We start from the raw sequence: 72,089 nt of genomic DNA, 5'->3' as shown, positions 1-72,089 counted from the left end.
CCTCCATGAATTCATCCAGTCCTCTTCCAAAGGTATCCAGGTTGCTGGCCACGACTGCCTCCTGTGTAAGTGAGTCCCGCAGTTTAACAATGCACTGTGTGAATAAATATTTCTTTCTCTCTCTCTATTTTCCATGTCATCTTTTCTCCCAAGAAATGTACTTAAAAAGAAAAATCTCATCCCCTCTGCTGATTCCCTCTCTCCCCCTTGGAACATCCAAGGTGGTGAAGGCATAGGCCTGCCCCTAAAGCAGATGTGCTGATGAGGAAAGGCAATAATTTATAATACACGGTGTTCTCTTTTAAGCCGTGGCAAATGCTGAGCTGCAGCTCTTTGGCTCCTTTGAAGTTTGGAGTTGTAATCTGGGGGAACCGTCTCGCTCTCTCCATGCCTGGCTAGAATTCCCCCTCTTGGAAAGGCTCAGATGTCACAGAGACAGAACGCCTGGTGGAGGCTTCATCTCCACATAGTGTTTCTCAAGGGATGTGGGGAGAGAAGTGAGATTCGTAGTCAGCCATGGAGACCATCCTTTGATGCTAGAACAGCCAAGGACTTGACTGGCTCTTTCAAATCATTATTGGAACTTGATGGGCCCTTTTGGGTCCCATTCAGCAGGTCTCTTCTTATGTTTACCTGTAACCCACCTTGAACTAGGTATACTCAGAGATGTAGTACTCCAGAGTTATGGAGTGTGTGTGCCCCATTATTATTTCAGCAGCAGGGCCCCTGTCTCCACTGTCAAAATAGCCCACCCAATCAGCCTGAAAGGGGAGCTTTGTAGCCACTGAGGTCTTCTCACCCTTTGTGTTGATTGGAGCCAATAAGACTGAAAGATAGTGTCTCAGCCACTGAGGATGGTCTCCTAAGGTCCTTCTGGAGAAGGGGCACAGAAAGGCATCAAGATTTTGTTGTTTTGTCTGCTCCAAAGTTAAACCCTTAGAAACGCTGGCAGCACAATGAAGAAGAAGAAGAAGAAGAAGAAGAAGAAGAAGAAGAAGAAGAAGAAATTTTATTTATACCCCGCCCTCCCTAGCCAAGACCGGGCTTAGGGCAGCTAACACCAAGCATAAAACAATTGATTAAAATACAACTTAAAAACAATATTAAAATACAACATTAAAATGCAGCCTCATTTCAGTAGAAACTCAGATAAAAAACTTTTGGGGGATGAAAATGTCAAATCTTCACCAAGGCCAACTATCCAGACTGGTCCTAGGTGGGCCAGAAAAAAAGCCAAGGAAGTCCCCAAATAGCAGTTCCATCACAGGAGGAGAAAGGAAAAAGGATAGAGAGGAAGGGGATCAAGTTGATTCCAAGCCAAAGCCCAGGCAGAACAACTCTGTCTTACAGGCCCTGTGGAAAGAAATCAGATCTTGCAGGGCCCTGGTCTCATGAGACAGAGCATTCCACCAGGCCGGAGCCAGTGTTGAAAAGGCCCTGGCTCTGGTTGTGGCTAATCAGACTTCCTTAGGGCCCGGGACCTCTAGGGTGTTGCTATTTATGGACCTTAAGATCTCCATGGGGCATACTGGGAGAGGCGGTTCCGTAGGTACGAGGGTCCTAGGGTCCAATGGGATTCAGTTTCAAGAGAATGGGGTGCAAATTCTGTTATGTCCAATGGAACATCAAAGAAAACCCAACCCAAGTCACTCAGAATGAAGATATTGGAGCACTCCAGATCATTGCGCAAAAAAAAAAAAAATAGATCTAGCTGAAGCCTTTCAGGGATATCTGAACTGATAATTGCAAAGCATCACTATTTATTATTGTATAATTACAGTGGTACCTTGGGTTAAGAATTTAATGCGTACTGGAGGTCCGTTCTTAACCTGAAACTGCACTTAACCTTAGGAACCCCATTAGCTAATGGGGCCTCCTGCTGCTGCCGCGTGATTTCTGTTCTCATCCTGAAGCAAAGTTCTTAACCCGAGGTACTATTTCTGGGTTAGCGGAGTCTGTAACCTGAAGCGCCTGTAACCCGAGGTACCACTGTATAAGATTATTGTATAATCTTAGAATAATGGAATCAGAATTGTAGAGCTGGAAGGGAACCAAAGAGTCATCTAGTCCATCCCCCTGCAATGCAGGAATCACAGATAGAGAATCACTACCAGAGGGCCACCCAACCTCTGCTTAAAAACCTCCAGTGAAGGAGAGTCCACCACCTTCTGGAGTCCTTATCACTGTCAAACAGCTCTTATTGTGAGAAAGTTTTTTCTAAAGTTTGGTTGGAATCTCCTCTCTTGTCATTTGAATCTATTGGTATGTTTCCTACCCTATGGAGCAGCAGAAAACAAGCCTGCTCCCCCTTCCATCTTAGAAGGCTGCAGAATTGTGGAAGGGGGCATGGCTGTAGCTGTGAGCAGACATGGCTATGACACTGAAGGGACCCTCCACTTCAGAGTTTGCCAGTACCCTACTAAATATTCTTCTGCACATCCTCCTATCTAGCTTGCCTTTCTGGATCAGGATCCACACTTTAGTGTGATGTGATTTTTTTAGATTTTCTGTATATTATCTTTTCTTTGTTTTCAAGTTTTAATAAAAATCACTTAAATAGAAAGTTGTGGTTCAAGCCTACCCACAGACAGTTGTGGGCTGGATTCCTGCCTTGCAGGGGGTTGGATTAGATGACCCTTCAGATCCCTTCCAACTCTACAATCCTATGTTTCCATGACTTCCACTCTTTTTGTTATATTTCTAGAGTCAGTAATGGTATAGTGGTTAGAGTGTCAGACTAGGATCTGGGAGAACAGGGTTATAATCCCCACTCAGCCATGAAACTGGGTGACTTTACGCCAGTTCCTCTCTCTTAGCCTAGCCTACCTCAAAGGGTTGTTGTGGGGATTAAATGGATGAGAACCACATAAGCCAAACGTGAGCTCCATAGAAAAATAGGTGGGATAGAAATGCAGTAAACAACACACACACACACACACACACACACACACACACACACGTGTGTGTGTGTGTTTGTGTTTATTTATTTTACTTTGAGGATATTTATCTATCATCTATCTATCTATCTATACTTATCAACCAATCACTTTTATTAAGTTTTGGCTTACTTGCATATCAATAAAAATTATTTTGTAATAAACAAACAAACAAAGGCATTTTAACGCACATTTTACAATATAAGCATTTTTGTGCACGCTGCTTGCAAAATCTGGAGATCTGTGAATTGTAAAGGATCCATGTGTTGGTAGGTTCTCCTTTAAATGTGAACTGAATTGGGTTTTTCCTCCATCCCCCCTCCTGCGTAAGCATGCACAGGCTTGCAGCCTAAGACTCAAAGAACAAGCCAACTTCGGATTTTTTTAATCGGGTGACAGCACCTCCTCTAATCACAGTCCTTTAACAATTAGCCCTGGCATGGCCCTGGCATGTAATGGAGGTAGGGGCAAGAGGGCACTGCAAAGATGGCCAGGGGGCTCATTTTCACCTGCCCCTAACAGATGATCAGTGCTCTGACAGCCTCCTTTCCAGTCTGTAGCCTGAGGCTGTGAGATCCTGGTGCTTATGAAGGGTCAGGTGGGATCCTTGCAGAGTTATCAAAAGGGTACCTGGTTCTCTGCTATTTCAGCAGGGGTGGAAGGGGCTGCTCCCCACTGACACAGCCTGGCTCAACTGCACCATCAATCTAAGTGGTTGCTTGGGGGTGTCGTATTTTGTAGGCGGGGGGGGGGGGAAGCGTGAAGGGGAGGTGGCCAGTAAAAAGCAGCAAGCAAGATGAGAGCTGATCACCAGCATCTTCTGTAGCACGGGAAGGACAGAAAACGGTCTTCTGCTGAGTCATTTGGTCCCTCTAGCTCAGTATTGTCTACACTGATGGTCAATGGCACTCCAAAGTTTAAGGCCTTTCCCCCAGCCCTATTTGGAGGTGCTAGGTATTGAGAATTAGATCTTCTGCATGAACAGCATGTTATCAACCACTGAGGTATGCAACTTCACTCTCATAGTTCCAAATAAAGTTCCTTTGAATGAAGTCAAATTGTTGGTCCACCTAGGTCAGTACTGTCGACACTGACTGGCAGTGGTCTCTCTCAGTCCTATCTGGAGACTGAAGGGGTGACAATGAACATGCAAAGCATCTCAGCAACCCTAAGACAAGGCCTTTCTTCTAAAAAGAAAATAAGGCTCTAGTCCTAATAGTTCTAATGGTTGGCATCTGTCTGTCTTGGGAGACAATGGAGGAGTGTGCCTTTGGAAGGTTTCAGCGCCTGATGTGGCTGTACAGGAGAGTAATGTTTTCTTGCATCTGGGGCAGATGGAGGCGTCCTGTTGTGCTGCTGCACATGCACTATGGCATGTCTTCTCTTTGCACTCTTCTCAGTTGTCATTCATTCTCTGATCACTGCTGTGGATGCACTGTGATCGTCTGCAAGGGATATCCACATGGCAGGGTTCATGTTGTTGACTAAATGGATCAACTAAACAGGACCACAGGAAGCTGCAATATACTAATAGTATTGGTCCATCCAGTTCAGTACTGTCTGCACTGACTGGCATTACTACTACTACTACTACTGCTGCTGCTGCTGCTGCTGCTACTACTACTACTACTACAGTAAGCAAGGGTGTATTTTTATTTTACCATCTTCTTTCAGGCTTGGGGCACATTGAACCATCTGTGACCAGATTGTGCCTCACTCATATTTTGATTTTTAGTTGTATTGTTTGGATATTTGGGTGTTTGCTGCCATCAGTTCCTTTGGAGAGAAGGCAGGGTAGAAATTTCATAAATGAATGAATGAATAAAACACCTTCTGGGTCAAACCAGGAGTCTCAACTCTTTCTGCTGCTACTACAGCAGGCACTCTGTGAACAGGAGGCACTGCTGGTCTCCTCCTACCGCTAGGGAGGAAATGGCAGAGACTGCCCTCTGGGGTTTCCTGGGCTCTGCACCTACCTGGAATGATTCAGAGCAGGCCTGTTTCCCACCCATGACAGCCTTTGATCCCCACTTTAATCATTGGGCAAAGTTGATTTTATTCCCTCCCCCATTTCTCATTGAGATCTTCACTCTTAGGATGCACACGGCATATTGTGGTTTGTCACAGGTGCCAAAATGTATTGGGTATGTCCCGGTGTTAACATTAGAATTCATGGAAATCCAATGAAGTTGAATTTTAGAAGGTTCAGGACAGACAACAGAACATTCTTCTTCATGCAGTGCAGTTAAGCAATGGAACTCGCTCCCTCAGGAGGCTGTGAAGGCCACAAACCTGGATGGCTTTAAAAGATGTTTAGAGAAATTCATGGAGGAGAGGAATATCAATGGCTCTATTTGTTTGTTTATTTCCTGAAATTTATATGCTCCTAGATTGTAAAAACAAAACAAAACCTCAAAACAATTAACAAAGAGAATAAAACAATAACATTCTAAACATCTGGATAGGCTTATCTAAACAAAAATATTTTTAGCAGGTGCCGAAAAGAGTACAGTGAAGGTGCTTGCTTGATGTCAATAGGTAGCGAGTTTCAGGGTGTAGGTGCTGCCACACTAAAATACATATTTCTTACAAATGTGGGTGTTATGTGGCACCTGTATAACAGGGTCAGTTCCACAGATCAGTGTGGTTTAGTTGGTGTATAAGGGGTAAGGCGGTCTTGCGAGTAAGCTGGCTGCAAGCTGTTAAGGGCTATACTCTGCCTCTGCAGTTGGAGGCAGCAATGCTTCTGAATGCTAATTGCTGAAAACCATAAGAGGAGAGACGGCTTATGTACTTGAATCCTGCTTGCTGATTTCCGATTGGAGCATCTGTTTGGCCACAACTGGATGCTGGGCTAGATGGACCTCACCCAGCAGTCTCTGATGTTCTTATGCACAATGTTTCTCTTTCAAATGCTCAGAAAGTGCGGGCTGTGTTTATATCGTGAGCTCTGCTCGCGAAGCCTGGGTCCGGGGGTCCTTGGAAATTGAGATTTATTTTTAGCTGTTGTCTGCACAGCCTGAGCTATAAAAAGTCAGAGTGTGACAGCTGACACCCTGGCCAACTTGCCAGGGTCAGACTGGGGCCTGTAGATGTTACTCTGGAGAGCTGGTGCCAGGCGCCAACATTAGCAGCACATTTCCGCTCTATCTCAGGACATTGTGTGTCCAAAGGAAGATTAAATCTGCCTCTCTGTTAGCAGGTGGAATCAAAGCCAGTTCCAGGTATTTTTGAGAGCTGATGGCATTGATAGTGCTACTGGACCCCCATTGGGGTGAGTGCACCAGCTCCTCCTGAGGGGCGCAGCTCAGTGGCAGAGCCTCTGGTTTGCATGCAGAAGGTGCCAGCTTCAATCTCCAATGGTATCTCCAGGTAGGGCTGGGAATTCCCCTGCCTTAAATCCCGGAGAGTTGCTGCTGCCAGTCAGTGTAGACAGTACTGAGCCAGATGGACCAATGCGAAGAACATAAAAGAGCCCTGATGGATCAGGGGAAAGGAGGCCCATCTAGTCCACCATTCTGTTCTCATGGTGACGAGCCAGGTGTGCATTATAGGAAACCCACAAGCAGGTACGAGTGAAAGAGCACTCTCCCCTCCTGAGGTTTCAGAAGCATGACTATCTCCAGCTCTGTACCATAAGGTCCAGAACCTTACTTTATTTTTATTTTGGAGGACATAGCTCCATGGTAAGCATCTGTTTTGCATGCGGAAGGCCCCAGATTCAATCTCCAATGGCATCTCCAAGCAGGGCTGAGGGAACACTCCCTGCTTATAACCCTGGAGAGTGTCTGCCAATCAGTGCAGACAATACTGAGCTAGATGGACCAATGGTCTGACTTGGTATTAGGCAGCTTTCTGTATTCATCTTATTCCTAATATACTGGTTCCACTTTGGGGATAGTGATGGTGCTTGGGCTAGATGTTCCCAACAGACCTTCATTGTGGAGAGCACCCAAATTCTCTTCTTCTTTGCCTTTGCCAGATCCCTCCCCCCCACCCCATGGGTCAATCTTGACAGGTGGATGGGACTGCTCACTTGTCAATCACCTAACATAAGAACATAAGAAGAGTCCGGCTGCTGGATCAGGCGAATGACCATCTAGTCCAGCTCCTGTTCCTCTTACAATGGCTGACCAGATGCCTATTACGGGAAGCCCACAAACAGGACCTGAGCACAACAGCAGTGATCAGCCCTCCTGTGGTTCCCAGCAACCTGTATTCAGAAGCATTACCGCCTCTGAATATGAAGGTAGAACATAGCCATCATGGCTAGTAGCCATTGACAACCCTTATCTTCTCTATGAATATGTCCAATTCTTTTTTAAAGCCATCCAAATTGGTGACAATCACTGCCTCCTGTGGGAGTGAGTTCCATAGTTTAATTATGTACTGCATGAAGAAGTACTTTCTATTATCTGTCCTGACTTTTCCAACATTCAGCTTCTTTGGACATCCATGAGTTGCAGTGTTATGATAAGAGAGGGATAAAACCCTTTTTCTATTCACTTTCACCATGCCCTGCATCTATCTATCTATCTATCTATCTATCTATCTATCTATCTATCTATCTATACATTATCATATTACTTATTTCACGCACACCATACATTTAAAGCACTACAATACCACTTTAAACATTCATGGCTTTCTTGCTTGTGTGGGAGGAAGGACAGGATGAAAAATTAATAATCAGCAACACCAATAAAAACCCTAAAATTATCACCATTTAGCCAACTAAATGGCTATACAAGTTTGGAACTGGCCAGTTGAAGACAGCCCAACCCAGTGGCAGCGTCTTCTCTCAACCCAGTCTTCCTTGCCTTCTTTCTCTTTCTTCACCCCCACCTGACTTTTCCTCCTTCTCCCCTCCCCTTCTCCCCTTCCCCCTCCTCTCTCTTCTGTGGGGCATTGATTTTTCCATCCGTCAGCGAAACACCGAAGGAAAATAAAAGAGCCTCTTTGCCATCGATCCATGGAACTCTGCAGCCTCAGGTCAGGAAGGGTTTGGATCTCACACTCCCCTGGCATATAATTACCCCCAGACTCCCATGAACAAGGCTCTTTAGGAAACCCTGCAGGGACCCGCATTTCCAGCAAGTTCCAGGGGTCCCGTGTGTGCCCCCCAGGAGGCCTAATCTACAGTGGGAGCTTATTTCTTTCAGTGTGTTGCAGAGCCTCTCATGAAAGCGTGTTGACAGGTGGGAGTGTTTCTGAATGCACACTGCAGATGCTAGTAGTGGGTGCATCATGCACAGTGTCTCTGGCTGTTCCGCTGCAAATATGTCACTGTTCTTGGTAAGGCTCTGTTAGTCCTGAGTTTCTGCCGCAGTCCGTTTGAAATCACACTGTAGCTGTAATCTTACCCACATCTAGTCCTAAGTAAACATTGGAACATAAGAAAAGCATGGCTCTTGGATGAGGCCAAAGGGTCCATCAAGTCCAGTATCCTGTTCTCACACTGGCCAACAAGATGTTCATTATGCGAAGCCCACAAGCAGGACCTGAGTGCAACAGCAACTCTCCACTCTTGGGTTTCCCAACAACTGGTATTCAGCGGTAGACTGCTCCTGAGCATGGAGATTCTATTGTCGCCATAGACCTCCAGACAAACAGGCCTTGCTTCTGGATCAGGCCAAAGGGGGCCCATGTAGTCCAGCACTCTGGTCCCACAGGGGCCAAGCAGATCTCGGTTATAGGAAGACCTGAGTGCAGCAGCTGTGATTCCCAGCTACTGGTATTCAGAGGCATTCTGCCTCCAACAGTGGAGGGAGTCTGGCTGGCCACCATGAGAATTTGATACTGGACTAGATGGGTCCCCTTTGGCCTAATCCAGCAGGGCTCAATTTATGTTCTACCTCCTCTGCTGGAGGCAGTATCCTTCTGAATACCAGTTGCTGGGAATTGCAAGTGGGGAGGGTGCACTCTGATCCTGCTTTGGGGCATCCCTTTTGGGCAACTGGTGGGACATTGTGAAGACTGGAGGCTGTATTTGGTGAGCCTTTGGTGCCTTTGGTGGCTTGTTCTATCAGCCAGGTTATTTTTACATTTCCTGGGCTCCTGAGTGACCAGGTAAAATGTTCTTATGTCTGCTTTCCCCGGCCCAGTCAAGGTTTTTTGCAGCCTGTGTTTGCGTGTGTGAGTCAGCCCAGAAGCATCCAACAGCCAACCCCTGCCCTGGTCACACTTTTTCATGACTCGCATAGAGAGCAAAGTTTGCAGCTGCAGCAGCCTCCATATCTTGGAAAATCTGACTCACTCTCACAACAAGGGAAGGAGGCAGCCAGAGGCGAAAGCAGGGTGTGTGGAGGGAAGCCACGAACAGATGTCCTGACATGTCAAGAAAGGGAGGATGAAATGATGGTCTGGGGCAAGGGGAGGGCTCTTTTCCAAGTCTCCTTCCTGCCCCTGAAAGCTCTTGTTTAGTTCAGGAAAGTTGAGGAAAAGTGGTGGAATAAAATGATGGTACAGTGGTACCTTGGATTAATAACTTAATTCGTTCTGGAGGTCTGTTCTTAACCTGAAACTGTTCTTAACCTGAAGCACCACTTTAGCTAATGGGACCTCCTCCTGCTGCTGCTGCGCGATTTCTGTTCTTATCCTGAAGCAAAGTTCTTAACCCGAGGTACTATTTCTGAAGTGTCTGTAACCTGAAGCGTCTGTAGCCTGAGGTACCACTGTATGGAGAAAAGTTTTCTCATTCTCTCCTAGCACTTGAAAACATCCAAAGAAGCAGGAGCCAGGAGAATTTCAATAGCTGTATTTGAAATGATCAGATGGGGGTGGATCAACTACCCTATGAGGAAAGACTGCAGTGTTCAGGCCCATGAGCAAGGATTGAGGTCTTTGACAGAGGAAAATGATTTCATCTCAAGGGATACTTTCCCCCATAGGGAACTTTGCAGGGACCACATGCCAGGGCTAGGCAGGGCCAGATGCAACAACAGGCAGAGTAACGGATGCTGATGTATTCCCTTTTCAGCAAGCTTCTAGGAGCCACATGCAAGTGGTGGGTGGGGGCAGAGGAAAAAGTGGGTGGGTGGGGGAATGGGTATAACTCCAGCTATGCAAAAGTCAGGTGTTTCTACACCATGGGTAGGCAAACTAAGGCCCGGGGGCTGGATCTGGCCCAATCACCTTCTCAGTCCAGCCCACAGACGGTCCAGGAATCAGTGTGTTTTTACATGAGTAGAATGTGTCCTTTTATTTAAAATTCATCTCTGGGTTATTTGTGGGGCATAGGAATTCGTTCATTTTTTCCCCAAAATATAGTCCGGCCCCCCACATGGTCTGAGGGACGCTGGACCGGCCCACAGCTGAAAAAGGTTGCTGACTCCCCTGTTCTACACACAGGTTCATCAACTCTAGGGCTGGAGAACCTATTTCAGCCTGAGTGCTGCAATCCCATCTGCACAACCTTTGGGGTCCACACATGCCAGTGGTGGGTGGAGCCAGGGGCAAAAGTGTAAGGAGCAATTAATGTAAATTTTGCTTTTGTACTAGTTTCTATACATGCCCCTCTGTCGCCTCCATCCAGGAAAACAAGAGACATGATCAAAGCTCATGGGCATGTTCCAGCTTGGCCATAAACACTCAAGGAGGGTGTGGAGCAGAACTGGTGAGGGGTGTGGCCTGGGGACAGGGTGTGTGGCCTGGTAGAGTTCCAAGGGCCACATAGGGAGGGCTGGAGGGCCACATCTGGTCCCTGGGTCTCAGATTTCTCAGTGCTGCTGTAGGGCTATTCCAATATATACTCCCCTATACTGTGGGAGTAGCAACAGACAGTTGCATTCAGCTGAGTCCTGCTCTGAGTTAATGGAGAGGTCTAAGATTGGTTCATTAATTTCAATAGGTCTGCTCTTAGTAGTATCCACTCAGAAATTCTCCTCTCGAATGCTCTTGAGTGGCGCCATTTGTCTGTACCATTACCGGGTCTGCATCACGTGGGTGCATTATTGTTATTATTTTTGCAAAGCTAGGTTGGAGGAAGAACAGCACCTCTGAGCATATGCAGAGTTTGTTTTGACCCCATCTGTGAGCAGCCAATTCCCAGGCACGAAGAGTTAGAAATTCTCAGCACTCTGCACTTTCTGGATGAAGCATCTGGATTTGCATTTGTTTAATTGTACATGGGAACCTTATAACGCTTCTCCCCTATAAACACACAGGCGCGCATTCTCCTGCAAATGAATCTAAAAAAGCGCTCCTTCCGAAGCTCTCTCCCCCCCCCCCATCCAATGCTCCCTCCTTGAAATTCGGCACACTAATAAAATTGTAATTCATTTGCATCCGAGATGGGGGGAAATGAGTGCCAGGGGTTGCCATGACAACCGCCTCCTGAACACGCTGCCTAGCTGCTGAGTGCCTAGCTGGAGATCAAGAGATTCAGAGAGAGTTCTTTGGGCTCAAAGCGTTCTCAGGGCCTATGCTGGCTCAGCCCTGCCTCCGTTCCTCCCAGAGCTGCCCTCTGGCATCCTTGTACATTGTTTGTGAGGCATGCGGCCAATTCAGAAACCCCAGTTTAGGCACGAAGAGTGTGGAGGAGTCGACTCACGTATACAGAAGGAAAAAAAAAAAAAGATGAGCTTATCCACCTCCTTAAGTCTCCACAATTCTTAATTGCCACTCTCATGCTTTGGTTTCAAGCTCCTAGTCCTCACTGCCAGCTCGCTGTGCTTCTCTCTTTTCTGAAGCTTCTGGCCCCTGGTATTGTTTCATGCTTTCCACTTCCCCAACTGGTGAGGTTCTTTGGCTGGGTGGTGGAGGAAGGAGGAATAATAACAGGCAGAATGGGGAATCTCTGCCCATCCAAATCTATGATGCCACAGTCATGGCTTTCCCCAAAGAATTCTGGGAGATGTAGTACGCTGAGAGTTCTTAGGAGACTCCTATTCCCCTCACAGATTAACATTTCCCAGTATGGTTTAGCAATAATAGAATTGTAAAGTTGGCACAACTAAAGGTCATCAAGCCCAACCATCTTCAATGCAGGTATCACAGCTAAATAACTCCTAATGTTTAGTCAGAATCTCTTTTCTTGTAACTTGCTGCCACTGGTTTGGATCCTACCTTGCAGAGCAAGAAAAATTAAATTTGGCCCATCTTCCATGTGACAACCCTTTAGATATTTGAAGATGGCCATCATATCTCGTCTCAGTCTCCTCTTTTCCAGGCTAAACAAACCCAGTTCCCTCAACCATTCCTCATGATGCTTGGTTACCAGACCCCAAGAACTGGACATAGGACTCCAGGCGTGGTCTATCCAAGGCAGGATAGAGTGGTGCCAGGACATCACTTGATCTGGACACTAGACTTTAGTTGACAGGAGTCGGGATTCCTCATATCTGTGCAGACCCCATCAAATTTACATTCATTGCTACACCCATTTTTTTTGTCTGGCCCACCCACCAGCAGCATGTGCTTTGACCAGAACAACATGGCTGGATCCAACACCTGGATGTCAAGAGACAGCTCCTTGTGGGACCCCCTTTTCATGTTACCTCAAGAGACCCCTGGCCTTTCACCCTGATTGGACACATGGTTCCTGTTCTGTATTTGTAAGAAATTGGTCATTTAGTGTGGCATCACCTACACTTTGGAATTCCCTGCGTCTTGACATCAGGAAGGTGCCTTCACTGTACTCTTTTTGGTACCTGCTTAAAAGCAATTCTGATTAGACAATCGTGTCCAGACATGTAGAATGTTGGTGTATATCTTAATCTGTTTTTAGTTTATTGCTGATTTTATCTTTTGCATGTTTGGTTTTTTACCAATACAGTGGTACCTCGGGTTAAGTACGGTACTTAATTCATTCTGGAGGTCTGTTCTTAACCTGAAACCGTTCTTAACCTGAAGCACCACTTTAGCTAATGGGGCCCCCTGCTGCTGCCGTGCTGCCGGAGCACGATTTCTGTTCTCATCCTGAAGCAAAGTTCTTAATCTGAGGTACTATTTCTGGGTTAGCAGAGTCTGTAACCTGAAGCGTACGTAACCTGAAGAGTATGTAACCCGAAGTACCACTGCAATTTCATTGTTTTATTCTTTTTGTAAACCGCTTTGAGGTTCTGTTTTTTACAATCATGTATAATTTTTATAAAATAAATAATGAAGCATCCCTTCATGGTTTTTGCAAGCTCCCTTCTCTCCCACCCCCATCTTCCAGGCTTTTTTTCCTTTCCTGAAGCTAACCATCTGGTTTCGCTGGGAAGAGCTGGGAATCCAAAGCCATCAGTCGCTGCAGAAAACAGCCACTCTGGCCTCCTGCTTTCCACACGTCAGTATTTTTAGCTTGGCTGTTCGCTGGCGTGTGGGAGCGCATACCAGGAAGCCGGGCTGAGCGTTTACCTGTTGCGACAGTGCTTCAGGCTGGAGTCATTTCCTCTCTCACTCTCTTGCCGCCTGCACCCCCTACTCAGTTTTTTATAACTTGCAACATGGTTCCCTCTGTATAGGGTGTACAAGACTGGTTGAGCAGAGAGGAGCTTTGGTTTGGCCATACCTTTCTCACACAAGAACACAGAAAGAGCCCTGTTGGGTCAGGCGAAAGGAGGCCCATCTAGTCCAGCATCCTGTTCTCACAGTGGCCAACCAGGTGCCCCAATGGGAAACCCGCCAGCAGGACCTGAGAACAATAGTTGTTGCTTCCCAACAACTGGTATTCAGAGATAGACTGCATTTTAGCAGGGAGGCTCTATTCTTGGTTACAGTGGTTAAGAAGAGACCTGCAGAATCAGAGCAAAGTCCCATCTAGTCCAACAAGACCACTCTCCCCTCCAGTGGATTATGGCAACTGGTATTCAGAAGTATGACTGCCTCTGACCATGGAGGCAGAACATATGTAGCTATCATGGCTAGTAGTTATTGCAAGCCATGTCCTCCATGGATTTGTCCAATCCTCATTTAGAACCATCCAAATTGGTGGCCATCACTGCCTCCTGCAGGAGCAAGTTCCGTCGTTTCACTATGTGCTGTGTGAAAAAGAACTTTCTATTGTCCATCTTGAATCTTCCAAACTTCATCTTTGTTGGATGTCTTCTGTTTTATGACAGAGGGAGAAAACCTTTTCTCTATCCACTTTCTTCAGACCATGCATAATTTTATAAAATTCTACCGTGTCACCTCTAAGGGCTCGACCACACTTCACTTGTCCTTTGCCTAGAAAGCATGGGGCGGAGAGGTTTTCCACTTGTCTAGTGCTTTCTAGGCATGAGTTGAAGCAGTTTTCTGTTTGCCCCACCACTCTCCCTGGGAAAAAAATCTGCTCTTTACTGCTGAATTGGAGCAAACAGCAATCCATAGAATACATAACTGATGTTTGCTGCAGTTCAGCAGTGGGTTTCCCCAGGGCAAGCAGAAGTGTGGACGAGCCCTCACTTGCCTTTTCTTTAAACTAAAAAGTCTTTAATGCTGCAAGCTTTCCTTATAAGGAAGTTGTTCCATCTCCTTGATCAATTTGCTGGCCCTTTCCAACCTTACAATATCCTCTTTGAAGTGAGGTGACCAGAACTGTACACAGTGTCCCAAATACAGCCATGCCATAGATTTATATAATGGCATTAATTCTATTTGCAGTTTTATTTTCATTTCCTTACATTTATTTTATTTTATTTTCAAATATATTTTTATTTAAGATTTTCTTGGTTTACAAAAGTACAGTACATGCCTCGTCTCTTTTTACAACTTGTACAGTCTTTCTTACAAATCAGTTATCATACATTTGTTGTGAGACATTAGTGTTGAGTTACAGTACAGTGGTACCTCGGGTTACATACGCTTCAGGTTACAGCCTCCGCTAACCCAGAAACAGTACCTTGGGTTAAGAACTTTGCTTCAGGATGAGAACAGAAATCGTGCAGTGGCGGCGCGGTGGCAGCAGGAGACCCCATTAGCTAAAGTGGTGCTTCAGGTTAAGAACAATTTCAGGTTAAGAACGGACCTCCAAAACCAATTAAGTACTTAACCCGAGGTACCACTGTATAAGGTTGGGGAAGAAGATGGGGAGAGGAAAGGAGGGGTGGGATGGTGAAGCTTGTATTATTTTGTATAGTGTACGTGCAGGGTTTTGTGTCAGCGTCAACTGGGTAGGTTCTCTTATTACATTTCCTTGGTTGTGAGGTATTGGGGGGCAGGGTGTGGTTGGTTGGCTGTGGTTGGCTGCAATGGGGTTTGTTTGCATTGTGAGGGGGGAGGGCTTGTTGGGTCAGGTATGCCAGATTCATTTGTATGCTGTCAGTGGATTCTTGTTGTTGTCTTGTTGGGCTGTGTACAGTGGTACCTCAGGTTAAGTACTTAATTCGTTCCAGAGGTCTGTTCTTAACCTGAAACTGTTCTTAACCTGAAGCATCACTTTAGCTAATGGGGCCACCTGCTGCTGCCGCACCGCTGAAGCCCGATTTCTGTTCTTATCCTGAAGCAAAGTTCTTAACCTGAAGCACTATTTCTGGGTTAGCAGAGTGTGTAACCTGAAGCGTATGTAACCTGAAGCATATGTAACCCGAGGTACCACTGTATGTGATAAGGGGGAGCCATACTGGGGTGAATGAGCCCTATTTGTCCCTGTGTCAGTTTCAGTTTATTGGTTAGCTTTTCTAGTAAGGCTGTTTCCCATACAGTTTGGTACCACTGGTCCATGTTTCCTCCTGACAGGTCTCTCCAGTGCTTGGCTATGAGGCTTCTGGCTGCTGAGAGTAGGTGGGTTATAAGCTCTGAATAATGCGGGTGGTCATTATGATCTTGGAAGGTGTTCAGTTGGGCCAATTCTGGGGTGAGTTCTAATACCTGTTTAGTTATTTTGCATATCTCTTGTAGGACTGCTATTTCCTTACCTCTCTGAGGTACTGCCAGGCATTGCCTAATACACTTCCATGCCATTAGAGATAGAAACTGGACAAATCCCATATCCCAAATCAAAATGAGGGATCAAGGGCTGTCAAAGGGATCAAGTGGTTGAATGGGGAGGAGAGCAGGGGAGAGAAGTAGATGATGTAGGAAGAGGCTGTCAATTTGGGGTCTAGCTAGGGCCGGGTTGGGCACAAATCACTCTGGGTTGGACCTGGGCCTGATCAGGATGGCTGAATCGAGACCTGAACCAATTCCTTGCCCAACCCTTCTAGAAACTTAATATTTAATCATTATTTTTTAAAAAAATAAAGCTGAGATTGTTAAGAGGCTGAGCCTGAACATCATTTTCAGTGCTTTTGTGCTTGCATAGAATCACAACATCCTTATTAGGGATGGGGGTGAAATTCCATTTGGTTTGCATTTTAAGGAAGAACTCCCTAATTCGCATGTGAGCTGAAACATAGCTACCTGTGAAAATCCACACTTCTCTGAAGTTTGGTGATGCTGTTCTCCCACCAAACAATGTATACAAAAATGCAAATGGTGGTGGGGGGGGGTTGCATTAAAGTTTATAGAATAAGAAAAAGCAACATGAAAACATCTTGCATTAGGGGGAATGACTTGTACAAATGTGAATATTAGTCAAAATGACATGAAGATTCTGTTTTTTGGGAGAAATTTGCACCAAAATCCTAAGAAATCTTTGTGATGATTTTTTTTTTAATGCAGATATGTAGTGTGCTGAATTTAAGATGAGAAATGGGGGAGAAACTGGAAATCTGCCCATCCTGAATACATACAGACTTGATTTGCATGCCCCTATATAATGGAGAACCATCTCTTTAACTATGTAACCTTTTGCTTTCCATAACTAAACACATTATTGGACAAATGCCCCACTATCAGAGTTGTATCCTCACAGTGGCTGCTGCAGTCTTTCATCTCTATGCTCTTGCCAAATCAACAGTGGGTCAGTCCCTCCTCACCACATCCTGTGTCTGCTCTGTAATGTGGCCACCCTGGGGAATACCCCAGGATTCTGCAGAGCAGCCTACATCTTTTTAAGGATTCTTTGCTCTCACTTTGTTCTGACATCTGAAAGGCAGGAGACCATCCTGTTTCCTTTATGGGGGTCATCTGCCTTCCTTTTTTATTTTTTTTTAATCCTCTGTTTCTGGGACTCTTCTAGTCACTTCTGTCCTACTGTCAGACTCCTCTGCATGTCTCTTTCCCTTTTGATTGTGGGTTGAGCTCCTTGCTTCCCTCAGTTCTTTCTCAAGGGAGGTCAGGAGGAGAACACTTTGCTGCAATGCATTAAGATCAAAAAGTTCTACATTGCTCTACCTGGCAATCTTGCAAACAGGGAGGAAAGAGCAGGAGAGGACCATGAGGTTTATATGGTAGCCATTGTCGGCTTGCAGTTTTCAGCTTTGGATTCAGCCCAATTTGGGAAAGGGCCATAGCTCAGTGGTTGATCATTTGTCTTGCATGTAGAAGGTCACAGGTTCAATTCCCAGCAGTGCTAGGAGAGAACACCTTCCCCAAAACATACCGACCAAAGTTATTTTAGGACTTCTGCTTGAGATCCTGGATACTGCTGAGCACATCAGTAGTAGGGCTTGGCTCTCCAGGATTTGAGATGAGGAATCTTTCCCCAGCCCTACCTGGAGATGCCACTGGGAATCAACCCAGGGACCTTCTGCTTGTAAAGCAGGGGCACTAGGGCTGAGCAATGGCCCTTCCCCAAATAATAATATGACCCTTCCTCTCCCGTAACAAGACTGACCTTTCTTGCAGGGCTGTTAGACTTTGTGCTGCACCTTGCAATAAGCTATACCCACAAGCAACCAGAAGAAGCCCTTTTGGGAGGGTGGATGCAGAAATCTCAGCAAGGAAAACCTAGAAGCTGCTTTTGTAGCACTATCTCCTGGGCCCTGGGCACCTGTTTGCCAGGTAATTAATTCTGGAGGGCAAATCTCCATTCCTTTATCACAACAACAGCATGGAGGGTACATCTCTCCCCCCCCCTCACCTTTTTTCTTTCCACGTTTTAGAGCTGAAAAGGGCTCCCTCCTCCTCTAGGGAGCAATGGAAGAGGCTTGTAAAGGAACCCGGGCCCCGCAAAACAATAACAGTAAATAACGCTCACCGTCAGTGTCATAAAAAATGGGGAAACGGTTACAATGTTTTTTAATAAGTGTCTCCCATAAATCTCCGTTTGGCAGGAGGGGGAGGCAGAAGGCAGTGAGCATAGAGGCACAGTGGCTTGGAGGCAATTTCAGGGGTAGGGTGGGGAGCAGTATTGTCAGAGGAGAGGAGCAAGAGATTTGGCAATATTTTGTCACTAGTAAAAATGAGCAGTATTAACTTGTAATAGTCCTGGGCAGATGAGTCTCTGAGCAGCTCATGTCAATTTCACCTGGGTTCATTCATAAGTGTAATCTGTCCCGTTTCCATGTTAATCTGTGAGGTGGTGGTTTTTGTTTTTAAAGAAAGTTCAGTGCACAATTTGTATATAAAATCCATATTCAGTGCATGGATTTCTAAACATATTTTTTCCTAAAATATACCCTTTTAGTACATTTTGGCACTTTTCCAAAGCTGATCATAGGATCACAAAATTCAGATGAGAGCCAAATTCAAAGGCGGTTGTGGTTATTATTATCATTATTTTTAAATTTTATATCCCACCTTGACCCCCAAGAAGCTCAAGGTAGCATACCTGGTTCTCCTCCTCCATGTTTGATATCCACAACAACCCTAAGAGGCAGTGATTAGCCCAAGGTCACCCAGTGACCTTCATGGCCAAGTGGGAATTCAAACCCTGGTCTCCCAGGTCTTAGTCTGATACTCTAACAAATGCACCACACTGGCTAATGATTATGTTCCTTAACTCAACCTTAGATAGAATTATTACATAGCCTTGCTACCCTAGCTTTTGACATCTGAAATATATATATTTTAAAGAACACACCCCACCATTCTTCTGAATGTAAATTGTTTTGACCAATTCTGATATTGTCATTTCATTGTAAACTTTTGTACAGTCTCTAGTTGTTGATGACAACAACATAAACTAGTATAACAAGGGCTACACCTGTTGGCTGATTTAATAGACTCCTTTATTTTTTAAAAAATTAAAAATATATGTTAATTGTTTAAAAGTGGGCCTGACTAGCTTGTCAGTAGATTTCCCTTTTTAAAAAAGTCCCAGTTGTTTTAAATACAAGCATACAAGCACAGAGCAAAACTAGAGATGGTGAGTGCCATCAGAGAAAAGGCATTCCCGCCTTTGTTTGAGAGACTCAAGGCATCATCCAGACTGAACTTGCCCCAAACTCACAACAATACATTTAAAGCACATGGCTCCCCCCTACCCAATAATTGTGGAAACTATCCCAAACAAATTGACAGGATTCGCAGAACTTGCAAATATGACAGCCAAAAGAAGGAATCAGGATGAAAAAAAGACAAAGGGCGAATGGGATATTTTTTTGAAATAGATAGATAGATAGAGATACAAAATCAATGTACAAGCAGGGGTAATCCTATGAACAACAGTTAAATACAATGAGGGATTAGAAGTGGGAAAGTAGGGTGGACTAATAAACTGATATGCAGCAATGCAAGGTTTATCAAGAGTGCCATGGAAGGTCAGGCTGAGAAGTCTGCACAGAAATTATGTATGATGTGTAATTATAAATATGGAAAATGCATAAACAAAAACAAGAACTAGTGGAAACTGTAGTTTGTGAATGGTGCTGGGACTTGAGTGGTAAACTACAGTTCACACGAGCAGATGTCATGTGCATTAAATGTGCTTTAAAAGTACAGTGCATGCACAGCTTAAGGCTGGAGACAGGCAGCAGATTTTAAGAAAGCCAAAAGCATTTTTGAAGGGCTTCATAAAAAGATTTAAAAATAACAATAATTAGATTCTCAAACCTTTATTGGCTTATGTACAAAATTCCAGTAGGGTTCAATACACACCCAAAAGAAAACGCATTCACACAAAAAAACCCCTACATCTAACACTTACGTTACTGCTGTATAGTATTCACAAATCCTCATTGTGTGTTGCAGAAACCTGGCTACTATTTCCATCTTATCCCCATCTTGAGTAAACATAAGGAAGGCTACCACTTCCCCTCGTTTATGGAAACAATTCTGCCACCATTGCCTGAGTCAAGCAGGATTTTGCAGGGTTTTTAAAGCAACTTTTTGCCCCCCCCCAACTCCCAGAGATGTTGGGGGTTGAGCCAGGGACCTTCTGCATGCAAAGCAGACCACTGAGCTCTGACCTTTCCCCTTACGCTGGTGTAGTTTCAGTTAAGGCAAACATAATTGGCACATCTAGTTGAGAAGCGGGGACTCAGTTCAGAGTAAACACATTTCTTTTCTAAAAAGAAACGCAGAAAAAAATTGGAGAACAAGGTAGTCATTTGCTTGTTCAGGTCCTTAGTCTGAATGATGTAAAGGTTTCAGAAGTGGGATTGCTAATGGGCCAGAAAATAAACAAACAAACAAACCCTGGCCTGCCTTTGACAGCAGCTCGATTTGAAGAACTGCACAGGTGAAGCTGACCACAGCACAAAGGTGATGGCTGTAGATCGAGCTGCGCTTAAGGGCAAAGGAGGAGGAGGTGCTGAAGAAGTTGGCAACTCAGTTCAGAGTTTTATTTACTTATTCCTTATTTCTTCTTAGCAAAATAAATTATCAATAAGAAAAAATTAACAATAATAATTTTAAACTCTGAAAAAGTTAAAACAGCAATAAACTAAAAAAAACAACACCTCACACCAACTTTGTAAACATTTGGGGGGACTCATCTAAACAAAAATATTTTAACAGGCACTGAAAAGAGTACAGTGAAGACATCAGCCAGATATCAATAGACAGGGAGTACCAAAGTGTGGGTGCTGCCACAGTAAAAGACAAGTTCTTACAAGAGTGGAACGGTATTATGTGCCACATGTAAGAGTGCCAGTTCTGCTGACTGAAGTGGTCAAGGGGGTGTATATGGGGTATGGAGATCTCATAGGTAAACTTGTCCCAAGTTGTTAAGGGCTTTATTTATTAGGGTTTTGCAGTCCTAAGCACGCATTACGTGGAAGTAAATCTCATTTAAGAATGTAAGTGGATCTCTGCTGGTTCATCCAGTCCAACATCCTATTCACAGTGGCTGACTAGATATTCCAATGGGAAACCCACAAGCAAGACCTGAAAGCCACAGCATCCCTCATCACTTTATATTTCCACCAGCTGGTGTTACATAGTAAGTGGAGATACAACTTCCAAATGTAAGAGGAGCCCTTCTAAATCAGGCCAGTGGCCCGTTATAGTCCAGCATCTTGTTCTCACAGTAGTCAACCAGATGCCTTAATGGGAAGCCCACAAACAGAACATGAACACAACAGCAACTCATGATTCCTATTAGCTGGTGCCACCAGTAATGGAGGTAGTATATCTATAGCCATTGTATCTTTTAACCAATATGGCCTTCTCCATAATTTTGTCCAATCCAATCCTAATTTAAAACCATCCAAGTTGGTGGTCATCACTGCATCCTGTGGGAGTGAGTTCCACAGTTTAACTCTGTGTGAAGGATTTCATTTTGTCTGTCCTGAATCTTGCAACATTCGGCTTCATTGGATGTCCTCATATTCTAGTTTTATGTAAGAAGAAGATATTTTTCTCCACACAATGGAGAAACACCCAACCTCTGCTTAAAAACCTCCAAGGAGAGAGTGTATACAACCTTGTGAAGAAGTCCATTCCACGTGAAACAGGTCCTGCTGTCAAAATGTCCCCCCTGAAATTTAGTCGGAATCTCCCTTCTTGTAACTTAAAGCCACTAGTTCAAGTCCTACCTTCTGGAGAAGAAGAAAACAAGCTTGTTTCATTTCCCATGTGATAGCCCTTTAGATATTTGAAGATGGCTATCATATCGCCTCTCAATCTCCTCTTTCCTCAGCTAGTCCAGTTCCGCAAACTCCTCTGTTAGGTTCAAACCCTCACTGGGTACAGGATCCCAAGAACCGGAAAGGACTCGGGGCATTATCCAGACTGAACTTGCCCCAAACTCACAACAATACATTTAAAGCACATGGCTCCCCCCTACCCAATAATTGTGGAAACTATCCCAAACAGAGATAGAACCTCTGTCATATCCTTCCTGATTTGCCTTCTTCCCTAAGTTCAAAGGCCCCCAAATGTTGTAACTTTTCCTTATATGGGAATTGTTCTAGGCCCTCGATCATCTTGTTTAGTCTTCTCTGCAGGGGTGTTGTGAGTGTCCCAACTCCCAACAATCCCTTCCAGCATAACCAATGGTCAGGGATGATGGGACATGTAGTCTAGCAACACTTGGACAGGTCCCTCAACCTTGTTTTTCTTTAAGGGACTTACTTCTGGGTAAAAGTGGGCTCTGCGGACCAACTTGTGAGTGGTGGTGGGAGTTTGATCATGGTTTTATGGGAGGAGACATTTTTGCAGGTCTACTTGATAGCCCTCATAGTTAAGTGCAGTGCTATTTTTCTAGAAAAATAGGTGCTAGAACTCAGCATGAATGTCTCCCTTGTTCTCTTAGAATGGCAGTATCGCCTACCTGAGAGGTGCCAGAACTGAGTTCTGGTGAGTTCTAGCTGAAAAAAGCCCTAGTTAAGTGGAATATGTAGGTTAAAAGGCAGTGTATGTTTGAGAACCAGGCTTTATCTGCATAATAAAGCTGAATCATGCCACTTTCAACAGTCATGGCTTCTCCCAAATAATATTGGAGACTGTCATTTTTTTCAGGGTGCTGAGAGTGGTTAGGATACCCACTAATTCCCCTCACAGAACTACAGCTCTCAGAGTTCCCTGGGAAAGAGGGACTGATTGTCTGGGAATTGTAGTGCTGCAGTGCTGCAAGAGGAATAGGGGTCTCCTAACAACTCCTAGCACCATTGGAGAACAGTCCTCTATTGGTAGTAGTAGTAATAATAATAATGCTGGTAGTGGGTGTCATCAGAGAATACTTCCAAAATTAGAGGCCCCCATCCAACAGAGGACTGTCCCCTGACAGTACTGATAGTTGTTATGAGACCCACCTATTCCCACTCGCAGAGCTACAGTTCCTAGTCTCCTGCGAAAGACGGATTGATTGCTTAAATCATTCTGGGAATTGTAGCTATCAGGGTGTACTAACAACTGTCAGAGACTAGTCCTCTGTTGGGACAGACCTTCAAGATCAGAGTATGCCCTCCAATAGAGGACTGTTGCCTTGAAAAGCAGGATCCATGGCCACACTAGACTATACTGGAAGTCTGGGCCTGATCCAGCACATATGTCCTTATGCCCTTTGATCAGTCAAACTGTTTTTTTAAAAGATTTTTTTTTTTAAAAAAGAACTGTACAGGCGGGATCTCAGAAGGAGAGAGAAAGAGGGAGAGGAGAGGAGAGGAAGATGAGGGATATGTGTGTGTGAGAGAGAGAGAAGCAAAGAGTGGAAAGATGGAAGAGAGAGAGAGAGAGAGAGAGAGAGAGAGAGAGAGAGAGAAGCATGGTTGCTATAGCAACGGGGAACAGGAAATGGCAGAAAGGCGTTCTGCTGAGGCCTGCAAAGAGCCAGGAGCAGCGGAGGCTCTCCTCCTCTCTCTCTCTTTCTTCCTCCTCTCTGCGCCCTCCCCGCTTGCGTTCCTGCCTGCGTGCCTGCGGGACAGCGTTTCCAAAGAGACTCTGCCGATGAAAGCCAGGCTTCATGCCAGCTCCCTCCCCTCTGCTGGTTGCTCATTAAATTTCTGGGCCCTGATCCACCTTCTCTCAAGGAGCAATGCAAAAACAAAATAGAAAGAAGGTCGGGATGCAACAAACGAGAACGGCTCCTGGGCCTTGACTGGGGTTTTTATTTCTCTGCCAGCTCTTTCTCTCCCCCCCCCTTTGCTTGCTCCCACTTCTATGAGCCTTTAACAGCCTCTCTGACACGCAAAAATTAGGGATGTGCCTTGCTTTAGAACCCCACCAGGACTGGCAAATTCCCTCCCTGGTTTGCACTCCCAGGCTTTTGCCAGTAGTTTTGTTAGGTAGATATCAGTTAAGGGAACCTTCTGCCCATTGATTGATCCCTGATGCCAAAGGACCCTGTTGTCTTTCTGCCTTTCAGAAAGGACTGTGTGTGTGTGTGTGTGTGTGTGTGTGTAGAGTTGGCACACATTGTCTCATAAAATTAGAGTTGGCAAATCAGCATTTGCTGAAAACATGGGAGGCAGGAGGAGCTGGATAGAGGGGCATATGCTGAGACTGACAGGGTAAGGAGGATCTTCTCAGTGATCTCAGCAGCTGAAACAAATAGGACAACCAGTTCTTTAAACAAATGGTGGAAGGGGTTGTGGTCATCTTATCACCTAATATCGCAAGTGAGGAACCTCAGGCCTGGAGGCCAAATGTGACCCTCCAGATCTTTTTGCCTGGCTGAACTCTTCCCAGGCGACACACCCTTTCCCAATATCGCACCCTCACTGGCTCTGCTTCACACCCCAATTGTTTCTCCCCCACCCATGGCTGAAATGCATAGCCCTCTTGCATTTCTTTATGAAGGACAGAGAGGGATGTGAGTAGAAACTAGTTTACTGGAAAAAAGTAAAATTTGCATCCCTTATTCCACCCCTTTTACCTCTGGCCCTGCCCACTACTGGCAATCCCCAGAAGAGACTGTGACCAGCAGCTGAAAAATGTTCCCTCATTCCTGCCTTACATGGCAGGGTTAAATGACAGGAGCAAATCCAAGTTGGGAAACAGTGTCAAATCCAATCTGAACATTAAAGTCTTCAAAGTTTAACAACTGGAGGGGACACCAAAGGTGGCCTTCACCTGGGGCACCATTGCTCCTTGGAAAGGAACTTCCCAACTTTCCTAGACAGACCTTTCTCACCTAACTGGTGGTGACTTTCCCGCCAGTGCTAGTCTGATACTCCTAGGCAGCTGACCTCATTTCCTGCTTCCTTCTTCATCGTCACCTTGGGAGAGGAGGCATCTTTGGTGTCTCCCCTGTTGAGATATGAGAGCAAGGATGGCTCAAGGCATCTCTACCTTAGTCAAACACAATCAGAATCTGTCCTATCAAGCATGTATTTCCTGTTGTAAACATAGCTTTCTTGTTTTCCTAAATTCAGAGTCTCAGTTCGATTATAGCCAGGGTAAAATATGCTCCTCCAAAATTAAGTATCTGCTGGATTGTGCTTGGCTAAATGCATTTTAGTGAACATAATTCACACAATTTGGGTGCAGTTTTGCCTAATACACCCAATTTCCCTGGATATAAGGCACTTTCACATTTTATTTTCACAAATATACCCTTATGCATACTTTCTCTTCTATGTACACATTTTTGGACACACTCCAAAGAAGGGTCTGGGGAAGACTTTAGTCTGAAACCATTGAGAGCTGCTGCCAGCCAGTGCCAACAATACTGGAGTAGCTGCATTGATGTTCCTATATAATTATGCCTTTTCCTCAGAGCCATGAAGACTAGATTATTTTCAGGGAAACACCCATAGCTCAGTGGTAGAGAACCTGCTTTGCATGAAGAAGGTTCCAGTTCAATCTGTGGTGGCATCACCAGATAGGGCCGGAAAATACTCCTTGCCTGAATGAACTCTGGAGAGTCACTGCCAGTCAGTATAGTCAAGGTGTAGTGGTTCAGGGTCTCCAGGAGTGGAAGACCAATTACTATTTCTGTGCAAGGGTCCCAGTCTCCAGGGTCCTAGACTGGCCCAATCCACATGAAAGGGGAGCTTTCTAGACTGAGGAGGAGTCTTCTCACCCTTTGTGCTAATTGAAGCCACGCAGACAAAAGGGGGCAAGTCAACACCAAGGATGGGCTCCTAGGGTCACTCTGGAGAAGGCACTCAGGAAAAACAGAGGAATAGTTTTGTCTGCTCTGAAGGCAAGCATTTAGGAGTGCTGAAAATACAAGGGGCTTCAATTTCAAGAGTAGAACAGAACTTCAAGGAAAACACAACTTAAGTAACTCTGAAAAAGATACCGGAGCAAATCGTTGGCTCCAGTGCGGTGTAGTGGTTAAGAGCGGTAGTCTCATAATCTGGGGAACCGGGTTCGCGTCTCCGCTCCTCCACATGCAGCTGCTGGGTGACCTTGGGCCAGTCACACTTCTTTGAACTCTCTCAGCCCCACTCACCTCACAGAGTGTTTGTTGTGGGGGAGGAAGGGAAAGGAGAATGTTAGCCGCTTTGAGACTCCTGAAGGGGAGTGAAAGGCGGGATATCAAATCCAAACTCTTCTTCTTCCATGTAGGTGCTATGACTGCCATGAATGGACCTCTGCACTTCTGAACTTGCCCACGTACTCCCGTAAGCAATACTGAGCTGAGTGCACCAATGATATGATTCAGTAAAAAGCCACTTCCTATGACCCTATGGTTCAAGAACAGCACTGCAAAAAATCAAGGAAGTGTTTAGTTTGAAAGGTTTGCAGTATCTAGGTTTGTTTCTTGTTTTGCGAAGGGAGGATTTGGTAGGCTTCCCACCAGATGTCAAAGAGAACAACAACTACCAGACTTTTAGAAGACATCTGAAAGCAGCCCTGTTTAGGGAAGCTTTTAATGTTTGATGCATTACTGTCTTTTAATATTTTGTTGGAAGCTCAGCCAGATGGGCAGGGTATAAATAATAAATGATGATGATGATGATGAGAAAGACACCCAGGTTGCTGGGAATACATCTCAAGGCCCCTCACCTGCCTGTTTACAGTGCTGGGTTGTGGTGTCCAATAACTCACCCAAGTGTACGGGTACCCTGATTGCTCTGTTAATAGGCCCTTGATGCAGTAAATCCGTCTCATTTCCTCTACTTCCACTCTTCCTCACTTTGGCTCTGGCCATCATCCTTGCTATATGTACTCATCAAATTCACGGTGGAATCCTAATCATACCTGCCTGGTTGCCTTTCTCACAGGAGAGGCTTTAGAATCGCTATCCTTGGTTTCCTTTGTGGGCAGGAGCAACTGTAGACAAGGTATCTTTGTCACAGACCAATAAACCCCAAACACCCCTCTCTAAACATGAAAATATAGAAATCTGTTGATCAATTGGCTGAAAAGGAACGATAAGGATAAATGTTTATGTATTTTATTATTCCATAATTCCAGCTCGTGAGGGCTTTCTGGCAGTTCCCTCACTGCGGGAAGTGAAATTGCAAGGAACCAGGGTGAGGCCTTCTTGGCAGTGGCACCCACTCTGTGGTTTACCCTCCCATCAGATGTCAAGGAATGGAAGTGAAAGCAGCAAAGAAGGCATACTTTCACAAGACTGTCTCTCCCCCATATGAACCAACGCTAAGTTTATCAGATGTCCCCATTTCCCGGGGACAGTCTCCAGATTTATAAATCAGTCCCCATACAAAATCCATTGAAGTTGAAAAGTGTCCCCGGATTCATTGAAAAAAATCTGGTAACCTTAAACCAACCTGGCCCCTGCAATCATCATCTGGTGCCTTTCTTTGTGTGCCTCCTCCACAAGAGGTCCAGAGAGCGGCAACACAAGTGTGGGCCTTTTCTGCAGTGGCTCCCTGTCTGTGGAAGTCTTTCCCCAGGGAGGCTCACCTAGCACCTTCCTTACAAATATTTAGGCATCAGGCAAAAAACGTTAATCTCCTAGGCCTTTGGCTAATTAAACAATCTGTAGCCTTGTAAACTGGGGTGAGGGGTTGTTTTTATCTGTTATTATGGTATGCATTTTTGTATTTATATACAATATTGTAAACTGCACTATGATGCTTGGATGAAGAGTTTATAGAAATGTAATGAATAATAATAAAATGCTACTATTTGCTCTTCCTGATTTTTCTCATCTTTCTCTTCTTCCTGTTTCTCTCCTCCTCCTCCTCCTCTTTAATTTATGTGCCACTTATTGCCATACTAGCCTTTTAAGCGGTTTAGAAATATAAAAACCAATCTCATCTATTAAAATATAAACAGCTCTAATCAAAACGGAGAACAAAACATCCCCATTAAAATACTAATGTCTGTAATCGAAATAGAACTTTTTAAGCCAACCTTTCTGCTTAAAAGCACTCAAAATGGCTTACAAAATAAAAAATACATTTGTAATCAAAATTATAGGTATCATAAAAGCACTAATAACATCATTTTTATATATTTATAACAGTATATATTTTATATATTTATAACAGTGGGAATAACTACAATATCCTCGGGTCCCGTTCATGTCTTCACCTGATTTGAATTTTGTCTGTTCCTCAGGGGATGGCCTCCGTCACTGCCTGTCAGTCTAGCCTACCTCACAGGGCTGTTGTGGGGATTTAACAGTGGGCGGAGACCAATGTATGCTACCTCAAACTCCTTGGAGAAAATGTAGAGAACTGCCCTCTGTCAAGTATCGTTTACTCACACATGGATTATGCCACATGAATCAACTGGATGGATTTGAGGAAGATGGGAAATGAGGTCATCCAAAGTGAAGGAATGCAAATCGGGCTACTTTACAAATAGATTCCGAATAGAGGATTGGATTTCATCCGAGCGATTAGGAGATTTATTTATTTATTTTTAAAAAGAGTGGCACTGAATAGGAATGGAATAGTAAGGCAGATCCTCTGTCACTGAGCTACAGTCCTTTCCTTAAATGCCAACTAAGATTCTAGTCCTCATAATTCAGAATAAAGGAACTTCAAAAGCTGTTTATAAAGAGTCAGACCATTGGTCCATCTCGCTCAGGACTGACCACAATGGCTGGCAGCAGTGGCTCTCCAGGGTTTCAGGCAAGGATGTGTTTCCCAGCCATACCTGGGCCTCTCTAATTTACATTGGTACCTCGGGTTAAGTACTTAATTTGTTCTGGAGGTCTGTTTTTAACCTGAAACTGTTCTTAACCTGAGGTACCACTTTAGCTAATGGGGCCTCCCACTGCCGCTGTGCCTCTACCACACAATTTCTGTTCTCATCCTGAAGCAAAGTTCTTAACTCGAGGTAATATTTCTGGGTTAGCGGAGTCTGTAACCTGAAGCGTATGTAACCTGAAGCGTATGTAACCCGAGGTACCACTGTAGAGTTGGCCACACAGCATAGGTGCCAACTTAAATAAAATATGGGGAGCCCCACATAATTGATCACCATACATGGCACACATTTGAATGGCAATACCCATTAATTTTTTGGGGGGGAGGCACTGGCCCCCTCAAATATTTTATTGGGGCGCAGCTCCTCAGAATGGGCTCCTAGGCACACACAGTGACAAACAGGAGCTCTAAGTTCCAGGTAAGGACATTTTCTCTAGTCCTACCTGGAGATGCCTTTAGGGATTGATAACCTTCTGCATGCAAAGCAGCTGCTCTTACCACTAAGCTGCACAACCTCCCTGACTTCCTTCTTTTCTTCCCCCTTTCCCTTTTAAATACTTTGGTTTCCTCCACACACACACACCGCCCTCTTCCTTCCTCCTCCTCTTTTCTCTAAGCCCTGCAATAATAATGGCTTTCTCTTCCATCCAACTAACTGCCTGCTCTGCAGCAGAGAGTTCCAGTGGAGTGGGAGGCAACTCTAGCCAGTGAGGAGTTAACTTTCCCCCCATGCTATTGCCTCACCCCTTGGGCCCCACCTCTCTCCCTCTCCCCCCCTTTTAGGGGGGGAGGGTGTCTGTCCAGACTGCTGTTGAAAAACAAGGCTGTGGGTGATCTCCCCTTCCCCCAATTCAGCTGTGTGTGGCTTCCAAAGACAGCATAGGACAGCTGCATTCACCCACCCTGGCCTTGCAGATGGATGGAGAAACGTGTGTTTGTGTGTGTGTTAGAAATCTAATTGTCTGCTGTCTAATCCATCAGACGTTTTGCACGAGACCTTCCAGGCAATCCAGCAAATGCAGTTCTGCCAGCCCCTCTCCTGTCTTTGAACTGCAGGGTGATTTCATTGCCTTCACTGCATGTGCACGGACACACACACACACACACACACACACACACACACAGTGTATAGGATATGGGTAGCCAGCCTGGTGCCTGCCAGATGTTAGGATCCAGATCCCATCAGTTGCAGCAAACCTGGACAGTGATCAGGGATTGCTGGAGGTTATCCCGGCTCAGACCAACGGATCTGATGACCTCCATATTGTCTACACTGACTGGCAGTGGCTTTCAGTCTGGGAGTCTCTCCCAGCTTTACCTGGAGATTCTGCCAGGAATGGAACCTGAGACCTTCTGTATGCAAAGCAGATGCTTTATTTTGAGGCTCAGCTCTTCCCAAAACGTAAGACCCTAGTCCTCATGGTTCTGAATAAGGGGCTGATTTAAACAAAAACATAGGTAATGATGCCTTATAAATCCCTCACATCCTCTCTGAGATTTGAGCTGAGCTTCAGCTACATGACATACGAAGCTGCCTTAAACTGTGACTCAGTACAACTGTGAACATTTAAAACTGTGGTCTACTGGTACATCTAGTTCAGTGTTGTCCACACTGACTGGCAGTGGCTCTCCAGCGTTTCACACAGGGAATTTCTCCCAGCCTTACCTGGAGATGCCATTGGGGATTGAACCTGGGACCTTCCACTTGCAAAGCTGATGTTCTACTACTGAGCTACAGCCCTTTTCTAGCTCTACAACATCTTTTGTGAGATGGGCAGAGTGGAGGGGCACACAGTCCTGAATCTTCCAGTTTTCCAGTAGACTGGATCATTGCTTGTAGGTATAAATCAGGACCATAGGATGTCCATAAGTTATTTATACCCCACCCATCTGGCTGGGTTTCTCCAACCACTCTGGGCGGCTCCCATCATCACCATCATGTGATAAAACATCATACATTATAAATTTCCCTAAACGGGGATTTTGTCTACAAAATCACAGTACCTACGCAAAATGGGGAGGGCTATTAGCAGTTTTAGGGGAACCCCAAAGTTTAAGTACAAAAAACTATAGGTAATAAAAATTATGGTAAGAGTGTGTAGGGGAACTTACAGAGAAAACAAGAACTCAGGGGCCATGGAATACTCACTATCTATTGAATGGGAAGTGGAAAACTGAGTTGAGAGGAATGGAGAGGAAATGAGAGGCTGAAAAAGAGCACATCTGGCTGATTGGGTTGGATCCCTGATCAAGAGCACATCATAATAACAAACAACAATTATTAGTACAGTGGTACCTCTGGATGCAAACGGGATCCGTTCCAGAGCCCCGTTCGCATCCTGAAGCGAACGCAACTCGCGTCCGCACATCTGCACAGGTCATGTTTTCCCACTTCTGCGCATGACGTCATTTTGAGCATCTGTGCATGTGCGAGCGGCGAAACCTGGAAGTAACGCGCTCCGTTACTTCCAGGTCGCCGCAGAGCGCAACCCGAAAATGCTTAACCCGAAGCTACTTCAACTCGAGGTATGACTGTATTATTATTTTACTTGCCCTACACCAGCAGACCCCAGGGTTGGTTACAAAGATCTAAAATTAAGAAATTAAGAATGGCTAAGTGAAAATCTAGTTGCAGGACCTGCTTCTACACTCTAGCGATCTCTAGCACTGGGTTACAATGACAATGTAGCTAACATGGGAATCAAGAGGGAAGATTCAGCATCCCTGAGAGAACCCCATGGTTTCTTAAAGGAAGAAAAGAAAAACTTCAGAAAAGAACAGCTTGATGAGGACTGAGGACTCAGCTACATTAGTAAACCCCCCCACAAACAAACAAAAAACGTTTTAAATGTGTTATAACACTGTGACACCAGATGGCACTATAGAGATCTGTCTTTTGACAACGTGATTTCCCATTATGAAGTTTACAGCACATTTTCCTGAAACGTTTTTTTGATGCATCTAGATCCAGCCTGAAAATACTCAGCAGCTGGAGAATGCTGACCAACCATTTTGGGAAAGGAGCAGAAAAATAGTGGGGGAATGGCATGAAATTGAGTACAGTGGTACAATCATACCTCGGGTTGCGAACATGATCTGTGCGGGAGGCACGTTCGCAACCCGCAGCGTTCATAATTCGCGATTCGGCGCTTCTGTGCATGCACATTATGTCATTTTGAGCTTCTGTGCATGCGTGAGTGCCGAAACCTGGAAGTATTCCGTTCTGGTACTTCAGGGTTTGGCATGGTCCGCAACCCAAAAACACGCAACCCGCAGCATTCACAAGCTTAGGTATGACTGTATCTTGGTTCTCAAACTTAATCCGTTCTGGAAGCCTGTTCCAAAACCAAAGTGTTCCAAAACCAAGGCACGCTTTCCCATAGAAAGTAATGCAAAATGAATTAATCCATTCCAGACTTTTCAAAACAACCCCTAAAACAGCAATTTAACATGAATTTTACTATCTAAAGAGACCATTGATCCATAAAATGAAAGCAATAAACAATGTGCTGGAGTCACACAATCAATCAATCAATCAATCAATCAGTAGCTGAACTGGGTTCCACACAGTCACAAAAAGAAAACAAAAAAGCTGCAAAAACAAAAATGCAAAATAAATAGCAAAAACAGACAGACCTCAGCGTAACACTCAAAATGGAAGTATGGCACTCAAATCGGAAGCGCAACACTCAAAACAGAGCACGTTTGGCTTCTGTAAAAAGTTCGCAAACTGGAACACTTACTTCCGGGTTTGCAGTGTTTGCGTTCCAAGTTGTTTGAGTACCAAGGCTTTTGAGAACCAAGGTAGCACTGTATCTTGAAAGAGGTGTGGCTGGCAGGCTAGAACACTGAGTGGCAACACTTTGTTGCAAGTTCCTCCTGCTCAGGTGCTCTACCACTGAGCAGCAACTGGTGGGGAATCTGCCCTGTTAGACTCCTAGTGGACTTCCTCTGAGTTGGAACTCCTGTGCCTCTGAGCTCTGATTGCAGATTTCCTGCTTCTGGGAAATATGTGGAAATGTGGTGCTCCCCTATATGAAGCTAACGTGCAACTAAATGTGCAATGTGCTGTGGACTGATGAACACACTATTTGAACCGTCACCCAGGCCATGGCGTATGCAAGGACCATGTGGGTGTCACATTCTCATGATGTGAAGAAAGCTGCAGATGTTGTAAGCTTACACTTTGCTTGAGGAGTTTGGTTTTTGTGACATTCCAACAGGTGCTGGTCAGACCTGCAGCTCCTGGGCTGAAGTGTGGATCAGGACCCAGAGATTCAAGGATTGGTCTGGTGTAGTGATTAGAGTGCTGGACTAGGACCTGGGAGATGTGGACTTCAGATCCCCCACTTGGCCACAAAGCTCACCAGATGACCTTCAGGGCCAGTCACTGTCAGCCTATAACCTACCACACCATATTGTTGTAGGACTAAACCAGGAGTGGGAGAACCATGTATGTCACCTTGAGCTCCTTGGGGGAAATGTGCGGTATACAAATATATCAGGTTGTATCTGGTGTGTTGGAGTGGTTAGTGTGTTGACCTGAGAGACCAGGCCAAATGGGGATTTGAACCCTGGTCTCACATATCCCAGTTCAACATTTTAAACCAGCGTTTCTCAACCTTGGGGCCCAGAAGTTGTTGGACTACAACTCTCATCATTCCTGACCTGGTCCTGCTAGTGACTCTGAGTATATTTCACTAAGGATCATGGGAGTTGTTGTCCAACAATATCTAGAGACCCAAGGTTGAGAAAGGCTGCCTAACCACTTCACCACACTGGTACAGCCGTCATGACTAATAGCCATTGACAGCCTCCTCCTCCTCCTTGAATTTGTCCAATCCTCTTTTAAAGTCATCCATGTTGGTGGTCAACACTGCCTCATGTGGAAGCAAGTTCCACAGTTCAACTCTGCACTGCATGAAGAAGTCCCTTTTATCTCTCCTGAATCTTCTCACTTTCAGCTTCATGGGATGTCCATAAGTTATAGTATTATCTACTTTCTTCATGCCATGAATAATTTAATGCACTTAGTATCACAGAATCTTAGAATTGTAGAGCTGGAAGGGACCCCAAGGGTCATCTAGTCCAACCCCATGCAGCAGGAATCTCAACTAAAGGATCCATGACAGATGGCCATCCAACCTCTGTTCAAAAACCTCCAAGCAAGGAGAGTCCACCACCTCATGAGGGAGTCTGTTCAACAAATGGCTCTTAATGCCAAAAAGTTCTTCCTGATGTTTAGTTGGAATCTCCTTTCTTGTAACTTGAATCCATTGGTTTGGGTCCTAGCCTCCAGAGCAGGAGGAAACAAGCTTGCTTCTATCACGTGGCATCTCACTTGCCTTTTCTCTGAACCCAAAAGTTCCAAACACTGCAACCATTCCTTGTAGGGGGTCATTCCATCCCCTTGATCATTTGGGTTGTCCTTTCCTGGACCTTTCCCAGCTCTGGAATATCCTTTTTGAAGGGAGGAGACCAGTGCTGCGCATGGAATTGTTCCCTGTTCCTTAATAATACCAAACAGATCCATGCCAAAATAGTAGACTTCTCAGAATTTCCAGATGGGCAGGCAGGTATGCACCAAAATGCAGGGGACATCAAAAACTGAAAAGGTCCCTCTACTCTGCTCGGAAAGGGGTTCAGTCAAGGAGATCTCCTTGCCCTGGGGAACAAGAGCAAGTTAGATCACCCTCTCAAACCTTCTTATTAAAGTTTCTGAATCATATTTGCTGAGAGCAACTCAGGGATCTGCTGCTCCATCTTCCATTGAGCTCCTGCTGGTCTACTGCCTTACTCTCCTGTATGGAATCTCCTTCTCTTTTTTCTCCTCTTTGGCTTTTGCTATCCCTCCCACCCCTGCACAACTTTTCTTCTCTCAGTTATCTCATCCCCTGTTTTTCCCCCTCCCCTCCTGTCTGGTTGATTTACTTGCGGTCTGTGTTGAAGTGGCTCAGCTGGATGGTGGACCTCTCACTGTGAGCCGAGAAGCTAAGTCTGGCCTTTGAAGGGTGCTTCCCCTCCTCATTGGGAAAGAGGCACCCTGCCAGAGGGAGAGACATCCACAGAGGGGCAACAGAAGACACCCATCCAGAGACGCAGCTGGGCAGGGGGGGGGGCGAGATACCAGTGGCCAAGGTGATTTCCCATACAAAGCTGATTTTGTTTGCTGCAGATACCTCTCTTTCACATTTGCTGAACTGACACTTTCTAGATTAACAACACAAGAATGTAAGAAGAGCCTGCTGAACCAAGCCATTCTAATTCAGCATCCTGTTCTCACATAGGCCAACCAGATTCCAAGGACCAGAGAGAGATGCCTCGGGGCCAGGGCCAGCCCACAGGCCAAAGGTTTGCTGCCTCTGCCCTCAGAGATAATCTTGCGCAAGTCTTGTTGATTGATACTAGCTGCGATGACTGTTTTGTCTGAGCCAGCCATTATTCTGGATGCCTGTTGCTGGAAGCCACAGGTGGGGAGAGAACTCTTCTGCTCAGGTCCTGCTTATGGGCTTCCTATAATGGGCATCTGATGCTAGACTAGATGGGCCATTGATCTGCTCCAGCAAGCTCTGCGTATGTGCTCATGGTGTTAACGTTTGTGTGGGAGAATGTCCCACTGGATCAAGTCCACCACGCCCCCAGAAGGAATTTTAGTTCTGCTTTGTTGCTTCCTAGGGTAGTGATCACTTGCTGCTTCGTTAACAACCTCGGCTTTCCCTGTAGATGTCTCTTCCTTGTTTGCAAAAAGCCTGCTCTCCCCCCCACTTCCTCACTCCTTCTGAGGTTACAGAAATTATTTCTGTTAACCCCCCCTCCCAACCGGAACATCTGCAGCCCTAAGTGCTGTTGATAAACAGCACAGGAGATCCAGAGAATAATCTCTTTTGGCTTGGTGACGGCAGAGACGCATATCTGAGTTCCTGGCAGGCACTCAAAAGCACTCCCCCTGCCCCACCCCACAAATTCCCTGCCTGCTCGATAAGCTAGACAAGGGAGGGAGAAGGAGGAAGGGAAGAAACGGCCCCAGGTTCTCATCCCGGGATCTGAAATTCTAACTAGAACATCCTGTTTTGTTCCCACCTTTTCTTCCGTACTCTTTGGCTACATTTTAGGCTGCAGGGAGTAGACTAACCAGTAGGGGCTGGTCTCTTAGAGCAGATGGAGCACGACTCTACCAGCCTCAATCTGCCTGCAGCCAGTCCCCACTTGCCTGCCTTCTTAGTACAACCAATCAGGGTGTGACTTTGCCTGGCATGGACTCTGGCACCACCTACTGTTGGTCTCCCTGACTTCTGCCCTACCAGTGGAGGCTGGTCCATTCCGGCAAATGGGGCACTACCCCACCAACCTCACTCTGCCCTCAGCCAGCCCGCACCTGCCTGCCTTCCTACTTACAACCAGTCCAAGGGGATGCCCTGCCTGTCCTTCCTCCTCCGTAAGTCTCAGTGATGCCCTTGCATAACTTAGCAAGGAGGAGGACGGGGACAAAACTAGAACTAGTTGGCTCCATCTGTGATTGGCTCTGGCTGTACCTACCTTTTGGGCTCCCTGCCTTCTGCTCCACCAGCCACAATAGGCTCCAGTCACCACTGGGGCTGAGGGATAGTCATCCTCAAGTTCTCAGCATCCTCAACTAGGGATGAACAAATTTGCCCATTTCAGTTTCCCTCAGTTTTTTGTTCTTCAAATCTTAAGTTTAGTTCTTCACATTTCCACATCAGCCTGCTTTTTTTTTTTTTAATCATCAGCATTTTAGTGGGAATTTCTTCTAATATACCCCTCTGTTGTATACAATTTTGTCTAACACACACATTTTGGCAAAGCAATTGTTCCTAATATTTAAATGCCTTTCTGTTTATCATTTTCACAAAACATGCACTATTTTATGCACACTTTACTTCAGTACATGCATTTTTGCCTGGCTGGAGAACTGCATTGCAAAGTGCAGAAATGAATGGATTCTGAAGGATGATTGTGTTTTGGTGTTACTATTGCCATGTTTCAGAAAGTTTGAATTAGATGGGTTTCCCTTTCACAGGAAATGGAACTTGACTGTCCTTCAACCAGCCACGGCCATTGTCTCGGGCCGTTGGCCATTCTGGCTGAGGATAATGGGAGTTGTAGTTCAACATCATCTGGAGGGAGCCACCATGCCTTTCCCCATTCTAATTCTTGCCTCTCCCTTGAAGAAGCATTACAGTGGTACCTCAGGTTACAAACACTTCGGGTTACAAACACTTCAGGTTACAGACTCCGCTAACCCGGAAGTAGTACCTCAGGTTAAGAACTTTACCTCAGGATGAGAACAGAAATTGTGTGGCGGCAGCGCGGTGGCAGCAGCAGGCCCCATTAGCTAAAGTGGTGCCTCAGGTTAAGAATGGTTTCAGGTTAAAAATGGACTTCCGGAATGAATTAAGGTCGTAACCAGAGGTACCACTGTATAAGCCCCCAGAGCGCTTCTCCTGGAAGTCTAGTGATCTTTGAAGTCTACATCATTCATAGCTGAACCCCATACACACCATTCTTATTTTCTTGAAAAGTGAAAAATAGACAATACAGTGGAACCTCGGGTTGCGGACGTAATCCATGACGGAGGCACGTCTGCACCCACAGCATTCGTAACCTGCAGCACTGTGTCTGCACATGCACATGATGCGATTTGGCGCTTCTGTGCATGCGTGAAGCACGATTTAGCGCTTCTGCGCATGTGCAAGCGGCAAAACCCTTTCCGGTACTTCCAGGTTTCCCACAGTATGCAACCTGAAAATGCGTAACCCGAAGCTTCTGTAACCCGAGGTACCACTGTACATTAGTCCTCAAGTTTCTGAGCCTTTATCTCCTTCTCTCATAGAACTAGAACTAGAACTCATGGACATCCTGTGAAAATTGATGTTGGAAGATTCAGAAGAAATAAAAGACAGTACTTCTTCACACAGCACATAGTTAAATCATGGAGCTCCCTCCCACAGGAGGCAGTGATGGCCACCAACCTAGATGCCTTTAAAAGAGGATGAGACAAATCCATAAAGAAGCATGCTATCAATGGCTACTAGCCATGAGGGCTATGCTCTGCCTCTGCAGTTGCAGGCAGCAATCCTTCTGAGTACAAGTTGCTGGAACTTGCAGGAAGGGAAAGTGTTCATGTGCTTGAATCCAGCTTGTAGGCTTTCCAGGGGGTATCTGATTGACTACTGTGGGAACAGGAAGCTAAACTAGGTGGGCCATTGGCCTGATCCAGCAGGCTCTCCTTATGTCAGTTTTCTGGAAGGCAGATGAGGTTTGATAAGCAGCCTTCAGTCTAACACAGTATCATTCTCAAGATGTAAATAATTGTTTTGATTTTCACTAGTTCCCCAAGCTTAGCTAACAGTTTAGTGTGTAGGCTGATCCCTTGGGCAGAAATGAAACGGCTGTTCTCTCAGGGCTTGCAACCACTGGGGTTCACATGTCAGGAAATCTTCCTCTGTTTTCCGGATCTGCATGCATGATCATAAGAACATAGTAAGTGCCTTGGTGCAGCAGGCCAAAGGTTCACCTAGTTCAGCATCCTGTTCTCAGAGTGACTACCCAGATGCTTATGGGAAACCCACAAGTAAGAACTGTGCAAGAGCAATCTCCCCTCCTGGGGTTTCCAGCAACTACTATTCAGAGACATACTGCCTCCTACAATGAAGGTAGAACATCAGAACGCAAGAGCGGCCATCTATGAGATCCTATCAATGTCATGTCAGTTTCCCCTCTGAGGACTTGCTTGCTCCAACAGAGAGAAATTGACCTGGGATGTATGATCTGTAGTGACAGCTTTATCACCTAAGTGGGGCCGTTCCCCAGTCTTGGCTAGTACATAGTTGGGCTGGACCAGAAGTGAGGACAAAGTGAATATTCAACAGGAGGTGGAACACCTCATTGGAAATGACAGGATATGCTGTCAGGGACAGCTGTCAGATTATAGGTGGCTTCTGTGTTGCTTGTTTATATTGCTGCCACATTACCCAGAGAAGCATAGGGGTGGGGTGAATCTGTTTGCAAAGCCCTTTTGCCACAGTCGACCCAAGGGGGGGGGGCAAAGTCATGATATTCTTGCTTCTGCAAGTCTCCTACCTGTTCTGCATGGTGGTGGGGAGCCATAGGCTAAAATTTCACACATCATTTACAATGCAATTGACTAATGGTCCAACTGTACCTTTTAACAGGGGTGGAGAACCTCCAGACTTTGCAAGGCTTGATTTCCAAAACCCTTGCATCATCTTGATCACCTTCTTCTGCACACTTTCCAGCTTGTCAGAATGCTCCTTAAACTGTGCTGCCCAGAACTGGACACAGGACCCCAGGTGTGGTCTGACCAAGGGAGAATACAGTGGTACCTCGGGTTACAGACGCTTCAGGTTACAGACGCTTCAGGTTACAGACTCCGCTAACCCAGAAATAGTACCTCGGGTTAAGAACTTTTTTTCAGGATGAGAACAGAAATCGCACGGCAGCAGTGCGGTGGCAGTGGGAGGCTCAATTAGCTAAAGTGGTGCTTCAGGTTAAGAACATTTGGATGAATAATAAACCCCAGAATTCTAGAGTTGATGGTACCCTGATAATCTAGTCTACCCCCCCCGCAATGCAGGAATCTTAACTAGATCATACAAGACAGATGGCCATCCAACCTCTGTTTAAAAACCTCCAAGGAAGGAGAGTCCACCACCTCTCCTGGGTGTCAGTTCCACTGCTGAACAGCTCTTACTGCCAGCAAGTTCTCCTTGATGTTAAACAGGAATTTCCTTTCTTGCCTGCTGCACAGCCCCATTGGAATAGTAGTAGTAGTGGTGATGGTGGGAATGCTTTAAAAGTATGTATGCATGCAGCCACATTTGGAATAATGTGCAGAGTTTTGGTTCAAAATTGACAGGAAAAAATACTATGGACTGTCCAAGTAAAAAGGGCCTGTTGGAGCATATGGTGGAGAAAATAAGAGGAAATGCGGTGGGCGTGTGTGTGTGTGCTCGCGCTTGTGCAATCAAACCCGAATTGCTGCCTTTTGAGATCAGGGCTGTGCTGAGGAATGCGCCTCGCACACAAGTTAAGCACGGAGGCTCTGCACATTCGTCCTCCCTCCCTCCCTCCGCTGCCGTCTGACGGAGAAGAGCCTTCCAGGCAACACAGCTCAGAGGCAGCCTGTCTCCAGTTTGACCGCTCCTCCCCCTCCCTGCTCCACCCTGTCTGCCCCACTTCCTCATTCCCGGCAGCCCGGTTGCACAAGAACAGGATGGGGCTCTCCACAGGATTAGGGCGAGGTCTTGAAATCTGAGTTCCTTCTTTGCTGTGCGCTGAGAGGGAACCAACAAACAAACAGACTGTGTCTTTCTCTCCGTGTGTTGGGTTCTTCTGATGAAACCCAGGCAACACCACCAGCAAGCAAAAAGGAAAAAAAAGTGGGGGGGGGGAGAGCGAGCAAAAGCCTGTTTTTGGAACGCTGCTGTGCTGTTAACCAAAAGAAAAGAGGGTTTCAAATCCATGCTCCTGTACCTGTTTACTTTGCTAGGAGCAGCTCCCTCACCCTCAACTCAGGAGGAAAATCACCACTGGGCCCCCATGAAACGCTGAATGTTGTGTTGCTGCAAATAGCTTCCAAAATTGCATGAATTGCAGCTCAGTGATGAGGAACTTTGTTGCTGACTGAGACCTGTATTCCCATACGGATGACCTTTTCGGGGGCCACATGCTAGGGTGTGTGGTGGGCAGAGGTGAACATGGGCAGAGTGACAAGTGTACATTTTTGCTTTGGCACAGTACTGGGTTGATTTTTCTGTTAACTCTCATGCACTCCTCTCTTCTTTGGCAATTACAGTGGTACCTCAGGTTACATACGCTTCAGGTTACAGACTCCAATAACCCAGAAACAGAAATAGTGCTTCAGGTTAAGAACTTTGTTTCAGGATGAGAACAGAAATGGGTGCGGCAGTAGTGGGAGGCCCCATTAGCTAAAGTGGTGCTTCAGGTTAAGAACAATTTTAGGTTAAGTACGGACCTCTGGAACGAATTAAGTACTTAACCCAAGGTACCACTGTACTCGTAGCCGAGTAAGATTGTCTTCCATAAACACGGTTTTAACAACGAGTCTGTAAGTGACTGTGGAGGCCAATTCTGGATCCATATGTCCTTCCGCAGTGGGGACATTGGTTTCCAGCTGGGAGTTGATCACTCCCACTCCTCCTCTATCCTCTGAGGCACATGAGAGCCATGGTAAGCGTCTGAGGGAGCATTTCCAGGCAGCCAAAAGTGCATACGGAGGGTGTGCTCTGGGGACAGCAGGTCTGGCTGAGAAGGTGTAGCCCAAGGTGAGTACCAAAGGGCCAGATTGAGAGGCCTGGAGGGCTGCATTTGGATCCCATGCCTGAGGAAGTCCCATTGTGATATAGGGATGTGGAGATTATGTGGACCTAGACTGTGATGGCGAACCAGCCCACCTAATGTTCATCTCATTGAGACAAGGAGGACCTGAGCACAAGAGCACTCTTGGGATTCAGAAGCATTGCTGCCTGTTATCTGGTGTTGCAACATAAAGAATCAGGGAGGAATCAGCAACTGCAAAGATAGGAGAGTTTGTAGGTGTGTTACTTTGGGGCAGAAGCCCACTTCATTCACTTGGCAGGAGGAGCTGGAGCATAAACAAAGATGATCAGGGTAGATAAATGGGGGCAAATCTAGTCCAGCATCCTGTTCTCGGTGGCCAACCAGGTGCCCATTTTGGGAAACCCACAAGCAGGACATGAGCACAAGAGCCTTTTCCTCTCCTGTGATTTCCATCAACTGGGATTCAGACCATTGAGGCAGGCCATAAACATCCTGGCTATGGCAATTGAAAGCCTTAACCTCCATGAATTTGTCTACTCCTCTTTGAAAGCCATCTAAGTTGGTGGCCATCATTTCCACCCATAGGAGCAAGTTCCATGGTTCAGTGATGTACTGAGTGAAAGAGATGGTAGGGTTAGAGCCTGACACTTTCTGCATGCAAAGTAGATGCTCTGATAACTCCCATCATCCTTGAACATTGGCCATGCTGGTAGGGACTGATGGGAGCTGGGGGCTCCATCAACAACTGGAGAGCCACACATTCCTGCTTCCCTCAGTTGTTGGAATCCAACTCCCATCATCCCTGATTGGCCACACTCGCTGGTCCAACAGCATCTAGAGGGCCATCAGTTTCCCACTCCTCTAAGGCATGTTCTGCTTTCTGTTTTCACTTGAATTCTCCCGGTCTGCTGACGTGAGCTACATATACAAAGCAGGAGTTTACATCTGAAACTCTCTGAAGAATTAAGGCATTAGAACTGATCTCTGTGTGTGAAGTGATGCTGAGTCTGCACTCTCGCTTAACAACCTGAAGGAGCACCTTGCTGGATCAAAGTGTGGCTCACTCAGGCCACATTCACACCATGTAGTGAAACCATGCTTTAAATCGTCAATGGCTTCCTCAAAAGAATTATAGAAACTGTATTGTGTTAAGGGTACTGAGAGGTCTTAGGACGCCCCCCACACACTTAGTTGCCATCACAGATCTACATTTCCCAGTGTGCTTTGACAATAATAGAATCATATAATTGTAGAGTTGAAAGGGACCTCAGGTGTCATTCAGTCCAGGCCAGTGCAATGCAGGAATCACAACTAAAGGGTCGCTGACGGATGGTCACTCAACCTCTGCTTAAAAACCTCCAACGAAGGAGAGCCCACCACCTTTCGAGGGAGTCTGTTCCACTGAAAAACAACTCTTACCACGGGAGAAGGGAGGAGACAAGGCTGTGGCTCCCCGGTCCCAGCGAGATCTCATAGACCTCCTCTTTAGAGATTGTGTTGGAACCTAAAAGCCGCAGCCATACGACCCCAGCAAACAAGGCTTCAATGAGGAATGGGCAGCAGCAAGTCTGGTGGTGTGGCACCTTCCCATTTTGCCTCAGGATGTAAAATGACACAGGCCACCCACCCCTGCCCTCTAGCAGCTTATTCTACAATATGGGTTACATGAAACTACACTCAATAAGACACAACACACCCATGCTATTTTATTTTATCAAAGTTTATTTTTATCATCTCTCTATTACTATGTTGTATATATGATAAATAAGCAAGGAAATTGAGATTCTTTAAATTTTTGTTTGATCCGCCACATGTTCAACATATTTTCTTTTCTAAAAATGTGCAAGTTTTCTGTTAAACCTTAGCAATATTCTGCTGTACTCATGTTTTCCATGCCAGCATGGATGCTATATAATGCTGCTATTTGAGTATCTCCTCCCTCTCATTTCTTTTTCATTTTTCTTCTGTAAATTTTTCCTTTTCTTATACTTTTAAATTTTCAACTAAAATTATTTGAAAAGAAGGCAACAGCCTGCCGCTCCTGTTGACGCCCAGTACTATCTTCTTCCTTTTTTAAAGCATTTTTATCCAAACCTACATGACATAAAAGGAAAAAGGAATGGGAGGGAAGAAGAAGAAGAAGAAGAAGAAGAAGAAGAAGAAGAAGAAGAAGAAGAAGAAGAAGAAGAAAAACAACTCAGGAATTATTTCTTAGTTGTAGAGTTCTTGTAAAGACCATCTGGAATGGAAAAAATTCAAGCAGAGAAGGAGCCAAAAGTAGCTGGTCTTCCAGGAGAGCAGATGGAGAGGTACTATAATTCCAGCTCTCTTCCTCTCATAGAGCCAGATAGAATGGCTGCTGTGGATTATGTATTCAGTGGCCCACTTCCTCTGATCATGGAAGTGAACTTAGCCACTGATCAGCAGCTTCACAACCACCCAACTAGCAGACTTATTCTCTACTGTGTCCCTGGGGATTCCACCCCCCTAAATACCATTTTGGTAAACCAAAGAGGCTGGAAACTGAGAACTCCCAGACAATCCCCCCCCCTTCTCAGTCACAGGAGCTGGATCACCCAAGTCCCCCATAATGATGCCACCAGACTTGTCAGCTGGAAAAAGGTTCAGAAAAGGGCAATTGAAATGGTAGAGGGGATAGAGTAAATCCCCTATGAGGAATGGTTGCATCATTTTGGGGCTTTGTTTTGTTTTGTTTTATTTAGAGAAAATGCAATAAAGAGGAGGCACGATGGAGGTAGACACAGTTATGCCTGGTGTAGAGAAAATCTCCCTCTGTCATAATGCTAGAAGTCAGGCACATCCAATGAAGCTGAATGTTGGAAGATTCGGGACACATAAAAAAAGTCCTTCATGCAGTGCATAGTCAGACTGTGGAACTCCCTCCCACAGGAGGCAGTGATGGCCACCAACCTAGACAGCTTTAGAAGAGGATGAGACAAATTTGTGGAGGAGGATAAGGCTATTGATGGCTGCTAGCTATGCTGTGCCTCCACTGCAGGAGACGGTGCGCTTCTGAATTCCAGTTGATGGAAACCTGTGCTGGAGATCTGTTTTCAGGTCCTGCTTGTAGGCTTCCCACTGTCGCATCTGGCTGGCCACTCTGAGAACAGGACAGAATAATAGTAGAGTTGGAAGGGACCATGAGGGTCATCTAGTCCAACCCCTTTCAGTGCAGGAATATTTTGCCCAATGTGAGGCTCAAACCCACGACCTTGAGATTAAGAGCCTCATGCTCTACCGATGCTGAGCTACATAAGCCCCCTCTGGCCTGATCCAGCAGTCAGGAACTTCTGTTCTTCTACCACCACTATCTGAGACAGTATACCTCTGGATACTACTTCCTAGGAATCAGAGGTGTGGAGAATTGCTATTGCACACAACAACTTCTGGACAGCATCCCACAAACAGAAGCCCACTAGGATAGCAGCTGGAATCTTATTTCACTCCCAGCAAGAAGAGAGCATCCTCCAGCACACTTGAGGGCAGGAGCTTCATTTATGGTGGTGTTCTTCAACTTTGGGTCTCCAAGGTTGCACCACAAATCCCATCATTCCCAGCTTGGTCAATGGTCATGGATGATAGGTATTGTAGTCTAGAAGCATCCAGAGCACTCAGGGTTGAAGAACACTGCAACGAATAATGCCTCCAAATAGAGGATTGCCCTCTATCTCAGACACATGGTCTTAAAGCTGGTTTCCAGGCTTAATTCAAAATGATGGCCTTGACTTAAAAAGTCTGAGGTAGTCCAGGGCTGAGATATCTCAAGTCTCATATTCTCCCGTGTGAACCTTAAGTTCTCCCCAGAGTTTGAGATGAAATGTTAATGGGGTCTGGTACCTAAGATCAGCTTTGCCCAGCCTGGTGCCCTCCAGATGTTACAGGACTCCCATCACCCCTAGTCAGGATGGTGGGAGTTGTAGTCCTGCAATATTTGGAAGGCCAAAGTTTGAAGAACACTGATTTAATGCATGGAAGATGGGCTCTGCGTTTACTACATTCTAGGGGGATGGACTAGATGCCCCCTGGGTCCCTTCCAAAATATACAATTCTGTGATGCTATGCTGTACAGTTCAAGCATGTTTAATGCAAGTAAAGGTAAAGGGACCCCTGACCATTAAGTCCAGTCGCGGACGACCCTCTTTACTGGCTGAGGGAGCTGGTGTTTGTCCGCTGACAGCTTCTGGGTCATGTGGCCAGCATGACTAAGCTGCTTCTGGCAAACTAGAGCAGCGCACGGAAACACCGTTTATGTTCCCGCCAGAGTGGTACCTATTTATCTACTTGCACTGGCGTGCTTTTGAACTACTAGGTTGGCAGGAGCAGGGACCAAACAATGGGAGCTCACTCCGTCGTGGGGATTCGAACGGCTGAAATTCCGATCGGCAATCCTTGGCTCAGTGGTTTAACCCACAGCACCACCCACAAGTAGCTTCCCCCAAAGCATCCTGGGAGCTGCTGCTTTCCCCTTGCAGAACTACAGTTTCCAGCACCCTTAACAAACTACAATTTTCAGGATTCTTCCAGTAGGTGTTCAGTGTGGATGTTGTGGATGTGACCACACACAGACCACCACCTATTTTCCCACTGAGCAGAATAGAAGGGGCGGACAGCACAGGATAAACAACCCGCGGGTTCCCACCTGCCCCCTCGCCTAGCTGTTCCCACCAGAGGCAGCTGCCTAAGGGCCCCACAAAAATGAAGCATCAAAAAACCGCAATCACCCGTTTAAAGAAAAATCCAGAAATGCAAGCCGATTGTGGGCGAGGGTCTCAGCGCCTTCCCCGCGCCCCCTTTCTGGAGCCTCCGCTCTGGCCTCGCTTCTCTATAGCTTATTTCTCTCCCAAGCTCGCTTTGCAAGCCTGCCTCCCTCCCTCCCTCTCTCTGGGGGGAAAAAGGTCATTGCGCAAATGATTAGTCAGAGCTCAGTTGCTACAGCAACCAGCCGCTGTATCTGGGACAGGCAATGCATTGAGGACAACAGCGAGGTCGGCCATTAGTGGAGGCTGCTGGGATAGGAAGCCTTTGTATCGACTTCCAAGGGAGGCAGCAGGCGAGGAGGCGAGGAGGCAGTGGGAGAAGGAGGCAGCTCACAGCCCCTTGCACCACCGCGCAGAAACTCAGCTGGGCAACAGAGATGGCAGACGATCTATCTCTCTCTCTACCTCTTTTGCATTGTGTGCAAGTCTCTGTTTTATATTTTCACTTACGTTTTTGTTTTATTTCATCATAGGCATGATAAAATAGGTTGGATGGCCATCTGTCGTGGGTGCTTTAGCCGAGAGTCCTGCATTGCAGGGGGGTTGGACTAGATGACCCTTGGGTCCCTTCCCAACTCTATGATTCTATGAGACTTTATGCAATTTTTTTTTAATCTATCAGGAGCAACAACACACATAAAGAGTGCAGGGGGAAGATGATGGGAAAGGGCTTGCTGCTCCCTGGTTAGAGCAGCAGCTTTGCATGCAGAAGGTCCCGGGTTCAATCGCTGGCATTTCCATATCCCCTGCCTAAAATTCTAGAAATCTGCTGCCGGTCAGCGTAGACGGCACAGAGCTAGATGGGCTCCAATGGTCTGACTTGGAAAGTGTAGCTCTGTGGTAGAGCTTCAGCTTTGCATGCTGAAGGTCTCAGGTTCAATCCCTGGCAGTGGCTCCAGGTAGGGCTTGGAACATCCCTTGCCTAAAATTCTAGAGAGCTGCTGCCAGTCAGTGTAGACAGCACAGAGCTAGACTGACATGACCAGTCTGTCTCAGAAGACAGACTGTATTTCATCTGTTTTTCATCCATTTATTCAGAATGTTGAGGACCTCAGTCTTGTTGTATTTTTAGGAAAACAGACATAGCTCAATGGGGCAACAGTTGCTTCGCATGCAGATCCCATGATTATATCTCCAGGTAGGGCTGGGAATGTCCCCTGACTGAAATCCTGGGAGGGCTATTACTGCCAGTCAATGTAGACAAGACTGAGCTAGGTGGACCATGCTAAGAACTGCTTTTATGGGGTTGGGGGGGCTCTTCAGACAATAATGGAATGCAGCTTACTAAATTCTTCTCAGAGTTGACCTGTTGGAATTCATGTAGCTAAGTTTACTGTGACCATGAATTTCAGTGGGTCAATTCTGAACATGCTGTAGGTCCCATCTGCACAATTTGTTCAAAGCAGTATTATATCACTTTCAGCAGTCATAGCATCCCCCAAAGATCCTGGGGCCTGTAGTTTGTTAAAGGTGCTCTTAGAGTTGTTAGGGGACCCATATTCCCCTCAAATAATTACAATTCCCAGATTACTTTTGTGGGAGGGAAAATATAAGGTCCCTGTGTGGCAAATAATAAAATAATTGGCTGGGTGCTTGGATTCAAAATACGGGGTATTACACACTCTCCAGCAGGAGACAGCCCCCAGAAGCAGAATTTAAACTCAAAAAGTCAAGCAGCACAGTGAAGTGTTAGGAATGTAGGCTGTTAAACCTTTAGCATATTGCATTTAGTCTGCTTGCAAAGTTCTCCCCTCTTTCTACCCCTCTTGCAATAAACAGAGCATACACTGTTAAGTATGTTTAAAATGCTTTACTTACAAAAGGTTCCAAAGGTCAGATGCATACATTTATCCAAGCAGCAGCTAGGAGAATATAGGCAGAATATTCTTGGGTAGAAAATACAAAAAGGTAGCTTCAAACATGTGCTCTAAGCTTGCAGCAAAGCTTAGACACATCTTTCTTGGTTAGTTATATGGCATGGAGAGAGGTAGGGACCAGGAAGAGAAGGTTTCAGTTCCTCTTCAGAGAAGAGGGGACATGATTTAGCTTAGTCTAGGGATATAACTTTGTGGTCTTAACCCCTTAACAAGCATTCCCCTTAACAAGCACTCATGCATAGTTATGTCTGACTGCAATCTTCCACAAATTTAACTAACAATCCCTCATCCCAGGAACCATGGGAATTTTAGGTCTCTGTGGAGAATGGGGTTCTAATAACTCCAAGGATTCTTTAAGAGAAGTTAGGACTGTTCAAAGGGGTATGATACTGCTTTAGATGTATGGTGCAGATAAGGCCTAACACTGGAAGATTTCAAATTATTGTAATTTAAAAGAATTGGACAAGTTCACAGAAAATAAGGAAATCAATGGCTCCTAGCCACAATGACTATGCTCTGCCTCGATGATCATAAGAATGGACATTGGAGGGGTGTGTGTGGCCCTCCAGTTGTTGATGGAGCCTCCAGGTCCCCTCAGTCTCTACCAGCGTGGCCAGTGTTCAAGGATGATGGGAGTTGTCAGAGCATCTGTCTGCTTTGCATGCAGAAAGTGCCAGGTTCTAACCTTGGCATCTCTTTTGGTACATAGTTGAACTATGGAACTTGCTTCCATGGGTGCCAGTGATGGCCACCAACTTGAATGGCTTTAAAAGCAGATTAGACAAATTCGTGGAAGCTAAGGCTTTCAATGGCTGCTAACCATGATGGCTGTGCTCTATGCCCAAGGTCGGAGGCAGTAATGCTTCTTATCCCAGTTGTAGATCAAAGGACGGGAAAGGGCTTCTTGTGCTCAGGTTCTGCTTGTGGGTATCCCAAAATGTGCACCTGGTTGGCCACTGAGAACAGGATGCTGGACTAGATTTGCCCCCATTGATCTAGCCTGATACTCTGTGTTTATGTTCTTATGGTAAAAGCCACTTCTTTGGTGTTTGGGGAGGGGGTATCCAGCTCCTCCTGCCAAGTGAATGAAGTGGGCTTCTGTCCCAAAGTAACATACCTACAAACTCTCCTATCTTTGTAGTTGCTGATTCCTCCCTGATTCTTTATGTTGCAACAACAGATAACATTTCCCAAGGACTGTTGGCTGGCACTCTCTCTCTCTCTCTCTTTTTGCAGAATGAACATCTTTTCCAAAACGATTCCTCTTGATGCCTCTCAGTGGACTGGTGCCACAAGATCTGGCATATCTAAGGGAGAAAGGAAGTACATGGAAAGAGGAAAGGAGACAGTCAAGAGAATAGGAGGAAGTGACCTCATTGGGTTGGGAGCTGGGTGCGGAATATGAACACCCAGGTGTAAAGGGAAGCAGGACAGGATACAGACGGGGAGCAAAGGTGCTTTTCATGCCTGCAGTTTCCTTATTCGTAACAAGAAAGGGGCTAGTTTTATGGATACCCATGCATATAAAACGTCCTTCAGTTGTTTTGCCAATGGAAATCGACTTCTCAGCCCCTTCCTTTGCGGGGGGAATGGACAAATGGGGTAACTTCCCTTTCCCCAATCTTCATCACATATTCATATTGATATTCACATTAACTTATTTTTTAAATCTTTTATTTATTTAATTATTATATTCATAATCATCCTATACAGTGGTACCTCGCAAGACAAATGCCTCGCAAGACGAAAAACTCGCAAGACGAAAGAGTTTTTCGTTTTTTGAGTTGCTTTGCAAGACGAATTTCCCTATGGGCTTGCTTCGCAAGACGAAAATATCTTGCAAGTTTGTTTCCTTTTTCTTAAAACCGTTAATACCCAGGGAAACCGTGCTTCGCAAGACGAAAAATTCGCAAGACGAAAAAACTCGCAGAACGAATTAATTTCGTCTTGCGAGGCACCACTGTAATTCTAGAGTTTGAAGAGAACACCCCCTAGGTTTTTTGTGTGTGTTCAACCACCTTTAATGCAAGAATCACAGCTAATGAACCCCTGACAGATGGCCAGCCAACCTTAGAAAGTTCTTCCAAATGTGTAGTTGTAATCCCCTTTCTTGTCTTTGGATCCATTGGTTTGGGTCCTTCCCAAAAAGTTTGCTCTATCTTCCATGGGACAGCCCTGCAGTTATTGGCTATCATATCTCCTCTCACTCTCCACTTCTCTAGGCTAAACACTCCCAACTCCCTCAACTGTTCCTCTTAAGGCTTAGTTTCCAGACCCTCAATCATCTTGGTCGCCCTGCTCTGCACACGTTCCAGCTTGTCAAAATCCTTCTTAAACTGTGAGGCCCAGAACTGGAGACACTGCTTTTCCAGTTCTACAATATCATTTTTTAAGTGAGGTGACTAGAACTGTATATTGTATTGTCCCCTATTTTTTTAATATTGCCAAACAGATCCATGCCCAAACACTAGACTTATTGCGATTTCTGGATGGGAAGAGTAGACAGTCATGCACCAAAATCCAGGGAACTTCAGGAACTGGCATACATTGAAAAGAGGTTGTGTTGTACAAAGGGCTAAGGAGACGCAGTTCAATTCAGGTCACCCTTAAAGACGAACTAACCTAAGTCACACTCTCCAAAACAATACCCCAGATGAAACAGAGCCATCCACTTCTCCATATTCTGCAATGCAGTTTCCCGGTAAAGTGTATGGAAATGCAGTTACTGGGGACAGAGTGTATATAGAAATGCATAGGATAGTGGGGGGGGGGGACAGCATGTGAATATGTATTTGGAAACTCCATTGTCAAAATGTGTATGTTGGGCAAAATTGTGATTATAATGGACAGGTGAGGCCTTGTTGATGGTGCCTCCACCAGGGGCTCTTCAGTGGTGGCTCCACAGTTGCAGAATGCCTTGCCTAGTAAGGTTCACCTGTCTCCATCATTATTAACTTTCAGGAGTAACTTGAAAACAGTCCTATTTACCACAGGAATTTGGTCACCAAAGAATACTGTTCCTGGCAACCTTAAGATCATTGGATCATGATTTTAATTAATGTAGAATATTTTTAATTGTCATTGTTTGCCATCCTTGGGGAGGAAGGGTGGGATATAATTCCATTTGATCAATCAAACATGTATACATCTGAAGAATTTTGCACTTAAAATGCTGGTGGGTTTTCATGAGGGCTTATATAGGAAGCTCTATAGTACAGGGCTAGACCATGAGTCCATATAGCTTAGTACTGTCTACACAGACTAGCAGCAGCTCTCCCAAGATTTTAGGCAGGAGTCTCTCCCAGCCCTACCTGGAGATACTGCTGGGGATTGAGCCTGGCGTTTTCTGCTTGCAAGGCAGATGCTCTGTCACTGAGCTAGGGTCATTTCCCAAACGACCATGTTTGGTTTTAAATAAAAAAATGGCAAGCCAGTGAGGGAATGTGCATAATGGAACCAAAGACTGGAAGAGTGGCAAAACTGAAATGGACAGGTCCACTTGTTCCTCGCTGAGCACCTATTAAAGAGTTACAATTGGAATCGGCTCGCTCTCTTCCCTTCCACAACCCTGGCAAATTCTTAGCCATCTCTCTCTCTCCCCCCCCCCCATTTTGCTCCTTCTTCCTGGGCTTTCTGCCATGCATGTCTGGAATACATTATGTACCTCGTGCTCGCTCCCCCCACCCCAGCTTGTCAAGCTGACTTTCCTTCTATCTTCTCCTTGGAGTCTTTTCTCAAGGCTCAGAAAAGCTTTTCCTGAACCAGCAAACCAACCCCCACTTTCCCACCAGTTTTCTTCTCGGCTGCTAAGATCTGATCGCCTGTCTGAAGGTGAATGTGGTGGCAGTGGTAGAGAAATTAAGCAGGACACTGAGATACTTCCTAACTCCAGATCTGATCTGATTTTTTAAAAGAGAAAATAAATTTCCTGCAAATGCTCACTTGGATTTTTCAGCTTGAAATTATTAATCCTCCACTTTGTCTTGGGGAGGAAAACACACGCACACACACACACACACACACACACACACACACACACACACCATGTCTGAATCAGCCCCATTCAGACCCCTCATGTCTGAATGTGGTGGCCCAAATTTTAATTGGCCAAACATCTTTGCCCTGTTTGTCCAAGTCTCCTGTTCCAAATGTTGGTGGGTGTTCTCCTGTGGATGTCAAGTGATTGAAATGAAATTTGGTGAGCCTATTCAGGTCACAGGGGGTCTTTTGGATTGGAAGATGTGCTCCCTTGAATCAAATCCCTGCTCCCTGCCTTTGATGCGGAGAGGAGAAAAGTGAAACCAACAACAGGAACCAGGTGTGGTCCCTGCCATGGGAGTCCTGAACTATCCAAGCACAATTAATCTTTTCGGTTTTTATATTCCTCACAACAGTTTTGCAAGGTGGATCAGTTGAATCCATTTCACAGATGGGAAAGCAAATGCCTCTTTGTGATTTTTAAACTGCAAGTCTTCATACGATGAATGGCTGGTTAAGATTCAGTCTGTGGGATCAGTCTGAGTACAGTAAAGGTAAAGGGACCCCTGACCATTAGGTCCAGTTGTGGCCGACTCTGGGGTTGCGGCGCTCATCTTGTTTATTGGCGTACAGCTTCTGGGTCATGTGGCCAGCATGACTAAGCCGCTTTTGGCGAACCAGAGCAGCGCATGGAAACGCCGGAGCGGTACCTATTTATCTACTTGCACTTTGACGTGCTTTCGAACTGCTAGTTTGGCAGGAGCAGGGACCGAACAATGGGAGCTCAACCCGTTGTGGAGATTTGAACCACCGACCTTCTGATCGGCAAGTCCTAGGCTCTGTGGTTTAACCCACAGCGCCACCCACGTCCCTATTTCCTGGGTATGTGCCTCTGGGAAATTTCACAAATACTGCATAGGGCAGGAGGGGATTTCCAGTCTGGAGGGGCACATTCTGTCATTGGTGACCCTCTGGGAGCCACATGCCAGTGGTGGGTGGGGCCGGAGGCAAAGTGGGCAGAATATTGGATGTGGCTTGCTGCTTTTGCACGAAAGGTTATGCGCCAGGCCTGCAAAAACCAGAGCCACTTTGAGAGAAGTAGGGGAAAGGGGTGCATTCTCTCCACCTTCGTTGCTTCTCCATTATCCCATCTCTTCCAGTTCCTGCTCCCCCACTTCTAAACTTGTGCTTGGAGACTCATTATTAAACGCTGCAAAGGCTACTTTAGGAAAGCTACTTCAAGATAGGGCAATTCCTGCCTGTCCTTTCTCCATTCCCCATCTGTTCCAGTTCTTGCTCCCTCACTTCTAAAACGTGTTTATTTACACATTTGGAACCCCTGGAGAGAAAGGCACATGGAGAAAGCTGCTTGAGAGGGGGCAATTTTAAGGCAGGAGGAAGGGGTACATAACCCTTTCCCCACCTGTCATGTCTTCATCCCCCCCATTTTCATGTATGTTTAAATACACATTTTGAACCCCTTTAGCTCAACCCACTTCCGGAAAACAGCTTTCAGGGAGGTCATCTCTTCCACTTCCTGCTCTCCCACTCCTAAACTTTGGTTTAAATACACATTTAGAACCTCTGCAGGGGTAACAGATGCTTTGGGGAAGGGGTGATCCAGAGCGATTCCACAGCAGGGAGAGAAGCGGGTTACACACTCCCCCCTCTCCTATGTCATTTGCTGTTTAAGAGTCCTTTACCAATCCTATTTATTAGGGGGGGGGAGAGCAGCAAGGTCACTTAGGTTGCAAACCTACCCTGCACTTTCCTGCAAGTAAAGCTTCATTGTTTACTTCTGAGTAGACCATGATCAAACCAGTTGGGACCTTCAGACCCAAGCAAGAATTTGAGAACCTGGAGTCTCCGATCCAATAAAATCCAACACTCTTCTTTGAGTCCCCCCCACCCCGTCTCCCTCTTTCCTCTCTCCTCTGCTCCAGAAAAAGTGGAAAGTAATTCCTCCAGAAAGTAGGAGTCTTGCATGAAACACCCCCCATAGTGGTAATGGGGAGAGGATTAGCCCGCTTTGGGGAATGAAAAGTCAACTGTTGACTCCACCCCCCCCATAAAAAATAATCTGGATCTCTTTCGCAAACTTGAGTTGTGTGATAACCCCCCTTCCTTCCTGTATGGAGTTGGCGGGAGGGGTTTTTCTCTGTGTGTGTGTGTGTGGGGGGGGTATTGGCTCAGCGCCCTTCATTGTCTTTGCAAAACAACACCCCCATTTTATTTCCTTTCTCTCCCTATTCCCAGGGCTTGCATGCACTTTCTGCATCTCCCCCTCCCTCCAACACACACCTATTTTTCTATGCCCCCCCCCCAACAGCGCCTTCAATAATTAATCGCCTGGATAAATAATAGATGCCGTGTTTGCTTGGGTGTTTTCTATTCCAACCCCCCCCCCGCGTTTCTCCACCCGCTATTTATTTAGGCTTGCAAGCCCTTCCAGCGGAGCCAACCCCGTTACAAAGCAACAACCCCTTTACTTCCGAGTAGACTCACTTCACTTACACACACACACACTGCATGCAGACAGACGCATATATAATATTCTCCTTTGCAGCCTCCTTCATTAAGGGTAGCAATGGTATTTTATTTTTGCAGGGGTAGGGGGAGGTTTAAGGAGGGCGGGGGGTGGAGGGAGAAGGAAAAGTGCAGCTGAAAAGCATTCCGGGGAGATAAAGGGCTGGTTTGATGTGCGTTCATGTGGAGGAGCCTTTTCTCCCCTCCCTCCCGCTTCTCTTCTTCCCCTTCCCGGAGAGAAGGTTGGCGCCAGTAGTCTGGAACTAGGCTGACAAGCTTTTGAGTTATAGAAAAAACGGAGGAGGGGGGGTGGAAGGAGACGGAGGACGAGAAGGGGGAGAGAGGCAGGCAGGCAGGCAGCTGGTGTGTGGATTACTTCAAGGGAGAGAGCAGGAATAAACACAAACACACTCGCAGAGCTGGGGACGCGAAGGGAGAGGTCAGGATTCGAACCCGCGGAGGAGGAGGATTTATGCAGGGTTTTTAAATAAAAAAATAAACAATTAGGGCTATCAATGGCTATTAACCATGATACCTAGGCTCTGCCTCCAAGGTTAAAGGCAGCAATTTTTCCGAATAACAATTGCCGTAAGCCATAAGAGGGGAGAGGTGTCACACTCAGGTCCTGCTTAAGTTATTATTATTTATTGAATTTATATACCGCCATATACCTAGAGGTCTCAGAGCGGTCCACAGTGCAAATGAACCTCAGGCATCAGTTTCTGCAGGCATCAGATTGGCCGCCATGATAACAGGATCCTAGACTAGATGGGCCACTGGCCTGATCCAGCGGGCTCTTCTTACGTTCTTCGGGTTTGGGGAAGGGGGCGTGGCATAGTGGGTAGAGTATCTGCATACAGATTGTTCCAGGTTCAGCCCCCCAAATAGGGCTGGGAGAGAGACCCGCTTTCAAAACCCTGGAGAGCTGCTGCCTCTCAGTGCAAATAATATAGTGGTACCTCGGGTTACATACGCTTCAGGTTACATACGCTTCAGGTTACAGACTCCGCTAACCCAGAAATATTACCTCAGTTAAGAACTTTGCTTCAGGATGAGAACAGAAATCGTGCTCCGGCGGCGGCGCAGCAGCAGCAGGAGGCCCCATTAGCTAAAGTGGTGCTTCAGTTTATGAACAGTTTCAGGTTAAGAACGGACCTCCAGAACGAATTAAGTACTTAACCTGAGGTACCATTGTACTGCGCTAGGTGGACTGATGGATCTAACTGAGTATGAGGCAGTTTCTTACTTAAGTCACCCCTTTATTTTGTACCATGGGGTCTGGAACCTTGTATTATTTTGGAGGAAGGTCCATTCATTTCTATGGATTGCATTCAACTACATCCTCCTCACAGTGGACCCATTTAAATAAATGGGCCTAAAGTAGTCATGACCATTAACTTCAATGGGTCACCTCCAGCATTGAATACCACCCTATGATCTTTCCAGGTTGGGGCTTATTATGGGGTCAGTGCTTCTCATGCACAGAAATTATTCACCATCCTGTATTTTGTCTACCCCGCTCCTCTCTGTTAAACCAGATTTAAACTTTCCTGATGGGGGAATCCAACAAATGAAAGAACACCAGCACAACCACCATGTTTTTCACAGAGCAGACCCTGGGAACTGCATTTTGTTGAGGGTGCTGGAATGGTAGCTCTCTCTCTTGAGGCGCAAACTGCAGTCCCCAGGATTTTGGGGAGCAGGAATGTGCTTTAAAGGTAAGATGTCTATGCAGCTTGTATGACCCCCCAAAGCTGCATCCTACAACTCGTTTGCAAGATTGTGACAACCTATTTGCTGTATTAAAAAATCGCCACAACCACTCCTAGTCTGCAAGCACCTTTGAATTGGCTCCATGGGATTTTTTTGAGGGGAGGGGGGTGAATCAAAATACTGAAAGCGAGGAGAGCAGGCTAGTTTCTCGCAAAACAAATTACAGTAAGAATATGGCCTATGTATTTTGCCTCATATCTCAGCTTCTATAAATCCTGTAAATTTTCACTCTCTGTATATATGAAATATGGGGATGGGGGTTCATTGCAGGTGCAGAAAATACTCCCTTTGCCTTACCTTGTCTGAGGCCTAACCTCTTGGTTAGACACACTTTGGTTTGAACCCTCAGCTGTTATATTTTTTTAGACCCATTTACTGGGGAGGACTCAGTGGGCTTATCTGGGTGCCCACAGGGATTTTTCCAGGGATGGGGTGGAGTGGTGAGAGTGCTGAATATCAGGATTCGAACCCCCACTAGGCCATGAAGCTCACTTGGCGAGACCTTGGGCAGAGCCATAGATGAGGTAATTTTGTGCCCCTGGCAGAACCGTCCAGATTGCGCCCCCTAGCCACGGACAAATTAGCTCTTCTTTCTGCCTCTCCTCCAATCCCCTCCCCTCCACCCATTCAATTCACCCTCTATTTAAAACCATTTCTTATGAGGCAATAATCAATATTTATATTTATGGACATATTTTTAGCTGATTTTGTGCCCCCAATCACCTGCGCCCCTGGCTGGGGCCCACCTTACCACCCCCTATCTACGGCCCTGACCTTCAGCCTTTTTTCATGCTAACCTACCACACAGGGTGATTGTGGGAATTAAATGAGGGCAATAACCACATATGCCACAATGAGCGCCTTGGGAGAAAAAGAAGGGATATACATTCTGTAAATAAAATAAAACAACACATACATTAAATAATAAATAAATGTAAACTATGGAAAGGGCTAATTTCTCTCACAACAAATGAGATTGCTGTCTGCACATTTTGCCTCATACCTCAGCTTCTACAAATGCTAGAAACCTACCTCTTTAAAAAAGGAGAGAGGAGCTGGGGTTTATGATTTATTTGGGGCGGGGGACTGCTACCTCCTGCCCTCTCCTGGAAACTCACACATGTGGGGTGTGTGAGCCACACTGGGATGTGTGGAAGAACATTTCCAGAAAAGTCATGAAAATTTTCGAAAGAGAAAGAAACAAAGTTGTGTGCTTTTCTGTCCTCCTTAAAACACACACACACAGCCTGAGGTTGCAGGCTTGGAAAAGAGCTGGCTTCACAGGGACTCTTGGCTGAGGTTCAGCCGAGCCATCCCGGGAGGACATTCCTTTCTACTGAACACGGCTGTTCCCCTCTCTCTGCCTCTTCCCTCCCTCACAGAAAACCTTCCCAAACTGAGCAGGCTTGGCTCCCTCCATCGCAGTCCAGCTGCTTGCCTCCCACACCTCCAAAAGCTTGCCCCGGCTTCATCTGCAGAACAGCCCACTAGATTTAAAAGCCCTGCTTGGCTTCTGGGCAAGAAGTGGTTGAGTCCCTTTGTGCTGGGGCTCTAGAAGGGACTGTACCACTTGGAGCTTGCTGGAGGAAGGTTCACCTTTATAAACACCCCCAAACAATCATTCATTTTAATTTTTTTTATTTATTTCACAAAATTTATATACCGCTTTATGGTAGAAAACAAACAATAATCTTTTGAAAGCTAATTTGGTGTGGTGGTTAGAGCACCAGGCTAGGACTTGGGAGTTTGAATTTCCTCACTTGGCTATGAAGGTCAGTGGGGGTCATTCGCTCGCTCTGCCTAACCTGCTTTGCTGGGTTGTTGTGGGGATTAAATGATGAGGAGGAGAGTCTCTGGAGCTCCATAGAGGGGGATATAAATTGAATAAATAAATGTCTCAAAACAGTTCACAAAAAAATAAAACAATAGAATTATTTAGTAAAAACAATTAAAACCAGTCATGAACTAAATACACACCAGCATTCTAAATATCTGAGTAGGCAACAATGACTGTAAATCACACCAACTCATTGCAAATAGAAAGCTAGCAGGAAAGGGAATAAGATAGGGTCTACATCACTCTTCAACTCCTGGGCCAGGACCTCAGTACAGCCTGATTGAAGTGAGTGGCAATGATTTAAAAATATGGAAATCTCTCACACAGGAGACAGTTATGGCCCCCAGCTTAGATGGCTTTAAAAGTGGATTGGCTGAGGGCTACTAGCCACAATGTCAACACTCTACTTCCATGGTTGGAGACAGCAATGTTTCTGAATACTAGTTGCTGGAAACTACAAGAGGGGAGAGTGCTCCTGTGCTTGGGTCCTGCTTGCAGCCCTCTTTGGCCTGATCCAGCAACCATTCTCTTCTTATGGTCTTACATTTCAATTGAATATGGGTCCTGCATTTGAAGTGATTGAAGAATACAGGGTTGGAGAATCTTCCTGCCTTTCTGACATGTGCTAGCTTTCTACTAGCAGGGAGTTTTGTTGTTTGTTTGGGTCCAAGAGGGAACATTAAAAATTGTCGCCGTCCCCACCAGCTAGAAAGGGTATAGTCCACCTTATCACTTAGGTCTCTACCAATAACCTCATCCTACTGGATGTGTAGTGCAGGCTTAAGAAGTCTGCAGTCATAATAGCTGTGGAGGCTAATCTGTGATCCTCCAGCCCTCATCACCCTGGCTGGGGATGATGGCAGTTGGAGCCCAAAAATATCTGGAGGCCAAAGGATAGCTACCTATCACCTAGATGCTTAGTTGGGATAAACCCCATTGGGACGCGAGTGGCGCTGTGGGTTAAATCACAGAGCCTAGGACTTGCTGATCAGAAGGTCAGCGGTTTGAATCCCTGCGACGGGGTGAGCTCCCGTTCCTCAGTCCCTCTCCTGCCAACCTAGCAGTTCGAAAGCCCGTCAAAGTGCAAGTAGATAAATAGGTACCGCTATGGTGGGAAGGTAAAAGGCGTTTCTGTGTGCTGCTCTGGTTTGCCAGAAGCGGCTTAGTCATGCTGGCCACATGACCTGGAAGTTGTATGCCGGCTCCCTCGGCCAATAAAGCGAGATGAGTGCCGCAACCCCAGAGTCAGCCACGACCGGACCTAATGGTCAGGGGTCCCTTTACCTTTACCTTTTACTATTGGGCTTTCTTCTAAGAAACCATGCATGGGATTGTATTGAGGTGGCAAACTGGCCAAAAGGGGGCATTATTCACCCCCTTCTTCAGCCAAAGGTTTCCAGAGCACTTACAGATCTGGGGAAAGAACAAGCATGCAATCTTAAAAGACAAGGCACAAAGGGAAAAGAGATTTAGGAGGGAGGAGGAACTAAGCAAACTTGGACACGAGTTATTAGCTACAAGTTCTTCTAATGGCCAGCAGGGGTGAGGAAGTTTAAGGAGAGGAGCACCTTTCAGCTGCTCTGAAAGAGGGACAACAATATGAATTTTTCTCTTCTTTCTTTGCTGTAGCCTCATGAAACGGCTGGCAAACATTCAGCTGAACAGATTTTGGAAGGGTGCAAGCACAGAGACAGCTTCAGCTTTACAGGAACATCATGCAACTTCCCTCTCCCAATCTTGGGTTGCCAAACTTCCTAGATCCCTGTGGGCGCATCTGGGTTTTGGACTGAGAGCCAGGGGTGCCGCCCCTTGTGGTCCTGCTCTTCTGATCAGCCACAATGAGAGAAAAATGATTTACCTTTGCTTGATTGTAATAAAGCCTCTAAACACATTATGATAAATATTAAAATTATCTATCAAAAGTGGTTAAAAATAATTTAGTCATTTAGAAATAATTAAAACCAACCGTTAAAAAGATTAAAACTTGTCAACATCTTTCAGCTTGGCAGCACCTATACTTTGGAACTCCCTGCCTATTGATATAAGGCAGGTGCCTTCACAGTACTCTTTTCAGCACCAGCTAAGAACATTTTTGTTTAGGCAAGCCTGCACAGGTGCTTAGAAAGTTGATGTGAGTTTTAATCTGCTTCTAGCCTCTTGCTACTTTAACTTTTTGAATTTAAAACATTATGACCGTTCATTTTCCTTATTCATAATTTTATTGCATAACTGTTTTTTGCAAGTTGCTTTGAGGGTTTTGATTTTTGGGTGGGTTGTGTTGTTGTTTTTTGTTTTGTTACCATCAAGCAATGTGTTTATACATTTTATGAAATCCATAAATAAAATAAATAACATCAACAGTGAGTGCAGCTGCCTAATGTCAACAAGCACTGAGTTTCAAAGAATAGGTGCCACCGGACCAAATTTCCCCCTCTTTCTCTCTCCAGGTTAATTTCAGCTCAGTCCACCTGGAAGAATGATCTGTGGGTGGCTGGTTCAAGACCTGTTGGTACTCAAGGCAGAAAATCCAAATGGTGGTTTCCTCTCTGCACAGAAATTAACAGGTGGTATGATCCACCAGGAAGTTATCCTGCACAGCACGTGTGATGAAGCAGAGATAGGCAGGAATGATGGGCTGCCACTAATTTTGCAATGGGTACCATGTTATCCCTGTATCCCCACTGCCGCTTTTATTCTTATCCTTACCTGAAGGTTTGTTGCCCATCAAAAGAATCAGGCACAGTATAAGACAGGATCGGGGCAGGTTATGGAGAGGGGGCCCAGTGGCATATGTGCGGGGACCAGTTTTGCTTCTCATTTTTCTTTTCTTACATTCTGCTCTCCACATTTCCATGTCAGTTTGCAATTTTTCTCTAAGCCCATGTGAAAATTTTTCAGCATTTCAGTGTGAATTTCTCCTACTATAAAGATCTTTGTATGGCGTTTTTGCCTAATAGGCACATTTCCCCCTCAATGCTGATTTTCCGTAAGAAGAACGTAAGAAGAGCGCTTCTGAATCAGGCCAAAGGCCCTTCTAGCCCAGCATCCTGTTCTCACAGTGGCCAGTCAGAAGCATCTTCTGGGAATTCAGGGAGTTCAAGGCTACCAATGGCTGCTCACCAGGATGGCTATGCTTTGCCTCTACAGCTGGAGGCAGCAGCACTTCTGAATACTGAATTTGCTGAAAACCACAGGAACGGAGAGTTGCTCTTGTGCTCAAATCCTGCTAGTGAATTTCACTTTGGGGCATCTGGCTGGCCACTGTGAAAAGAGGATTCTGCACTAGATGGACTAGTGGTTCTTACATTATTCCAAGCAAATTTCTCCCATCTATTCCATCCCCCTCTTTCCCACATGGTCCCGTCTGCTTTCTGTCTTCTTCCTTCTGGATTCCAGTTCAGCTAGGAGAATTTCTTAAAATGATTTCCAGAATTAGGGCACGGGCGTTCTGCCTCATCTTTCCGTTCCATCTGTTCATTTGCATCTTCTTCTTTTTTTAAATCCTCTGGGTTACCAAAGCATGCGTGCGCATTGATACCACACTGGAAGGGGGAAAGGAAGGCGGTCTTGATGTGATTTTATTGCACACAGGGCTGCTTTCAGACTCTTTCCTGCCTTTGTTTTTATAGGGTTTCAGCAAGGCATGTCTGGTCTCCTGCATGTTGGTAAAGAGCATGAGTAAAAGAGGCAGAAGGAAGGGACTCTAACCTGTACAGTACTCTGTACAAAATTCAGAATATTTGAAAATGAAATAACATAGGTTACCAAATGCAGGGCTGGGTAGACATCAGGTCTACTCAGGATTCCCTGTTATGATGTTCACATCATAAAACACATATAAATCACATGGATCCACCCCCACAAAAAATGAATATTGGGAACTGTAGTTTACCACTCCCACAGTGCTACAATTCCCAGCACCCTTAACAGACTACAGGATTCTTTGAGGGAAATTTTATTTATTTATTTTCTTATTTATTTCATAAAATTTATACATCGTTTGGTGTTTTTTTAAAGCATCCTCAAAGCAGTTTACAAAAAATATATAGCAATAAAAGTATCAATATGAAAAAAATTAAACAATGATTTAATACTTTCAAAAAGCTAAAATAACAGTAGGTTAAAAAAGATTGAAACTCGTATCAGTTTTCTAAACATCTGGGCAGGCAGCCTAAACAGGCGCTGAAAAGAGTATAGTGAAGGCACTTGCCTGGTGTCAACAGGCAGGGAGTTCCAAAGTGTAGGAGCTGCCGCACCAAAATATCAGTTTCTGACAAATTTAAAACTCCAAAGTGGAGGTTTGAGGTTTCACATTTTCCTCATGATAAACGAGTGACAAAGAACAGCCCTGGGCTCATTTGGGAGGAAGGGCGGGATATACATTTGAAAAGATGGCTGTAGCTCAGTGGTAGGACATCTGCTTTGCATGCAGAAGGTCCCATGTTTAATCCCAGATGGCATCTCCATGTAAGTCTGGGAGAAAACCCTGTCTGAATGTCCAGAGAGCTGTTGCCAGTCAGAGCAGACAATATTGAGCTAGATAGACCAATGTCTGATTCAGCAAAGGACAGCTCCTTATTTAAATCATACTTTTATTTAGAAACAATGTGGACTAGAATCTTATTTTATTTTGGAGGAGGGGCCATAGTTCTGACTCTGAAACCCTGGAGAACCACTGTCAGTCAGTGTAGACAATAGTAAGCTAAATGGACCAGTGGTCTGACTCAGGATAATGTGACTGCCTCTGTTTCTATTTAATACAGTATTTTATTCAGGAACATGAGGACTAGAATCTTACTTCAGTTTTAGAGGAAAGGGTGAATGTCAGTCGTAGAGCATCTGTCTTGCATGATGAAGGTCCAGGGTTCCATACCCAGTGACATCTCCCAAGTAGGGCAGGTCTGAAACCCTGGAGAGCTGCTGCCAGCCAGTTTGAACAACACCAAGCTGACATCACAGTTTGAGAAGTATGTTCACAAGCTGGAATGTGTGCAGCCAAGATGACAAAGGGTCTGGAAACCAAACCTTATGAGGAACGGTAGAAGGATTTGGGCATGTTTAGCCAAGAGAAGAGATGAAGAAGAGTTTGGATTTGATATCCCGCTTTATCACTGCCCTAAGGAGTCTCAAAGTGGCTAACATTATCCTTTCCCTTCCTCCCCCACAACAAACACTCTGTGAGGTGAGTGGGGCTGAGAGACTTTAAAGAAGTGTGACTGGCCCAAGGTCACCCAGCAGCTGCATGTGGAGGAGCGGAGACGCGAACCCGGTTCACCAGATTATGAGACTACCGCTCTTAACCACTACACCACACTGAAGGCTTAGAGGTGCCATCATAACCATCTTCAAGTAACTGAAGGGCTCCCACATGGAAGATGGAGCAAGCTTGTTTTCTGCTGCTCCAGAGGGTAGCACCAGAACCAATGGATTCAAATGACAGGAAAGGAGGTTCTGACTAAGCTGTAAGTGCCTTTTGACTGTTGAACGGGCTCCCTCAGAAAGTGGCAGGCTCTGCTTCATTGGCGGGGCTATTGGCATGTTCTTTTTCTTACTTTTAAGGTATTTTGTGCTTTTTATTATCTTGTATTTTTATGTTTTGAACCATCCTGGAATCTATGGATGAAGGGCAGTATACAAATTTAATAAATAATAAAATAAAAGTAAGTTGAGGTTGGATAGCCATCTGTCATGGATTTTTTATCTGTGATTCCCGCATCACAGGAGGGTTGGACAGGATGACCCTTGAGGTCCTTTCCCACTCTACAATTCTATGATTTTATGTGTCAGGGAATCAGTGCAGATAGAATAGCAGTCTGAGCCGATACACAACACCTCCCTGTTCCCCGGATACAAACTACCACAACCGGCTCCCCCTTGAACTGCTCCCCATCACTGCACTTCTCCTGTAAGGCACGTCCCCCAGGGAACCGTAGATTGAATCCAGCGCTCTCTATTCATAGGAGCTTGGAGATTCTCCACGCAGGGCCTCCGTGGCAGATGAGCGAGGGGTTGCTTGCCACACAGATTGTTGCAATCGGATTCCCCTGGTGGTGGGTCAGTAATTTTGAAGAACTCTGCTCTGACACATCGCAGGGAAGTGGTAAGGTCTCCCAGCACAGCCTCTCCTGGCTCAAAGGCCAGCTTTCACGTAGGACTGTTCTGTTTTGTTTTAGAGGAAGGTGGCAACGATCTCTCTTCCTCGCACCAGCTCACCATTTGTCTGACTACAGACATCAAAACATTTAAACATTTAAACACTCTAAGAAGAGACCAGGCAACATTCATTTCACCAAGACTTGATGTGGGATCAAATCTTCTCAAAAAAATTGCCATGATAGGTCCTGCCATGTTTCCATTGAAAATACAATAATGCTAGAAAAATGCAACCTGTGCTGCTGTTAGAAGTAGTACGATTCATGCAACATGTTGGCAACTAATATACACACAATAATTACCAAAATAATTATGCATTCTTTATCAATCTTCTGAGAAAAATACATAAACTTATGCAAAGCTACAGAGACTTGCGAACTACCCAACCTGAGATGAACTTATAATGTCTGATTTCAATGGATTTTTCAAGTGCTTAACTCAGTCTTTTGTTTTCTTTATCTTTTTAGGTATGTTCATGAAGATACCAACAAAAGATAAGTTCGATGTTGTTCACAATACCGAGAGATGCTAGTGAAGTTGTAGATGGATGTTAATAAAGTTGTAGACAGGGTGCTGGCATTTTGCACCTGTTTCACCCTGGCAGTCCAAGTAATCAAGATCTTAAGCCAAGAAATATATTCTCTATGAAATTGAATATCAATATACATCTCAAGGCTTTGAGATTAGACCACTGAAGAAGCCCGGAAAACTACCTTGGGAGTGTGCTACCTGCAAGCCCCAGTAAAAGGGCCCCATCGGGGGTGAACAGCGGCTTCTTGATTACTTGTGTGTATATTAGTCACCAACGTGTTGCATGAATCGTACTACATGTTTCCATTGAAAGCATGGAAGTAGCCCTGTGGTTTTAATTTCCAGAGTGGACAACTGTGCTGGTCTGTTGCAATGCAGAGAAGCTTGAAAATTACTATGTTCATTGGGGCATAAGTCAATTTCCTCTTTCTTGGGAAAAGTTTTGGTTAGTTCAATAATAGGGTATCTACTCTGCATGCAGAAGGTCTCAGGTTCAACCTGTAGGTTCTCCTGGTAGGGCAGGGAATATCCCCTACTCAAAACCCCCTACAAATCTGCTGTTAGTCCATGTAGGACCGCTAGTCTGACTCTGCAGTATACAGTAGCTTCCCATGTTCTTGTTTAAATCGGCTTTAAATTCAGAACAAAGAGAACTGGAATCTTACTTCATTCATAGGGGAAGGGTTGTCGCTCCTTGGCAGAGTGCCGCCTGCCTTGCATGTGGAATGTGAACTCTTTATTAGTTGTCTGGTCTTTATGTCCTGCACAGCCAGAAACATGCCAAAGCACAGTTTTCACATTTTGCACTTACCACTTGAGGAGAGGATACTTTAATACCCACCTTCAGCTATTGTGTGGTAGCATTTGCAGAAATGCTAGGGAGTACCTGATCTCAGATGAACCTGTGTCACGAAAGAAGCCTCCTGGTTGCTAGGGGAAAAGGGCAAACTGCAGAGGTTCCAAAGACTACTAGAAAATAAGACAGAAGCAATACTGAAGAGGAGGAGAGAAAGAAGCACTTTAGAACTCCTGGATTCCTATTGCCTGATGTGCAAATTACTCACTTATTAATCACAGCTCATTGGCGAATAACTGTGACACATGGAAGCAGGTCGGCTCATTTCACAAAAGTCACTTAGGAGCATAGTGTTGTTTTTTTGTTCTGTATTTGGTTTAAAAGTATAAAATAAAATAAAGGTATAAAAAAAAGAAAAAGGAGTGTTACCTGCATTCCTAGATCCAGTTTTAGGGCAAGTACTCTTTGGTGAGAGAGCCCCAGCCGAGATTTAAAATCGCAAAATATGCAGCAAATAAAACGTGGAAATATAGGCTGTTATACCTTTAAAATATCCATTTCTAAGTTGCTTCCAAAGTTCCCCTCTTCCCTTAGCATAGAAAGAGACCACACATTTGGTTTAAAATGGGTTACTTAAAAAAACTTCAAAGGTCATGTGCTTTTCCATGCAGCAGCAAGAAAAGTCAAGCAGTTTACTTAGGTTCTTCCAAAATGATAAAATCAGGGGCACTGACTTGCCCCCCCACATTGCAGGGGTGCATCATGTTACATGTCATGTGATTTGTCTCCTCCCCACCTAGCACATGAGCTGGGATATGTGGGTGTGCTGCTGCTGTGATGCTGGCGCTTGCATGCTGGGTGGGGAATGGAGAACATGCAGCTGGGCTCCACGTTTGGTCTCCTCCTCCCCGTGTGACATTGGGCAGGGAGGAGGAGACAAAGCAGGCTGCAGGATTTGGGGAGAGCCCAGCCCCCACCCTGAAAAATGGGAGAGGGAGGCTAAAGACCTCTCAGTCCCCACCACTTGGCACACCTGGATAAAATGTTTCTAAATTATTTGTATAGAAACACAAAGATGACTTGCTTAAGCCACACGGTGTAACCTTGGAGCATGCAGCTTAGGCCTCACATGGTAGAAGTGAGAGAAAAAGGTTTGGTAACCCTTCCTCCCAAGGTAAGAGGGAGAGACCTAGCAAATTCCGTCAGGACAGCTTACTCTATGGTCTTAACCCCTTCGTTCATTAGAGTGAAGCATATTGGTTATATGAAGCTGGATATCCTACCCATACTGGCATATTCTGAATCATCATTGAATTGTAGAATTGGAAGTGACTCCAAAGATAATCTTGTCCAACTCCCTGCAACTAAATCACAACTAAAGAATCCCTGACAGGTGGGCATCCAACCTCTGCTTAAAAACCTCCAATGAAGGAGAGCCTATCACCTTCTGAGGGAGTCCATTGTCAAACAGCTCTTCCCATCAGAATCCATTGGTTCAGGTCCTGCCCTCTGGAGTAGCAGAAAACAAGCTTGCTCCCTCTTCCATGTGCCCTTCATTTATTTGAAAATGACTGCCATATCACCTCTCGGTCTTCTCTTCTCCAGGCTAAAGATACCCTTCTCCTTCAACCATTCCTTACAAGGCTTGATTTCCAGTCCCCTTATCATCTTGGTTGTCCTCCTCTGCACATGTTCCAGCCTGTCAGAACTGGACACAGGACTCTAACTGTAGTCTGACCAAGGCAGAATAGAGCAGTACTATGACTTCCCTTGAGTTGCTTCCTAGTTTTCTTTTTTGGGGGGAGGGGGTGGGTGGGTTTAAGAGGCTTGCTTAAAAAAGAAATAAAAACCTTCTGCCTGGACACACAAATTGGATGCCTTAATGGGTGCAGGGTTGGTGACCCCTGAATAAACCTTCTAAATAAAAAATAAATATATATAGTAAGAATCCTGGGATAAGACTCATCCATGTGTTCTTGTTGATCATCAAATTTCTTGGTAAAACTGACATGAAGAATTAAAAGCCAGTCATAAACCCCACAAAACCTAAATCTAAATCCATATTAATCTATACAGCAAACAGAGAGAGCTGAGTCCAACTAAATTCTACACAGAGTAGATCCATTGAATTAATGACAACTCTCAGAGCGCCTTAACAATCAATCCCAGAAAACTCTGAGGGGAATGAAGTGTGGGGTGGGTGGGTGTCCCCTAACAACTTTCAGCATCCTTGACAAACCACACCTCCCATGATTCTTTGGGGGAAGCCACAATTATTTAAAATGGTAGAAAACTGCTTTAAATGTATACTACTGAGGAGGCAGTGATGGCCACCAACTTGGATGGTTTTAAAAGAGGATTAGACAAATTTGTGGAGGAGAGGGCTATTGATGGCTACTAGCCACAAGGGCTATTCTCTGCCTCCACCATGGAAGCAATTAATAATTCTGAATACCAGTTACTGGAAACTTTGGGTTTGGGTCCTTCCCGTCGGCTTCTCATTGGGGCATCTGGTTGTCCACTATGAGAAGAGAATGTTGAACTAGATGGGCCACTGGACTGATCCAGCTGGCCTCATCTCACGTTCCTAATAAAACAGATGACTGGAGTGGTCAAAATCTTGTGTGACACCTTGTGGCCTAGCCACAACCAGTCTGTTATCCTTAGAATACCTGCAGTGCTCTTCTTTGATGAAACCAGAGACACTGGCAGCATCTTTACAGTCAAAGCAATGCTGTTGGTCCTTGCTGGGAGAGCGTTGCCTCAGTGCGAAGGCACAAACAGTCTTAGCACATGATTTGCTAATGCTCCACTCCTAGGTCCTGGAGAACAAGAGCAAGAATGGAGGGAGGGTTGGTGGGGGAACCCTCTCCACCCCACAGCCTGCCTCACCTTTTCATATTCTAATGGCCCTCCGCATGCGCCTCCCCCCCCCCCATCCTTGATTTGTGAGCTCTCTCTGAGACTCCTGCTGGGAAATCTCTCCATCAGAGGCACACGCCATCCCTCAGTAAATTACGCTGAGATATAATGAAGGAGGAGAAATCAGTGACTTGGTGATGGGGACTCCCCGGGGGACCTTAATTCAAATATTTGCAGAGCTGCTTTCATGGAGGGGGGCATAAGGGGGGAAGAGTGGCGGGGCGCCTCCTTGCAGGCCTTTTCAGGTGCTCAGCAGAGGGGAAAAACAGAGGGCACGATTAGGGGATGGAGAGACATCACAACCCCACAGCAGTGCCTGGGGTACCAACTCCCCCTTGAATCTGGCCTGACTCTCTAGCCCAGGGTGGTCCAACTTATACCAAGTGGGCCGCAAGAGTACTTTGACATGGAATCTGTGGGCTGCACATTGCCTCATGGTAGCACAGGGGAGCATGGCCAAAATTTAAAGTCTCGCCAGCCCTCACGCTGCCTTCCCAAAACTCACTAAGCAAGGCACTGCTTAGCACTAAGCAAGGCACTGCTTAGCACTAAGCAAGGCACTGGGCTTGGGGAAGGGTCCCAGAGCACTCCCACCTTCTTCCCAAAGTTGGGAAAGTGCTCACTAGGCTTTGGGAAGGAGGAAGGAAGACTCCAGGACCCTGTCTGAGCCCGTATGCTTCCTTCCCAAAGCCCAGTGCCTTGCTTATCTGGCTTGGGGAAGGCAGCATGAGGGCTGCAGGGAGGGCATCAAATGTTGCCAAGTGCCACCAAGAAAGGCCTTGTTGGTCACATGTGGCCCTTGGGCTGCATGTTGCAACACCCTGCTCTAGCCATTACACCGCACTGTTCCTTGAGTCCCTGTCAGGGAAAATGGTGGGGTATAAATATAGTAGTAGTAGTAGCAGTAGTAGTAGTAGTAGTAGTAATAGATAAGCTAGCTTACTACATGAAGGGACTTTAAAAAAGAAGAATAAACTTGCAGGGAAGGTTTGAAATACACGATCCATGCATGTGTGCAGTCTGGTGGCTCATTCTGTAATAGTTCATCTGGCACCTACAAAGAAAAAAATTTAAAATGCCCCCAAAGTGTTAGGAACTTCTGTTTTCTCAAACAACAAAAGCTGAGACAATCAGGCTGCCATGTTTCAAACTAGATCTCCAATCCTGCTTGGTGAAGGGATTTTTAAAAAGATGCTAATGATGCAACAGTTCCATGCTTGCAAAGTCTTTCTCTCTCCCTCTCTCTCCTGATTTCGTGTCTGTTTTGTCTTCAGCATCCCCCTTCTTCTGAAACCACGCCAGGGATAGCATCTGAATGCAGCTTTGTGAAACCGCCGGAGCCTGGGGCTCAGGTGCCCTGTGCTTTGGGTGCAGCTGCTTGTGGTAACACTGCATTGGGCAAGACGTGCTGTTGCCATGCCGATGGGGGCACTGCCGTGCATCTGCTGCTCACCAGCGCAAGGGCCTGGGCAGGCATTGGCAGCAGGGGGTGGGATACATATATCCAGCAGGCACTTTGGGTAGGAGGTGAGGGGTTGTTTGCAGCCACAAGGGCAGACAGTGTGATTTCTTTGGGGATGGGTTTCTAAAGGGACCCTGAAAAGACAGGAAGACAAAAGTAACAAGGAGGAAGACAAATGCACATTCATACCAGATGCGGGTGGAGCTATGGGTTAAACCACAGAGCCTAGGACTTGCTGATCAGAACGTCGGCGGTTCGAATCCCCGCGACGGGGTGAGCTCCGTTGCTCGGTCCCTGCTCCTGCTCGGAACCTAGCAGTTCAAAAGCACATCAAAGTGCCGTTAGATAAATAGGTACCGCTCCGGCGGGAAGGAAAACGGCATTTCTGTGCGCTGCTCTGGTTCGCCAGAAGCGGCTTAGTCATGCTGGCCACATGACCATCTGTACGCCGGCTCCCTCAGCCAGTAAAGCGAGATGAGCGCCACAACCCCAGAGTTGGTCACAACTGGACCTAATGGTCAGGGGTCCCTTTACCTTTACCTTTTACCAAACATTTAAAGCAATATCATACCATTTTAAAAAGCACAGCTACCCACCCCCACCCCACCCCAAAATCTAGAAGCTGTGGTTGTTAAGAGTCCTGAGACCCCAGTTCTTCCAGGGCTCCAATTCCCAGAGTGAGGGAGGACGATAGTTCAGTGGCAGGGTGCCTGCCTTGCACGAAGAAGAAGAAGAAGAAGAAGAAGAAGAAGAAGAAGAAGAAGAAGAAGAAGAAGAAAAGTTTGGATTTGATATCTCACTTTATTACTACCCGAAGGAGTCTCAAAGCGACTAACATTCTCCTTTCCCTTCCTCCCCCACAACAAACACTCTGTGAGGTGAGTGGGGCTGAGAGACTTCAGAGAAGTGTGACTGGCCCAAGGTCACCCAGCAGCTGCATGTGGAGGAGCGGGGAAGCGAACCCGGTTCACCAGATTACGAGTCTACCACTCTTAACCACTACACAACACTGGCTCTTAGAAGGTCCGAGGTTCAATCCCTGGCATCTCCAGGTAGAGTTGGGAGAGCCTTCCTGCCTGACATCCCAGAGAGTCGCTGCCAGTCAGCATAGAGAGTACTGGGCTAGATTGACCAATGGTCTTATTTGGTCTTATAAGGCAGCTACCTGCATTCCTAATCAATCCCTCTTCCCAGAGAACACTGGGAATTAGCAAAATAAGGGGCCTCCCATCAAGTCACAGCACCTTTAGCAAACTACAGCTCCTAGGATTCTTTGGAGGAAGCCATTATTGTCACAGTGCTTTAAATGGATGGTGTTAATGTGGCCTCTTTTTCATTAGGGACCGTACCAACCCTACTTTGTACTCTTATAGAGAATACAATACATTGTAATTTGGGGCCTGATACATCATTTGGGAGTAGCCCTGATCCAACACATGATGATCTGGGGCTGAGCCAACCTGATATGGGTCCCAAATTGACCTGGAGGCATTGTAAAGTCAGGCAGATGGAGGGAAAAAATGGCTACCTTAGGCTGCCTGCATGTCTTCTTCCCAGTCATCCTTCTCTGGCAGTTGGCCCCTTTTTGTCAGCCCTGGATTGATCCAGTTCAATCCAACCCAACTAGGGGCAATCCAGGGCTGCTTTAACACTATCCAGCAGATTCTCAGCTTGGCCTGAATTGATTTAAGGTCAGGGATTCATGCACAGAACTATCAATGAGTTTCATGGTAACAGGTGCATGCAGAGCTTGCCTGAGGCCTGGTGTGGGAGTCTTGTCCATGAGATGTGCCATCATGGTGATGGCGTCTAATCTGATCTCACGCTACACCCTAGTACTGTCAGGGTCCACGGAATCCTATCCCTCCCACGGTGGCAGCCAAAAAAAGCAGATAAACGCAAAGAATCCTCACCACGTAATTTATTCAGTATTCAGAGAGAGGGAGACAAAGGAATGTGGTTCTTATTTCAGTGATGGCGTTGCTCCCAACCCCCTCCATCTGTCTTATCCTACATCATCCCTGCGCTGTCTGATCTGGGCTTTCTGCCTCTGAGCTTTCTGTTCTACTACCCTTAATGCACAACTGGTCCTGGGAGTGGGGGGCTCAGGAATGCTCTCTAAAGACACCAAGTCAGTCAGCTGTCTCTCCCCCGGTTGTTTCTTCTTCCTTCTGTTCCTCTTCCAATATTTCCCAGCTTTTCCCCTCTGCAGTCTCTGAACTATGTCCTTCTGCAAACCATTGTTCTAAATCTATACTGTCCTCCTGTTCTTGGGAAGGTTCAGGAGAAGGTGGGGCAGCCCCCACCTTTCCTCCTCAGTCCAGCCCTTGACAAGTACGCAGTAATGCAGGTCCCGATTTTACTACCCAATGCATACGGACAGGAATGATGTTTTGCCCATGGCTGTTTCGCCTATTAAGTCACCTAGCGGCTAGGAGGCATGGGGGATTTTAGAGGTCCATGGTGGGGTCCCAAACTAGGGTTGCCATA

At 45.7% G+C, this 72,089-nt stretch overlaps 2 long non-coding RNA genes across 3 annotated transcripts; both read left to right on the top strand.

Moving 5' to 3' along the window:
• The first annotated feature begins 45,971 nt into the window (after positions 1–45,971).
• On the top strand, positions 45,972–51,562 carry LOC309523825. The gene is made up of 2 exons (XR_014215648.1): positions 45,972–46,165; positions 50,074–51,562. It is a non-coding gene; the product is annotated as an uncharacterized lncRNA (long non-coding RNA).
• Positions 51,563–54,387: 2,825 nt separating this feature from the next.
• LOC309523819 lies at positions 54,388–65,602 on the top strand. 2 transcript variants are annotated; one of them, XR_014215637.1, is made up of 4 exons: positions 54,388–54,564; positions 55,664–55,843; positions 60,183–60,299; positions 64,356–65,602. It is a non-coding gene; the product is annotated as an uncharacterized lncRNA (long non-coding RNA). The 2 variants fall into 2 exon arrangements; XR_014215638.1 differs by lacking the exon at positions 64,356–65,602 and having other exon boundaries at positions 54,391–54,564; positions 60,183–60,447.
• The last annotated feature ends 6,487 nt before the right edge of the window (positions 65,603–72,089 follow it).

Source organism: Podarcis vaucheri (genome assembly GCF_965113315.1).
Source record: "Podarcis vaucheri genome assembly, chromosome: Z".
Classification (NCBI taxonomy): Eukaryota; Metazoa; Chordata; class Lepidosauria; order Squamata; family Lacertidae; genus Podarcis; species Podarcis vaucheri.
Note: the sequence above shows the minus strand (reverse complement) of the source record. Positions and strands in the feature narration are given on the sequence as shown.